Here is a 72,089-nt window from a genome sequence, read left to right as displayed (position 1 = left end):
ACCAAGATCTCTGTTGGTATTTTTTTATATTTTGTGTAGATTGTCTGGAAATTCAACGAATTGTTTCAGTATTTGTCGTTTACTTCACAAAAGTATTATGACATAGAAGAAGCAAGAAAAAAAAATGAATAATTAATTGGATATCGTGGCTATGAATCTGAAAGAAGTTTCAACTGCCCTTCTATACAATCTCGAAGATTCATCGCTAGCGGTTTGATGTACATTTTCTTCTTGAGTTAGATAAAAAATAACTTCATTCACTGTTGTGATCGATGACTAAAACCACAAAGTAGTTTTGTATGTCCCCCATCTCATCGAATAAGTTTACTGTGAAATAAAGAAGTACGCGTTCCAATGTTGAGTCGATGTTTCGGATCCACATTCGGTCAATAATGATCTACCTATCAAATGTAAAAATACCTCTCAATACGAATCACTGGTACTCATTAATTGGTAGTCAATGAAGAATTGAAGACGAGTGAACCTTCCAAATTAGGTATGGTTCCCAAACACCAGAAATGCAATGCTCTTTTCGACGCACGTTTCAACAACTGAGTAGGAGTCTTCAGAAGATGGAGTAAACAAATTCCTTACTCTGAAACTGGTTTTTGTTCATATTCACGAGAAAGTTTCCGTTACTTTCAACAGAGTGATTCACATGAAGGTGAACAATGGGCTGTTTGGGATTAGACCTTTTTCACTAGGCATGGCTCCTTATGACACACTTTGCTATGTCCAAACTTTTTGAAGCATTCGAAAACCTAGTGCCATGGTTCCGATTTCAATAATTCCAGACAATTTTCATTACAGATGTCAAAGAAGTTTAGAAATGAAGCGAGTCAGATTTTTTCCTATTCTTCGAAACGTTAAGATAAGTATCTGTATATTTTATTCTGTGACAGAAAATTTTCAAAATAAAAAGTTACTGATAAATAGAAAATGTTTTCTTTGTGGAAAATAATTTGAATTCACCCAGTAACTTATTGAAGTAAACTAAGCAGTTGGCGTATAGAGTTCTACATTACAATTTTAATATTGTGGAGGGTGAAAATACACAAAGAAAGTCGAAAAAACTTTGATTTGCTCCACAAAAAAATCAAATAAATATGCGTTATATTCTCAACAATATTCATAACTTTCGTCGAGTGTTCTGCCGTTTCATCAACTCCAAGTTTTTAAGTTTCTCATTCAAATAAGCCACTATCTTGATGAGTCCTGATTCAATAACAACGAACATTTGTCTCTGAAAATCATCCCATTGTTCTGTTTTCACGAGCTTGAATTGTGTTAACTTCAGATGCCTTCAATTCAAGCATTCGAAGTTCATTATCCTTTCTTATTAATCGAGATACACAAACGAATAAGATCGTATTTTTGAAAAGTTGAACTTGAAATCAGCTTTCAAAACTTTCTACTCACTTCAGGTAACCCTAAAGTAGGTATGTCTAAAAATGGGAATTCTGGGATATATTGAATAAAATGTTACAGAAAAATACATTGGTCAGCTTATGAAACTCGTCTCAAAGAACATGCAGCATTTATCCGATTTCGAATATGTATATTTGTTTAAAAATCTGTTTGAAATCTGTTTTTCTGTTAACCAGCTACATATCAGGATATGCATGTTTGTACATATCCGACGTGTTCTTTGAAACGAGTTTCAAAAGCTGCCCGATGTATTTTTCTGTAAAATTTTATTTAATTACCTGATAAAAAATGTCCAAATTACAAATCATGAAATTTGAAATAGTATTATCAACAACAAAAATTAATTGGCTCTCCGAGGCGACTTCATTTATTTTTCAGCTGCAGAAAAACCCGGAATAATCTGCAGCACCACATCATTTGAAGATCTTGATCTGCCAACGTCCTCTTTCTCATGAAACAAAATGTTTCTCTGGAGCCTCTGGAAAAAAAATATTTCCAGAGGCTTCAATAAATTCAATACATCGCCAGAACACTTAGTGACATGACTATCGTCAAGCTTGAACCAGTCCGTTTCGCCTTTGTCCAAGGCGTAATATGACCAGATTCAACGTCAGAGCCATAGTAAACAATGACTTCATGAAGGTTTCAATAGTGGTCTGCTAAATTGAAGTGTTCATCAATTCCGAACCTTCGTAAGAGTTTGGTGTTTCCGTCAGAGATTGAGTCACGTTTGTAAATTATCAGTGTTATTATTTGATTGACTGGTGCATCAGCTATACTTGTTTTCTTATAACAGTCAGTTAGTTTGGCGCATGTTTGGCAATAAAGCCGATCATCACCTGTTGACAGTTCCATTTTCAGATGATTTAACAGTAAGCTTTGCACGGGCTGGTTATTAGTCATATTAGGAAACGCTAAACAAGTGAGAATTTTTCCAGCAAAAGATTTACAAACACAAGTCGAGATAGACTGTACGAAATCATTCAATACAGAGCGGTCAGCAGTATTGATTCTGCCATTGTTTTGTTCACGAAGAGTATTCAACAAGAATCCCAAGAATTCGGAACAATCCTCTTATTGTCCTAACGAGTATCTAGTTGACATCAAAGAGTTCAAGAAATCGATTGGAGGAAAAAATGATATATTCTTACGAAACTGCAGCGGCGTGAACAGTTGTTTGAGTTTGGTGAATAAGTAGGAAACATTCTTGTTCTCGTTCATCATTAAAACCTCATTCTTGAAATTTTTTGTCATGAACAACACTTAGTAAACGCTATTCATGTAGCAAGTGTTTCCTAAATTATCCAATCCAATTTTTTCGCAATATTTTCAGGACAACTCTCTATTGATTCATAAGGAAGAACACGTTCTTCGTAGAAGGATCGACTCGGCTCTTGCTTCATGAAGCTTTTCCACTGAAAGGAAACCGGAACCATGAGGACTGCAACTAATATTTGAGGGGCAAGAATGACCTAAGTCCATTGATCGTACTGAAAAAGAAGAAGGTGGATAAATCACTAGCAAATCAACCTTGATAGGAGACTGATGAATATCCACATATCTCGGCTTGGTTCGAAGAGATTTTAGTTCTGTACTGCATGATCTAATCAAAATTATGTGAAGGAGAAATAGTGCCAATACTAATTATTTCTATCAAAAAAGAGGTAGAACGATGATCTCGTTGCTTGGCCTATTTCCGAGTTCATGAACGAATAATGGACACTAGATGGGAAGCCGCGACCAGGTCAACGCAAGTGAAGTTCCATACCACAGGTTTACCGTATATTTCCATGATATGAGAGACATATCATCTGGTCAATCACCATCATCTCGACTGGTACCTAAGGGTTCCAGAATTGCAGAAATATCCGCTGACACCATAGCTCGTTTCAATATGTCGTTCACTTGGTGATGTTGAGATGTACGCCCTGCATTTCTCCTGCAATTCAAACCATGTTTACCTTTCTCATCAACTATACTACACAAACACAAGTATGAGGCACACGAATAGATAAACCCATCCTAAGTCCTACTGCTATTCTGAAAGATTCATCGTCTAATAGTGTACCAAGAGATGCAACAGGTAAAGCATTCAACCAAGCACCCGATTCCTTGATCATTGCTGCTTTCAGACGAGCCTTATCGTATACACTTGTAGATTTCGGAAGTTTATCAGTTATAATGTTCAGAAGACGTCGATCCCATGAACTTTGTATTTTCTTTTTATCTGTAGGAGGAGCAATATCAGTTGCGGCATGCCGAAGTGATTCACTTTCAGCATAAAAACGTCTTTGATATTGATAAATACGGAAGGAAGGATGGAACCGATAAAATCAGAAACACTATTGACTGACGACAAAAAGCTGGTATAGCTAAGGAAGACGCCGAACGTAGTCCTAGTCCGCCAAAGTTTACAGGAAGCCTTACTTAGAGTCATAAATCATTATTGAAATGATTTTTGTGACATTCCGTCATGTTGCGGAGTTAATTATCAAATTCGTCAAGCTCCAACTGACTTGACCAAGTGGGGGAACATCTGAGGGCGTACATGAGTTTTGGAATTGTCAACAAGGAAGTTCATTCAATCTGATGATCAGCAATTCGAGTGATTTCCGCTTTTTTGAATTTTTTGAAGATGTTCTGAAATTGAATCTTTAGAAAGAAGAGCACCCAGGAGACTCCATTTAGACTTTTCCAAAATTCTTATACCAGGAGCCAATTTCAAAATGATGAATTCGGAAATATGATTCGGAGTTGAAAGAGTAATCAACTCGCATTTATCAAAATTTAGTTCAAGTCCAAGATATTTTGAATGATCAATTAATTTTTCTGAATCCTTTGAAACAATGTTTTTATCGCCGGCGATTGTGCCATCGTCCAAATACCAACAATTAAATTTGGATGATAAGCTTCTTGTGAGTTCGTTGATGATCAGAATTTCCATTTTCTGACATACCTAATCTAAGGTAACCTGAAGTCAGCAGAAAGTTTTGAAAGCTAATTTCAAGTTCTTCAAAAATACGTGTTTATCAATTCATAAGAAAGGACAATGAACTTCGAATGCTTGAATTGAAGGCATCTGAAGTAAATACAATACAAGCTCGAGAAAACATAACAATAGAATAATTTTCAGAGACAAATGTTCGTTGCTCAACACTTCTTGGAAAGCGATCAGGGAATGAATGAAAGCTATCTTATACCTATTGTTGAGATCGATACATGACAAAGGTCCCATTTTAAACAGCACATTGTTGACTTATCAATTGATCTCTCTGTTAATAATAACTCTTACCAGAAAATTTCCTGAAAATTCCTTTCGAAAATCATTGATGTATGTCTAGAAGTGGAAGTAAAAATGTACCCTGTCAAATATGAATAGACACCAGTTTTGGAGTTAGGAATTAGCTCACTGTGTTTCCTGAAAACCCTACATATTTAGTGATACGAGCATCGAGAAGTGTTGCTCTCCTAAAACAACTACTTTGAAGAAGGCATTTTTTTCAGTTTGTGTCCTAAAGTTACTTCTTTCCATGAACTACACATATTCGTGTAAAGTTAATTTTCTGAAATTGATTGCTTTCTGTACTTTTTCGGAAGATTGTCACATTTTGTTGATAGATGTATGATCGAAAACCAAATTTTTTTGCTATGGCCCCACGTTGGGCGCCAAGATGTAACACTGATAATTTTTTGTGAGGATTCTGGGTAGTAGTAAAGGTTTGTCAGAATACTTCACTCCATTTGCTATTATCGGTAAGGACTCCAAAAACTAAAAATTTACTAATTCCAGTATTACATTCATTTTAAAGAATAAAGAAGAAAAATTTGCTTTGCAATATTCAACATATAAATTTTATTCCAAAGGGCTATCAGCTTGTTTCGCCGGCATCGAAATTCACAGAATGAGGTTGAAAACAAAAAACGAAAGGTCGAATAAAAAGAAAAACAACAAAAACTTTCTTCGCCAATGCTGAATTGTAAATAATTATTTCGCAGACGGTCAACTAGTATTATCTGATGATAAATAGCACAGGATACTTTCATATGCTACAAAAGATTGAGAAATAGAAAACAAAAACACTTCTTTTCCAAAAATTGAATTTAATTTCATATTTTATCAGTATTACATTACTTTTTATGATAATCAATATGAATAGAGTATTCAAGTTCCAAATCTATCATCTGCTAGGTTCTGTGAATGAAAACTGCCTTAGGATTTTCCCTTTTCTCAGCCAGTACGTTTTTTTTCAGGGAATGCCGAAGTATACATAATGCTTGCTCTGTTGATCGGTTTAGTCACCGTAGTGATTGGTTGCTGGCTATCGGACAATTGTTGGTCACCAGAACCCGAAGGACAAATAGTCACAGTAGCCTGACCAAAACTAAAATCGCCTCCGAGTCCTGCGACACCTATCAGCGTTGTGAGCGTCCAGTCTTCGACGCCATCACAAGAGTCGCGGGCATCCAGTCCTGGGAGCAACTGGCCGTTAGTAGAGGTATGCACATTTAGCCTCTCCTAAGGAGAAACATGTTTGAAAAACTGTTTTCTTCATAGATCAATAATGGTTTCTCAAATGTATTCAAGTATCCATAATCTCTATTACTTTTTGTGCGGTATTATGTCTTCAACTGTAAGTAGTCAAGTTTTCTTCATAGATCAATAATGGTTTCCCAAATGTATTCAAGTATCCATAATCTCTATTACTTTTTGTGCGGTATTATGTCTTCAACTGTAAGTAGTCAAGTTTGAAAACGCATTTCGTAAAAGTGCTAAGTATCATCTAAAACATAGTGGAACTGAGTGAATGTATCAGAATTTATGAACTGACTGAACTGACTGAATTTATGAAGTGACGTATTCCTGAGACAATTTTAATAAAAAAGTCTATATGAACTTGTGTCCGGAAATGCTTCGTTTCGGAGATACAGAGTGTTGAAATTTAATTTTTTTGTTCGTTTTCCAAAAATAACTTCTGCAAAAAAAAGGTTATTCACACAAAATTTCGTACCGGAGTTTTTTTTGACGTAGCATATCATAATTTCGTATTATTTTCATGTAACATCTAAAGAGCGCTGCGTACGCTTTTCTTGACAATGAACTTTTGGCACTTTTTATGAAAAAACCCAATTCCAACAACTTTTCCAGGTGAAAAAGATACACTTCCTAAACAACGCTGAAGGTGATCGTTTTCGAGATATTTACAATTTTCTATATCGATGGATATTACTTAGCTCCTACGGCGCTAAGAGAAGTTGCTGGGAACATCACAAAAACTGTATAGGAAATTGTATAGGAAAAAGTTGTTCATTTTGACGAGATCAACCACATGGTTGGTTTTTGTAGTATTCTCAGCAACTTCACTTAGCGCCCTAGGAACTGAGTGATATGGATCGATATAAAAAATTGTAAAACAACACTTGGAAAATATATTTAGGTGATCAGCAGAACGGAAGTGTACTCTTATAACACAAGTTATTCTAATATTCCGATAAAATGTATTATCATCTTCAAGGAAAAGCTACAAAATTTGTATGATGGTGATACAATATAAAAATTATTATGAAAGGTCTCAAAGTTACTGTTAGTGAGGTTGGCCGTGTCGAAAAGAATGTTACATTTGAACAATTGAAACATGTCAATACAATAAACAAGTCACATTAGAAGAGGTTGACTCCTCACTGGATACACGAAAAATATTGAATGAAAATTTACTAAAAATCGTTATTTGTTTTGAAATTATGGATTACTGGTAAAAGCCATGTCGTTAAAAAACAAAGAGAGAGACAAAAAACAATTGACAATGACAGCTGTCATGTGATTCAGTTCGAAAAAGTGCCTTATTTATTAGCAGATGTCTCTTATGATGCACTGTTTGGAACCTTTGGTGTAGTAATGAATATTACTGGAGTTTTTTCCCACACCAAATCGTTATTTTTAACACTTCGACACATGTTTCGATCACCAAGTGATCATCTTCAAAGAGGAAGTTTTAATCTTAACGAAACACTTCGACACGAAACACGTGAAAAAGGTGTAGAAATTATGTTTTTTCATGAAAAGTACCAAAAGTTCACTGTCAGAAAAGTTAGGGCAACTTTAAATAAATAATGACTGTGTACGCAGCGCCCTCTAGATTTCACATGAAAATTAATACGAAATTATGATTTCCCACGTCGAAAAAAAAACGGGAACCAAAGTTTGTGCGAATAACTCATTTTTCGCAAAAGTTATTTTTAAAAACGAACAAAAAAATTATATTTCAATACCCTGTGTCTCCGAAACAAAGCATTTCCGGACACAAGTTTATGAACTCTTTTTTGTAAAATGTCTCAGGAATACGTCACTGGAATATTTTAACGTACTTATGGTACACCTTGTAGATTTCTTAAATGATATTTGAACAATGTATTAGGAAAACATAGGAATTTTTTTTTATAGAAGTACAGTCTAACTTGGGTTAGCAGATATCTGAAAAGTGAATACTTTCATGTGGAGTAAATGAGTTGGTTCAGTATACCTACTTTTCATTTATGACGACTGTAATCAGTCCACACAATAGACCGTTTAGTCGAACCTAATTTTGTAATCAGTGTCTTCTTTTTTTCGGGTTTGAAGGCCGTGGATTCTTGGAATGTTTCCCTGAAGAAGCTAGACTTCTCTGGCGCAAGTGACTAGTTTCTTCAGAAGTTCATACATCCTGATTTTTTCTACGATGACTGGATATTCCGGCTACATAAAGTGTATTTATGTTGACTCCGGTAGTTTGGTGTGCTAATACTTGTAACTGGATTAGGTGAATTGTAATATTCGTCGACCCTTTTTTCCCTGCCGTCATACTGTTTGCTATTCTTGATCTTCTTAGAATGAGATTCCATATTCGGTTAAGGTTCCCAGCTTCGTTTTCTCTGTTAAAATTATTCGTGTGTTCGTGTATCTCTATTACCTCTCGTACCAGTCAGCTGAGGTATCTCTGATTGGGGGTAATGAGTTTCGTGTTTTCATTCAGAATCCTGTGGTTTCTTTCACTGAGTGCATGCTTCGCCACAGCCGACTCGTCCGTTTGGCCTAGTCTGCCGTTTCATGCTCCTTCAGCATTGTTTCCTCATATTGTGCTGTTTTCATATGAACAGTTTGTCAAGAATAGAAAAAACGGGGAAATTTTTGCGGCCTGTGCGAAACGAAGAGCTAGAAAACATTCGGAGAAATAAATATGCACATATTTGCGATTAAAGTTGTCTCTGCTTAGTGTAGATGCACATTCTCCGGAATAAACTGTGAAACCAACAAACAAAGTCCCCAACTCTTAGTCTATCTCATTATTGAATTCAAAATAATTTTAGTCAAGACAGGAAATGAGGGCTATAAAGATCAGGTGGGCAGAAATCCTTCCGGTATTTAGGACCAAAACTCTATAGTTTTTTTCCTGAAAATTTAAGATGGAAATCAAATCTCAAAAAATTCGTCACAAAAATTAAACTATTTGTCAAGAATATACCACGAGCAGAGATACATAGACGAATATAAATTTAAGTACTTACTTCCACGATTGTGGCTATATATTGTGTATTGATTTGTTTGTAGTCTGTATCCATTGATTGTTTAATTTATTTATATCATGTCCAAATGTGTTAAGTTCAAAGTTATGATTTTATCCATACTTAGTACCCATTCAATACATTAGTTCATTTTGATTCTTCATATTCTGTTCAAATATGTCCAGTTTAAACTTATATTCTTATCTGTATCCAGTATTTATTTCAATAGATTGATTGGTTTTATTTAATTATATTCTTTTCAAATGTAGCTATTTTGAATTTATATCTCAGTACTTAATTTAATGCATGAATTTCATTCAATGTCAGATTCAGTATTCTCATTCCTTACACACAGGCAGATCATTTTGCCTCGTGAGATGTATTTTATTTGTTCACCAAGCATTTCTATATGAACATGTATATTTACTGTGAACAATCTTAAGAAAGTAAATAAGTACATAATATTTTTTTTTTCACCGTAGTGTGCGCTGGTCAGGCCCTATCCCCCGAAGCCCCGATACATTCGGGAGGGCGCGCCAGCATTATCAACCAGTGACCACTCCCCACACCGTGGGGTAAGTGATCATTGGATCCGATAATTATGTGCCCTGAGCAAGCGCAGTGAGCCAAGAATGACAGCCTTCTGCATCAGTGCGGCTAAGATTTCTGCCTTAGTGCGGCAAGTTGGTATGATTTTAAGATTCGAGAGTAGAGAAGACATCATTCCACCAAGGACTCCAATAATCAGAACAACCATCTTGACAGAGTGATCTGGATAGAGTCTGCGGAGTTCGAAGAGAAAATCTCGATATTTTATCCGTTTCTCCTCCTCTTTTCTGACGATATTCGTCTCGCCAGGAGCTGAAAACTCCACGACAAATATCGTCTTGGTCTGGTGGTCGAGAAGGACTACATCAGGCTTATTAGCTTGTATGAGCCTGAGGGTGGGAAACGAATAGTTCCAATAAATTCGGCACTTCTCGTTCCCCACAACGGATTCAATATCCCCCGGAGCGTAGGGCAACACTGGTGTCTCGTCAATACCGTAAGAGTGCCGTAGATGGTAATATAGCACTCTCAGGGCCGCGTTATGTCGATGGATATAGGCCGAGACCGCATATGCTGGACATGCTGATAGCAAGTGCATTAGGGTCTCGGGCGCCTCGCGGCAGGCCCGAGGCGCCCAAGACCTCCTCTTTTCTGACGATATTCGTCTCGCCAGGAGCTGAAAACTCCACGACAAATATCGTTTTGGTCTGGTGGTCGAGAAGAACTACATCAGCATTATTAGCTTGTATGAGCCTGAGGGTGGGGAACGAATAGTTCCAATAAATTCGGCACTTCTCGTTCCCCACAACGGATTCAATATCCCCTGGAGCGTAGGGCAACACCGGTGTCTCGTCAATACCGTAAGAGTGCCGTAGATGGTAGTATAGCACTCTTAGGGCCGCATTATGTTGATGGATATAGGCCAAGACCGATGCTGGACATGCAGATAGCAAGTGCATTAGGGTCTCGGGCGCCTCGCAGCAGGCCCTGCACCTTGTGTCAGGAACCTCTATATCCATCACGCGACTGCGGTGATGGGTATAGAGATTATTATTTTTATTATTATTATTATTAAATATGGGATTAGTATTATTTTGAGTTAGAAAATTATGAATAATGATCATGCCATTAATCGGAGAAATGTTTGGAATAAATAAATAAAACTTGCTTTGAATTAAAAGGTTGCATTTATTTTACTTTTAAATATGTACATTTTTTATACTTAAACGCAGAATATGGCGAAAATTTTCTAAGAACGTAACAATTACAAATAAAACAATACAAAGCAAAAAATAATAAAAGGCAAAAAACGCAAAAATTTAAATCAACACATGTTTTATCTTAATCTTTGGAGGATTGGTCTGATAAGGTAAGGTCTGAATTGATGTAATCTGGTTCACAGTGTCACTATCTTCTTGCAAGTTGATTATCATGTCATTTACCATGAAATCTAATGTTTGTTCCTTTTCCATGAAAAACTGTTCAAATCTTTGAGCATGCTCACATCGTTTTTTCCACCCAGTTTCAGAAAACGTACTGAAAAATTCATCGCATAATCTTTCCAAGGTCTTTAAGCTGAAATCTACATTTCTTCGTGCAACATATTGCTTTAAAGACGCCCACACTAACTCTATAGGATTTAAGTCAGGGTGGTATGAAGGATGCCTTAGAACGGTATGCCCGTGGGCGCTCATAATTTCATCAATACATTTCATATCGCGTTTATGAATTTTAATTAGACTATAAAAATCAATTTTTAACATATCTTCTGTAAAAGGTATATTTTATTGCCTTAGCCATTCCATCATTTAGATCTTTCTATTACATAAATTAGGAGACGTATTTACCTGCACATTGTGCAGGTAAATAAGTCTCCTAACCACTCTTTGGTGGTTTGTTAGGAATAAGCATCTCCTGTAGCCATTTTATATAATTCGTGAAGTTCATCTCGTTATGATAATCACCTGACTTCGTATTTGATCTAAATTTCAAATAAGTATTTTTCACAAAACCATTTTTACTGCCCGCATTCACTATTATTAAGTCTTTGCCCTTTTGATACTGGTTTATATAAACCTTCACTAGTGTTGTCATTCCAGATTTTCATGTGGGTATGCGAGGAATGAATATTGGTTTCGTCCATGAAAATTATGGGTCGCTTTTCTTCTCGAAATTTTTTCATACTTCGCAAAAAATTTGTTTTTAACTGAACGATATCTGGCTTTTCCATTAATAATTCTCGATTATTTTCCGTTTTACTCCAACGAAATCCCATGTCATGCATAATTTTTCTCAAGCTTTCGTAGGAACCAGCATAGTTGATATCGGATTTAAGTTTATGATGTATACGTCGAAGAGTTGGAACCTTCTTATCGACAGTTTAATGATTAATAATAAATCTTCGAAGCAATCCTTTATCAAAACCATCTAAGTTAGTTTTAGCTGCGGTGTCAAAAAAGCAGCGGCTTCTCCATTCTCAATCGATTTCATTTACTTTGAAATTTTTTGTATACTGCTTTATAGGTTATTTTCTGCCGCTTCTTGTTGCATAAAAAAATCATATTGGTCATAATTTTCCTCGTTTGATATTACTTTACCATTTAGGTTTGATTTAAACTCCATACTGGTTAAGTCACGATACTCAAATTGTACCCTTTACGCTTCATTTCTGCTTGGACTGTCCATTCGATCAACCCGCGATGCTCACTACACAACAGACGAATTCGACTGACTGGGCTGTGGACGTTTCCACTCCTGTCTTCTGCGCACAGCTATGGCAGTCTCAAATTAATATTTTGAAACCTTTTCCAATTCTTGACAAACTGTACTGCGTGTAATTTCAATTCTGGGAGTGAATTCTCGGCATCATTTACCAAAGAAAAGTCACTTAAACATTTGTCCCAATTCGCTTCGTTTTTTGAGTGACAGGGTGTTGAAGTTGTAATGAGAAGGCGGTTTTGCATTAACTGCTTCTTTTGATGTAATTGAATTTAAAATAGTTAACTCAATGGTCTCGCAGAGGGTTACCTGATTGATATTTATGGTGAAAATCATTGTGACTACCAGTGTTTTTCAAGTTAAATATCAACATCAGATTGAACAATTGTGAGTACAACTTTCTGGTTTCATGTATCGTGTTTAGTTTTCGAGGAGAAGAAAGAAGAGTTATTACCTGCAAGCCCGTAGGCTATGAAACAATTAATGAAAAATGCTTTCAATTTTTTGAAATTTCACAGTAATCAAATGAAATCTGGAAGTGAAGATCTTAATAGTCTCCATAGAAAAGCCACTGCATATCAGCAATTCAAATAGGCAAGAGGTAGGGATGCGGCTCAGCCCAAAAATTCTAGAAATATACTAGGATATAACTCCCATCGACATTCCACCAGTAACACACCTGTCAACAACGTGAATCAATCAAAATGACCCAGCACCGTCCCTACCACCATCCTCTGAAATTATAAGTACACCTCCTCGCAGTCATCGCACATACCACTGATAATACCTGCCGCAATAGCAGACGAAACATTTTCTACTTCAACTTCCATTCGACCACAATGGAAGCAGAATAGGATAAAATAATGAAATTCATCTGGTCAATTGAAAAGATTTCTGCTTAAAAATATTTCACTCATAAAAATTTGATTCTGTTACTGACTGACTTCAGTACAATCTTTAATTGAATGAAAATTGATGATATAAAAAAAAAGAATATAATACAAAATAATTGCTGCAGAAAAATGGAAAAATTTTTCACCACTAATGTGTTATTGAATGGGTTTGTTTCATGATTTTTGGTTTATAGTTCACATGATAGAAATTTTAAATTGAAAAACAGTGCACTTTGTTCCATCTCTCTAAATACCGTAGTTTTCCCGTAAATAATTATAAAAAATCGAATTTGGTAGGGTGATGACGTCACGACCCTATTCCCGCTTCTTGTTCGATTGACCAATAGGAACAATAGAAATAATCAACATTGCCAAATCGTAAAATTTAATTTTTTTTTGCAAAAATAATAATTCATTTTCTTTTATACCTTCAGCAACAGTATTAACTCCAGATAATACTTTCTGTAGAGAATACTTGAAGTTGAAATAAAAAACTGTCATCAAATTCCATATATTCGTTCTCATGTTATTTGTAGTCACTTTTTAAATGATTTCTATGAAGTCTTGGGAGAGTGGAAAAATTGTAGTTATTTTTTGTCAATACTTTCACCCATTTTTTTATACGAAATAACTCACATATAAACCAATGCGCTTTCTGTTTTCTTGTGCCTTTCCGCATAATCAAAATCATCACAAGAATGCACCATATTGAAATTCAAATATATCTCTAAAACACTTTTAAAACACACACACATTAAACTCGATAAAAAACAAGTTGTTCCTACGCGAGCTGTTAGTTGAGAAAAAGTTGAAACTCAATGTTGCAAAAACAAGCAGAATGGATCCGATATGACATACATTTTCAATGCCGAATAAACCAATGAATTGTGATATGAGTACTCCATTTTCCTGAGAAAATGAACGATGAATTAAAATTTCCTGAAATTATTGATTCATTTTTTTCAAATAAAGCCAACAAACAAAAAAATATACAATAATAAGATCGCTCAAATCCACGAATTAAGCATAAAAATGGAAAATAATATTTGCCTTGATAACTGCTATAGTACAAGTTATATCTAAAATAGAATTTAACGAGCTATATTTTCAAATGATTTTCGAATGCTCATGAAACCTAATAAAATAAATCAATTATGCATTCATGCCACCCACCAAAAATAAGAAATTCAACGTTACTGGTATATTAGCCATATTGTCATCCAGTCAGCCAGCGCCTTCTGTAGTGAATGCGACAAGTGCTCTTTCTAATGTCAACGGTTTCCACACATAACTTCGTATTTTTGTTAAAATAATTTCAAAATGAATGTTGAGCCTAGTTTTGTTACCGATAACTTACCAAGAGTCGATTTTTAAATGATCGATGAATTTTATTTGAAAAATTTGCAATACTTTGGTACCGAAATGAATAATGAAAAATTGAAACGGTAGGTGGTATATTTAGTAGGTCATTTCAGACTTTATCTTTCATCGAAGGATAGAAAGTTTTGATTTAGTTTTCATTTTAGCTCGGTCAACTAAAGAAAACCATAGATCTGTTAGAGTTTCGTTTTTTGGAACTCTGAAAAACTTTTTGTCTGGTATGGATGATCTGTTTGTACAACTAGGTATAAAACATATTCAACCATTTCGGTGGTAGTAATGGGAAAATTCAATCCAAAAATAACCTGAAAAAATATTTTTCGGAATGTAAACTAATGACACGAAATATGCAGCAAAATAGGCATCCGTCGAGACCTACCTTTTACAAAAAAATCTAATTAGATAATTGTAACAGTTGTATTCACACAGAGTTGACACCAATAACAATAAAAATGGCATCTGTCAAATTGGATCATCAGATTTGTGATTGGATATTAAAAACCAATACACTTGGCAACTTCGCTCTAGACACGATGAATTTTATTGGTCAACAGACACGCGGCCAATTTAAATTCTAGCTTTTCGAATTGTTCATTTTTCTGCCAATATAAAGAGATTTTGGGACCGATTAGGCTTGATAAGTATAATATACCCCTAACTCAATCAGTCTATAAGCAAATCAGTATCATTTTCCATAGCATGAAACAAGCCCATTCTATATATTTCGCACTAGTTCTTTTTTCAATATCATGTAACAATTCAAACCAATTTATTGAATGGTTTCCCATTCATTGTTCAAGGAAAGATTATTCAGGAAATGATTTTATGTTGACCACAAATTCATAATATCAATCATGTGAAGCATCAACTGATAGTCAAAAAAATACAACACAATTAAATTTGAAATCCATTGATAAAATCTTCGCGATATGGATCATAAGTCTGATCTATAATTGAACTTGTTCGACTCCAACAAACGTTGCCGAGACTTTGAGATATCAATGTTCTTCCTCGCAGTCGACGCACTTAGCACTGATGATGTCTGCCGCAGTATCAAACGAAATGTTTGGTACGGCAGGTGCCATTCTCCGGCCGTGATAGCATATGTTCTTATAAGAATATTTTTGTCGCAAATTTTCTAGGCAACAATTCATATCAATATTCTCCGAATTCCAATACTTTATTAAACTTTGACCTTTTTGTTACCTGATTATTGTTTACGGTTCAAATATTTTTTTCTGTAATTCAATATGCACCTGTTTGAAATAAGTTTCCTTTTTTCTTATTCTAATTTATCATCAAATTATTTTTCTAGGTATCTGACATGGACACGTTGAATCTCTGACATCACGCTATGTGTGAACAAAATGGCGACACATTGATAGAGTTAGAAAAAGAGGGGTGCGAAGTACATCAGAAGAGCGGTATTGTGGAAAATGGAAACATTTGTCAAATAGTCATTGAAGACACATGCGAAGTTCACGAAAATGGAATATTTCAAGGTGTCATCGAGAGTTGAGAAAGAGCTGCTCTGCTGAGACTAATAAAAATGATGATGTGTTGCTATGAGAAAAGTTTTCAGAGGCGGCATTATTTTCACATTCCCACAGTTGAATTTTCTGGTCGGAAGAAATCACCCTCTTGCTATTATCCATTCCATAAACACTTGAAAAAATGACTGATCCATTTCTATGAAAAAATCGCTTTATCGACACACCCAAGTATACTATTACGATAGAATTTACTGTGTCCCAGAAATTTCAGGAAGCCAACGCACTTCAAGTTATTGATTTTCTTCATTCATATTTTGATAATTCCACTCTACTAGACACTATTATATGTCTTTTCAACCTCATTCAATGGATTCTTGACAACACAGTACACAAAAAAATGTTCGTCATCAATGTTCAAATCATGAAATACGATCATCAAAAAAAATTGGATTAGCAAATGAAAATGTGTATATTTTGACTTACTTCATTTTCATTTTACTTCAGTGCAAGCAAATAATCAATTACTATTCAAATCATTTTTAATTTTTTGGTGCTTCATTTACAAGTGTGAAATCATCATTTTTTAGAGTCAAAAATTTCCTCAGTCTATAAAAATAAAAAATTATAGAAAACTTTTCTCAGTTCATACTCTCATCTCCAACTAGATCTTTTTCTGAATATCAAATGAAAAAGTTATATCGTACTAAATAGAAGACATAGGGTAATACCCTGATAGATACCCCACTTTTGGATATAACCACCTATTTTGAGAAATATTAATTATATACGAATAATTTCAATAATGTGGCTAGATCAATCCTTTATGTTTTATTATTATCATTATTTTTTAACCTACCAAATACAGATTTTGCAAAAACTAGCTTTTCATGAAACATTTTTTTGAGGATAGATGCTTACCTGTATGGATAGTTGCCCCACCATGAAAATAGTGAGAAGGATAGATGCCTGCAGTGCAGGATAGATGCCTGCAGTGCAGGATAGATGCCATTCATACCGTGTAGGTAAACAAAAACCCAAACCAAATATTAGGTAGTTTCACTCCTGAAACAGCAATTATCTCCAAAAAACATGAGTCATAATTATAAAAAACATCTTGTATTTTTTTAAATCTTTTAATTGTTATCATTAGAAAATAATTCTAATATCACATTGAAATCTCATTCAAATGAAATATAAATTATTAAGTTTCAACATGCATAGGTAATCATATTTTTTTAAATTGAATTTTACAAGCATTAATTCAACAAAAATATAAATTCTTAATTGTTATTTTGGAACATTCACATTGAGTTTCAACATGTACATCACACAATCATTGTTTTTCATATTGAAATAACACAATAAAAGTTATCTTCATTATTTTATCCATTTGCATTTTGGGTCAGAACTTTGATCAAAAGATCATAGAAGTTATTGACTTCTTCTCTACTAAGACCTTTCACTTCAGCCACGGATAAACCTTCAGCTTGTCGGATAGCTCCGGACTTCGTTCAATAAAACTTCAAAACCATGCATCTCCAGCCATTTCGTTTCAGTGGTCGAAATTGTGTTCTAGCTCTAGCTTTTCAGCAAATTGATAAGAATAACTAACATGCGTATGGCTTGTCTATTTGGGGGAAATCCTGCATCACCAAGCTTGAGAATGTGCTTTACTAGCCTTTTCTCGTTATCAAAATCCAAAATTGGATGTTTTCCTAAAAAAATGCTTACGTTAATGGATGTATTGGTAACTTGAGACAGCAACTAGTTACTTGTGATACACTCTTTATAACCTTTGGTGTAGTAGTAATAGTAATATTACTGGAGTTTTATATCAACACCAAATCGTTATTGTTAACACCTCGACACGTGGTTCGATCAACAAGTGATTATCTTCAAGACGAAGACTAAACTACGTGTCGAGGTGTTAGAAATAATGGTTTGGTATTGGGATAAAAATCCAGTAATATTCAACAATTAGTTAATTGAAAGTTTGTAATGTCGTCTAGTACATGATCTTTGATACATACCCAGGGTCAACTTTGTTGATTTTCTAGCAGCATATCGTCTTCGCAATGTCCTCGATGGAATCTCAAATTGTCGGGATATTTCGTTTATCCCCATGGTTTTCTTCTCCATTTCATCGAAAGCTGACTGTAGTAGGTTTTCTGTGGTCCAAGAACATACTCGAGCTCGCACTCCTTCCTTTCTTTTATAATTTCGTGGCATAGTTCTGCTGTAATTATAAATGACAGTGTATGGAGGGATAGATGCCCCTAAAGGCACCTATACCTCGAAAAATCAGGGCAACTATCCTTTCTGATAGCGATAGATTCCCAAGTATTTTTTTCAAATAAATTATAAAAAAATCTATTTGTACCTAGACGTAGACTCAATGAATCAGTATATTGACGTAATAAAAATTATAACGGAATTTATTACTAAATATAAAGTTATACAACGCAAAATAGTAACCTTTGAATCTTTGACGTGTTACTGAATGTCGTAGCGGATATAAATACATGCACAAGCCAAACCACAGTGTACTTATATACAGTAATCCCACTTAGCGTCGGTCCCTTTGATGTTGGTGTCCAGGAGTTTCAGTTTTTACAATGCTGACGTATCTGACACTAATGACATTTCTTCCTACTACAATCTCAACCAAAGCGTCTAAACACTGCTCAACATAACAACTATTCATATAAACTGCTCAAAAAAATAGAGTCGATGAAAACCATGTTGGGCACCTGAGAAAATTGCACAAATGATAATTTTGCATTTGTGTAATATTCAAGTAACCCAGATCATTTGGAAAATGATGAACTATGTTTCAAGTAGATTTCAAAAAGTCATGGCATCGGCAGATGTTCATATTCGGATGTGACAAAATATATTTTCATTCAACAGTAGGTTGGGTGAAACCCATGAAATCCAACAACTATTGTAGGGTTGCGTGCCTGTCTTGAACTCATCGTTTGCGCAGACCTGAGGCTGCAACTCCTGTGTTTGCGTGTAGAAAATTCAAACCAAAAATCACCCGTAGTGGGATTATTGTATAGAGTACACTGTGGCCAAACGCCCAACATCGGACAACTGTCATTGGGTAAATGAGGTACGGGGTAGAGACGGGCCCAAAAGAACCAAACTGGTTTTTCGGAACAATCAGTCAACTGTTCAGTGAACCCGTTCTTTTCAAAGAACTGAACTTGTTCAGAAGGTGAGTGGCTATTCCAAAGACGCTCGCGCAGGTTGGTGCTGGAACTGGATGACGGGACCGCTCTGTGGCCTGTGCTCTCGGCTGCACTGAGCACCGACGAGTCACAATTGTTTTCCATGAAATTTTGGAAAGAAAAAATCCAAAACGAATTAATTTAATACCTACCTGTTGCAAAATTGTAGGTCCCTGTCCCTGTGAATTCTCCTCAACGTGGGTTTTCCCTGTTCCTTCAGTGGGTAGAATTTTAACCATGGGGTGATTTTAATAAGCATATGACACTTTAAATTTGTCACAGAATATTTGAAGGAAATAACCTGCTTGCAAATTTCAGATGTTGCAGTTGCACTTGTTTCTCTGTGATTGAAAAAAATCCAAATAGGGATTGATCTTTCATTTATTTTACACTAAAATTCAGCCTGTTACTGAAATAAAACTTCAGAACAACAAGTCGAATGGAGGGAACGTACGGAAACTCGGAACCACTCGGAACCGAACGCTAAAAATGACCGTGACGCAAGATGAGATGTCATTCAAGAATAGGTGAACATGAACAGTTAAAAAAACAGGTTTTCGATAAAAACTGGAACAGTTCGAACAAGTTCTTCAAATTTGAATGTTCAGTGCCATCTCTAGTCCGGGGTGACTGCGGCTCCTACTTATATAATTAATTCTTAGTCACGAGTTCGGGAAGTTAGCTTTTTAGGATATGAGGCATCTATCCGGCTGGGGCATCTATCCCGGTTTCACCCTATTTGTTTTTTATGACTTTTTTTAGTATTTCTATCCTTTGCAATATAACTAATCCATTTTTCGTAAACTTGTATTTAATTTCCACTACTCACCAGATAATGGGGATATATATTTTCTAAACACCTCAATCAAAGTTTGAAAAACTAAACTCCATCCACATCAGAGCCTACACAATAAATCTAAGTAAACAATTCAAGTTTTTTTTAAATTGTAAGACCTTATATATTGGTGTCAGAAAGCATTTTTTCAGATGTGAATCTGGTTGATCTATAGTTTTTTGGTGGACGTTAGAGTTTCGAACCATCATCAGAAACATCATTAACAAATTTGAAAATATAAAATGAATGAAAATATAGATGAATCTAGTGTTGATGAAAGAAATATTCGGATGAGTCAGGAAAATAATAACCAACTCAGTGATTCAGAAGTTTCCGCAGATTGACCTATAGCATATTTGGTTTTATTCATATTTATTTATTGAATACAATTCAGACAAGTTCATAAAACCTAATTATATGATTTCGTCAACTGTACTGATCAATTCTCCAATTAGATCAGAAATTGATGATAAAACGGAGTTTTCAGTGCTCCTCGAAGTTATGAATGAATTCTTTAAAATTGTTGATGAAAAAAATTCAGAAAAAGCATTTTCATTCGTGTTTCTCCATCAATACCTTCGAAAGCTAAAATTCAATACTTCAAAACTTCAAATCGGAAATTACTATTTTTTTGCGATATGGGTATAATTTTTTATATCATATGCGGAAAAAGTTTGTCAGAATCAGTTCGTAAAACATCAACCATATAGAATCATTAAGTTGAATCGCTAAACAATACCGTGATTTAAAAATATCGAATTCTGGCACATTGTATAGTTTTCAGGTTGACGAGATAAAAAAGACTGCAGGATTTATGTTTTCATTCGCCTGATTGATTGGATAAACGCGCGTTGTGAAGAGTGTTACAATTCTAGTGTATAAGGATGGAAATCAAAAAAGTTCAGATATCGATTTGTTGAATGATTTTCCATTTTCAGGTATTTTTGTACCATTTCTTTCGATGAAAAATAGAAATTTCTGACTTCTTTCTTCGATGATTGATCTTGAAACACATAAAATTCAGGTCTAGTAATGGTCAAAGAGTAAAATTTTGAAAATCATATGAACAAAATTGAAAATTCAGTTATATCACACATATCTGGAAGAATTAATTCTTCATATACTCGAATACAAATTCTTTTTCAAATCATACATATTATTTCACGATAATTCTGCAAAAATAACTGAAAATTTTCGAACAAATTTTCTTTTGAGCGTTATAATTTTTTTCTGGTTATTAACAATGAAATGCCATCAGGACAATCTTATAGAGGGTTGTATAATGAGTTTGTTCAATTTCTATAACTTGTCCGGGTTTTACAGCGCTCCGAAGTTGACCGGATTCTTAAATACTAATAAGAATGATAAAAACGAACTAAGTATTACGCTTATTATTTTTGTTATATAGTATTTCATTCATATAATCTATAATTTTCTCCTTAACACTCCTATGTTTTTTGTTTTTTTTTGTGGAAGACTCAATACTTCTACTGTTTTTATAACCTCACACTATCTAAAGAATAAAAGCTAAATCAATAGAGAATTTGTAGTAAAGAGCAAACTGAAAAGTTTACCCCGGAAAGTTACTGCACTGAGAAGTCCAATCAGTCAGTAACTTGTCGAATTCATAAATTTCACTTACAAATTGAAAAAATGAAATATCAATAGAGTAAAGTCTCATAATATGGGGTAGTTTTTTTCAAAATACCATAGTAAAAAAACGGCGGTAGTTTCAAGCATTATTTGAAAAGTTCATGTTTTGTTGGATATACTATCAAGCATTCAATAAGAAGAAACGTGTTTTTGAAAAAAGGAAATAAAAATATGCAGAATTAAAAAAAGTGCACTTCCCCAAATTAGGGGCATATGATATCCTGATATGGGGTACATATGTTCGTAATATGGGGTACCCAATTCAATATGTAAAATTTGGAAGTAAGTAAAATTATTTTGTTTTTTTTTTGATAAATATTCATTTATGGAAATGTAAAAAGTATATCTAATAAAAAGTTTCGTCCCTTATGAACAAAAAAAAATTATCATCTAGAAAGAACATACAACAAATCATTTAGAAATGCAAAAGTAACAAATATACGGATTTCTTCCACAATTAGAACATTCAGCATGAGCCCATTTGGCATCTTCTTCAAAGTTTGCTACCTGCTAGTCATCTGAATCTTGGATAGCAACTTGCGTTTGTTTGCTGTTCCTTTAGCAACTGACTGTTTCTTTTTCTTTTGAGTATGCTTAATTTTTTCTGCAGACTTGGTTTTGAATCATTAATTTTTTTCGATGCCCGAATTTGTATGGAGTGCTAGTTACAACGGCTGCTTTTCCACATTTGTACTCTTTTTTTTTAATAATAAGTTTTTAAGCAGTTGGAACAGGCATCAAGTTTGCAGGGGTAATATGTTTCTCAGGGGTAACCTGTCTCTCAGCGATTTGCTGTCTTGGAATGCTAACTTGTCTTTCAGGGATTTTTCTTTAGGCTCGTTGATATCTAATTGTTTTTCCTCTACTGTGTCTTCCTTTACTTTTTCTTCATTCATTGAATCTATTTCTACTCTTTCTTCATTAATTGCGTTTCTATCAGGAGAAAACATTTCAGTTTTTCTGGTTTCATTCCAGTTTTGATTTATTTTTTCAAGAAGTAGATCATACAAATCAAAAAATGCTGCAACATTTTCTCTGGTAAATGATTTAATGCGCTCATATGATATTACTTGGAGCGTTCTCAATGAATCCAGAAAAACATTTCATCCCAGCACTTTTTTTTGCTACGCTTTATGGATTTTTTATATTATTACCCTTACATGAGCTGCATCTGCACACGACTTTTCGAGTTATTTCAAAAAAAAGTTATTTCCATTTTTACGCAGTGATTTGCAAGCATTGACTTCATTTCTTTTGGAAAGACTATCTTCCTTCATAACGATGAATTCACAATGTCTTCAGGTGCTCCCTTCATCTTTACGTACCTTTCTAAGGTCGTTTGAGGTATACCATGGGTCTGCGCACTCTTCTTGTAGCCCATTCCGCCTTGCCGAACAGCTAAAATTGCTGAAATCATTTGTTTCTTGTTCCAAACTTTTCGTTTTTTAGGCATCTGAAAGAAAATACTTTAGTTTTATACGGAAAAGCACACAGTCCCCTAATATGGGGTACCCCAAATTAGGAATTGACAGGTACCCCATGTTACGAGCAGATTAGATTTTTGAAAGGAAAATGTTTATGGAAAAACTGTGATGTTTCCTTAAAAAAACAAAACCATTTCCATAAACTACGCCAAATTCAATATTGAATAATATTATTGAATTTTTAAAAACTTACGTTTAAATTTCCTCAAATATCTAAAATGCAACAGTCACCAGAAACTTTTATTCATACACAAAATTACCATAACCTGAATCATCGAAACGCAACACGAGTTTGCTCCAAAACGTGAATAGGCGCTTTCTAGGAACTCGGTGATTAGTTTTTAATGTTCACAATAGGTGTCGGAACAAGTACTTGCTTGAAATTGAACTACCCCATATTAAGCACTACCCCCATATTAGGCGACTTTCCTCTACTTAGCTTTCCTAAGTGGTCGACGTTTCGGATAAAAATCGTTTTCCGTTTTCAAAACCTAAAATTCACTATAAAACTCTTGCCCCAAACTGTAAAAATTAGAGCTATACCAGTTTGGTGCGAGAGTTGTAAAGTGAATTTCAAGTTTGAAAACGAAAAAGGATTGTTTCTCAAAACGTCGATCACTTAAAAGTATTGATATTTAATTTTTTCTGTTGATTTTACGAGTTACTGTTCAGTTAAACTTTTCAGTGGTTTATATTACCTAGTAACCTTCATTACACTTCAGCAGATTCTCCATTGATTTAGTTTTTATTACTTTATTATTAATTTATTATCAACCCTTTTTTCACCAAATATGAGGTAGAGCCTGGAGGCACATTTTTTCACGTGGTACCTATCCCCAGTAGGCCTAATCACCAGAACAATTGAAGAATACTGCAGAGCATTTCAGACCTGCCTTTTGACAAACACACATATATGAGGGAATTGGCCGATACTTGATGAAAATCCATAACTAACGTATTCAAAAAACACTTTACTGCAAGATTTTCACCAAGCAGTTTAACAAAAACGCAACACGTGTTTTAGGCGTGAAGACACGCCCGAAGAAGCCATTGTATGGCGAAACAAGTGATGCGTTTTTATAAAACTATTTAGAAAAAATGTCACAATGAAGTGTTTTTGAATACGTTCACCACACATACTTCCACAATTTTCCTTGCTTCTGCAGAAAATTTATTTCAGAAGTTCGGGGGGTGTTGGTGACTTGGAAGTTTGAATTGGTTTCGAAATGTTTCCATGCTTTTTCTTGTCCCATTCTTCAAGATCACAGTGTTTGTCGAGCCACGACTGAGCCTGATGATAAACTGTGGAAACGAGCTGCATCTTTTGTTGGAGGAAGCGATGATAAGTTGAAACTATTTTCAGTTACTATCTTAGCGAATCGTTTATGTCTCAGGCTGTCCAGAGAATCATTTCTATTTCCAACATATGAAGAGACGGAAAAACGTTAGCCACCGACAATGAGAAGAGATGATTGAATTTCCCACCGAGAAATAATGCTGTTTCGCTAGCTAACTCAGGATGGTTCTGTAAAATTTCAATCAATTCAATTTTTTTATATTAGCTGCTGATATTGTATTGCGTCCTGAAAAAGCATGGAGAAACAGCAGATTCTATGTAATGACTCTGAAGGACAGTATAATTGATCTGACGTATGCCCTTTTGAAGGTTTCAAAAAATACATTGCATTGCTTCCTTTCTAAAGACAAGAATGTCAATTTTGTGCATTTGGACACTTGTGTTTCTAACAACTTAACCATGTCACACAGAATGTCAATGTCCTCTGCTACCATAGTTACAGAATTATAGCATTGTGATGCAGTAAGCGCAGAACGTACTGTGACTGTATCTGCATCTGATTCAGCCTGGTCAAAACCCACCTCTGATAGAGCAGTTTTGGAAAGGTCTATTGAATTTGCTTTTATTTTTTCATTAACATTATCCCATCTTGGGTAATGTTGGTACGGTGCTCTTGTTAAAGTGTATCTCTCTCGATTGGTGCTTTTTCGTGCGACGCGACGCAAGCGCTCCCACGACTTTGTTCCTGCAATATCAAGATTTTTGGAGTAGCCATCAAATTCAATACTTACAGATAGTTCATAGTGTTCTGGTACTCATCAAATATGTTTTTCAAAAAAAATTACTATCTCGAATAAATGAATAGGTATACGATAGAAAACTGAGGCTAATGGTTCGTTTTTATCGTATTCTTACGAGTATTCAAGAACACAGTTAATTTCGGAGCGCTGTAAAACCCAGATGAATTTTTTAAATTGAACGAATCTGTAGTGTAAATTATTCTCATCGAATTCTCAGTAGGGTTGCTAATTTGCGAGATACAGCGCAAAAACCCTTGCACCCCTTTTTCCAAGATGACAGCAGGGGGGCAAGGGTTGCGACCCCACAAACTTGACCGTCAGCTTATACTAACCCCTCTATACACATAAAAAAAATAAAATTGCGTTTTCTGAAAAGCACAAAACTAAATGTTACTTTTGAATGAACTATTAAAAATAATATTTGTGAAAGTTGGTTGGTTATTATCATGGATGGTGAATTACGAGTATACAGGGTGGGCCATCGAAAACTTGACATGGAGATTTTGGATACTAATCTTGCATTGTCACTTAATCCCGGAGCAGATGGGTGAACAACCTTTGGAATTTTAATAGGGAACTAGGAGCGGGTCGCACATCGTTTGAAAGATCTTGGAATTCTCCAAACAACGGTGTATATTTTTTTTTCAATTTGAACGAAACATATTAAATTTAGAGTTGAAGTTACTTACTTCATTCTCATGTTATATATGATCAAAATGGCACCTCCAGCTTCCATGCAATGATAGAGATTCTGCTGGAAACGTTCTCGAACATTGTGGAGCATTTCTGGAGTGATTGGCGACATTTATTCGTGATTCTTTGCCATACATCTTAAAGTGATGCAGAAAATGTACAGTAAATTCTGCTTTTCAAATGATCCCACAGACAAAATCTAACGGCGAAAGGTCTGGTGATCGTGGTGGCCATTCGATAGTGTCCCGCCTCCCAATCCAGTGATCCGGAAAAGTCTGATCTCAATACTGCCGAACAGGCAAAGCATAGTGCGGAGAAGCCCCATCTTGTTGAAATATTAACAGATCCTCTCGATAATTGTGGTTGTTTTCAATAATATCAGTGAGAAAGGAATAATCTAGTATCTAGTATCTTCCAGAAGCTCCAGATACGTTTGCCCGGTTAAATTGCCTTCTAAAAACAATGGGCCAACAATACGGTCACCGAAAATTTCAGCCCATACATTAAATTTTTGTGGACGTTGAGTATGCACTTCATGAAAAATGTGAGGATTTGAATCAGCCCAATAGCGACAATTGTGGCGATTAACTCTGTCATTTGAAAAAAATAACATTCATCATTGAAGCAAATGTTGAAAACAAAATGTGGATTTTTCCACCGCTCGTTCACTAACCAACTCGCAAAATTGCAAGCGTCGATCGAAATCATCTTCATTCAGTTCTTGCTTCAATTTAATCTTGTGAGGATGCATTTTTTTGGTTTTTAAAATACGCCAAATGCTAGTTCGTCAAGCTCAACATGACCTAGAATTGCCACTTGTATCGTCTCATTTGTTACTGGTCGTTCGATTTGCCGTTCTTTATTTGCTACAGATCCAGTTGCGCGAAATTTTGCAATTAAATCGAAAACATACTGTCGCAACACATTCTTCCCATATTGTTGATTGAACAGTTCAGCGGCTCTCGCAGCACAACGTCTATTTCCATAGTACAGTTCATTCAATCCTACCCTCTCTGCAGTTGTGTAAACTATTGTTTCTTCAGCAACACTTTACGGCACTCACTACTAGTAATATCACTTTTAACATAAAAATGAGAAATAGAAACAGCATTTTTAACCATTTCTCAATTGTAATAGTTATTATCAGAGAAGAACTAAAAAATTAACACAAATGTAGCGTAAGAAACAAATGAAAATGTTCCAAATACATTCCAACTGAACAGTGGCGTACAACAATTTGTTGCTATTAACAATATCGAAAAAGTTGATTATCGGAAAGAGCTCTTTTAAATACGTCCAAATTTAAAAAAATGTACACCATTGTTTAGAGAATTCCAAGAGATTTCAAACGATGTGCGACTCGCTCCCAGTTCCCTGTTAAAATTCAAAGGTTTTTTTCATCCCTCTACTCCGGGGATGAAGTGACGACGCTGTAAATGGGGAAAAAACTGCCCTCTCCCAATAAAAATCGACATGTCTGAGCGTTTTTTCGGATTTGCAAGATTAGTACCCAAACCTTCATGTCAATTTTTCGATGGCCCACCTTGTATATGTTTATTATAATATAGAAAATTCATCTTCGTCCAGAATTAGCTTTCAGATTGAGAGGTCTCAAACAAGTGTTCTAACGCGTATTGTAAAATATGAAATAAAAGATTTCATTTTAATCCTCAACAAAATGGATGAAGTTTCAATTTACGAATGAAGTCTATATCTAATCATCCAATCAATTGGTTTATAGACATTTCTGTTCAGTTTCAGAAAATCTAGTTGGAATATGCATTTCATTGTTTCATTTTCGAATTTTTTCTAGCCCAACAGTGGATACACTCTTATTAGATGAACCCCAAATAATTACTGCATATTGTAAATTGAATTGATCAGACAGTGATAAATATTTTTTCAAAAGTTATATAGAATATAACACCTCATTCTGAATAAAACACTAATAATTAGACAGAGCTTACGTTTCATAACCCGTTTGTATTTTATTCCATCCTCACTAAATTAAAACCCTTCTCTATCAGTATTCGAATTTTTTATCAAGATGTAAATATATGAGACAATTTATTAAAATGTAATTCACATTATGATAAATGAAGCTATACAGATCGCCCTGAAAAGTAATATTTGGTTTATGACAACTTCCGAATCACATGACATAATACTAAATGAAAAAACAGTTTCACTTAAACATTTCTCAATCGCTTCATGTCAGAATATTTTCTAGGAGTTTTGTTACATTCAAACAAATTGTATCAACTATTTGGTTGTAGACGAACTTCAAATAGATACCTTCAGAGGTATAATGAATAATCTGCCCTTTCTACAGACACCAACAATATTTACTAGTTAGGGTGTCAAGAAATTATATTTGATGAATAACGGTTCCGCCATGACTTTTGGTACTTTGATAGTGAACCCAAAATTTCCAAAGACTGTTACCGTGAAATGAAAAGTAGATATAAAAGTTCAGGCATCAATAAGGTAAATTTAAATATAAAAGTACATATGCAAACCAGAAGATAGATTCGAACATTATGGCTAACGAGCAAAAAAACACGCGAGAATATTTCATCCAGTGTTGATTATATATTGAGTGTCATTCAAAATTTCATCCAATTTCCATATGATGGTTTAATAATCGATATAACCATAAATTAAAACAAATCATTGATGTATTAATGAAAGTTGTAGATTCATTTCAAATCTTAATGAATATGTGAAGTGATTACTTGACAATATGAGTAATACACAGGTTGTTTCATAATTGAAAACTGATCCTGTGGAGCGATAATTATCGCTTAGGTCCGCATCCACTTCATTTCCCAGATATAAATGTTGCAATTTATCAAAAAAATTGTTTCCCCTTGATATCTCTGAAACCACTTTGGCTCTTTCCACAATTTTGTTGGTGAAGGTTTTCCTAGTATTCATTACTGGCGTCTCTGTTAACATGTCCTGCCATATTTTTATTCAAAATCATAATACGCCACTGTTCAACAAAAAAATATTATTTTTGTATTTATCACTTTGAAAAAAAAATTAAATTATATGTATTCGTATATATTTGCTTTCAAAACAAATTATATCAAATGATGCATCTTTGGTAATGAATATTCTCCTATAGTGTTGAATGCATTTTGATAGTTCACTGTATATCACATTTTGTCATTTATTTAGTCTCAATAGTACTGTGGTAGAATTGGTGCAGAGTTCTCCTTTTATTTGCCTTCATAAGATGTTTCTTTTTAAAACCATCTCTGACATGGTTCAGCATAATTGGAGTAATTTGACGACACTCATTCACAATTCTTTGGCGTAGTTCGTCCAAATTTTCAGGGTGAGTCATAAAAATCTTGGACCTGAGATGTCCCCAGAAGAAGTTCAGAGGGTTCAGTTTAGGAAATCGGGCAGGCCACTCCATAGGACCTCTTCTTCCAATCCAACGACCGGGGTATTGCAAATTGAGGTATTGGCAAACTGGTGCGGTGTAGTGCGGAGGAGCTCTGTCTTGTTGTAAATGCAATTGTTGTTCAAGTAGTAGAGGATCGTTTTCTAATTGTTCAGTTATTAACGGATCAATAGCATTTTCTAGCATTTCAGGATAACGTTCGCCAGTTAAATTACCAGGAATAAACAGAGGTCCAATTAGGTAGTCTCCCAAAATTCCTACCCAAACGTTTAGCTTTTCTGGATGTTGAGTGTGAGCTTCTCGAAATACATGAGGATTTGTATCGCTCCAAATTCTACAGTTATGCCGGTTAACCTCTCCATTAAGTGAAAAAGTGCATTCGTTAGAAAAGCAAATGTTGTACAAGAAATTTGGGTTATTGTTGATAGGCTCGGCCATAATTTTAAATTTTAAATTTGAAATTTTAAACAAATCAGCAGAGTAGTAACTCAACAGATTGATTTCAATTCTGAAATGACCGAAGAAACGTTACAATCAGATAATCAGCTTCTAAGCACAACAAATTAAGCCAAGATAAGGAGATGTTTTGCTGTTTTTTTATTTATTGATTTGAGAGAAAGTATTATTGCATGGAAGTCAATTGAGGACAATTTGAACACTGGATTTAAACAAACAGGTTTGATTTTTTTTATTGTAAGCATGATGACAACACAATTAAATTTTTCAAGAATGTAATTTTTTGACGATTGTTTGAGTTTGTGAAAATGGTTTGGAATTGGCCGCGGTGGTAGTGCGCCCGACTCACGATCGGAAGACCGTGGGTTCGATTACCGCCTCGACCAGATATTTTTCACGGTAGAAGGTAAGACCTCGTTAGTCCTCAGCTCCCCCAAGTTTCTCAACTCCTGAGAGTTGTCGTTCGTATGGGGGCGACAGCTGATTAACGGAAAAACAGATTTTAAAACAGACAGATTTTTTTAAAAATGGGCTTGTACATTGTAAAAATGAACAAATTTTTCAAGATAGCTCATTCGAGCTGCAAAATAGATTTTTGGCGAAAACGGTTCATCAAATTCACGTTTTTCATACAACGTTGTAAAGAGGCTTCCAAGACCTTTCAAATAAAGTATCACTCAACCCCTCTCCTGTATTCAAGTTTGAGGGGTTGAAGAGCCCCCTATTAGGGGGTTGCTCGTTCAAGCCTAAAATATACGTCAAAAGATGTCCCCCAAACAAAATCATTCGACGTGTTCCGAGAAACATTTCCACTCACTATGGGATAAGAAATATACGGGGTGGCTCGTCTGAGATGGAACATCCTGTATATTGGTAAATTATGAATGTATCATTATTTACTAGGCGGTTCGACGTGGGTGCTTTGTTCACTCACTCGAATTGACTGCCGTGTTGGTCGGTGGTTCAAGCCCTAGTCTGAACGATTGATTTTCACTTGCTATCGTCCAACCCATGTTAGGAATCACACGTTAAAAGGTAAGACCTCTTTAATCCTTAGCTCGCACAAGTTTCCACTTCTGAGGGTTGTCGTTCGTAGGGGTGCGACACCTGGTTAACGAAAAAACAGATTTTTTTTCTTTTCCCATTTTTTATTCCTATAACATAAATGTTTTTCACGGATACTGATAATTCAATTCTTATTGCATATATAATGTTTCTGGAAAGATCATGATAGGATGTAATCGCTTGTTTTTTATATATATATATATATATATATATATATATATATATATATATATATATATATATATATATATATATATATATATATATATATATATATACAGTGTGACCCATTTAAAATGGAACCACCCCTGTAGAATGTGCATTTTTCAATCAATCTCAATTTTTTTTTATTGAAATATTAAGCATGAAAAACTGTATCTTGACACTAACTTTCACAATTTTAGTTTCATTTCCAAGGCACTCTATGGTTTTTTTTGTTTGTCAAAAACGGCAAAAGTTTATTAGGCAATTTTTGTTTTCAAATTTGACTACACCACTGGATTCGTAGTCGTTATAAATCAAAACTGTCAAACTTTCATTAAAAAATATTTGTTAACAACGAAGTTACAACAACTTCAATTTTGGAAACAAAGTATTTGTTTGTTATTTTTATTCAGATTATAGACATATTTGAGATCTGACAACACTGTCATCACCAAGTAGAACACCAGTGAATTTGTACAGTGAAAATCCGAAGTCAACAGCTCAATGCGTTCTACAGTTATAACTCCTGAAAATATGGTAATGTGAGAGATTTGTGGTGCAAGCGTTTTGTAATAAAAATCTGACTACGCCACTGGATTTGTGGATAATATTCCCTTAAAATCATTCATTTGAGTGTAGGTTACGAGAAGTGAAAATTAAAATAAAAATTGAATAATTGAATAACAGAAAATTAAAAGTTCATTTTCAAGTTACGCAGTAGTAGACCAAGTTCAGAATCTCATGTCATGGGATCTCCCAATTGCACTTTTACCAAATCTTGATAGAATCTTGAAGTATTAATGGTCATACTTGTAAGCTTTTTGGAAGTTTCCCAATAATAAATAATAGTACTTTTGTAACAGCGCACCTGGAAAATCACATTTTATGAGATTCTGAACTTACTCTACCTTCTTCTATAGCTGATGAAAACAAAATGTATACAAACAAGTTCCAAAGTATTTATTCAACAATTAATTGCCATTAAGAAAAAACTGATACTAAAATAAACATTGATTTAAAACTAAACATTCAAATTTTTGTGGCTTCTACCAAACCTCCATTAAGTTCAATACATTTATCGTATCTCTTCCGAATATTGTTTACACTATTTCTCATTTGTTGAACTGTAATTTCGGCACAAGCTTGTCGTATCCTTTGCATGAGTTCAGCTGGATTCGTTGGTCTTGTTCTGTATACTTTTTGTGTCAGAATACCCCACAGAAAAAAGTCTAATATTGTTAGATCAGGCGATCTAGGTGGCCATTCAATTAAGTCACTACCTCGTCCTATCCAATGATTTGGAAACTGGTTATTTAGCCACTCTTTAACAATCCTCGAATTGTGCACGGAACAGCCGTCGAGCTGAAAATATAAATTTACTTGTTCCGCAAGAGGCATTTCATCTATTTCGTCCGATAATTGGTTATTTAGAAATTCCAAAAAATTTTGCCCGTTTATGTTTCCATCAAAAAAATATGGACCTATTATTCTATTTTGTACTATACCACACCAAACGTTAACTTTTTCGGAATATTGACTTTTACAATTTATGATCCAGTGCGGATTTTCTGTAGCCCAATACCGAGCATTTTGCGATGAAACTACCCCATTGGTGCTGAAAGAAGCTTCATCACTAAACATTATGCAGTTTAAAAAATTTCTTGTATTCAGGTACTCGCCTTGTGCCCACAAACAAAATTCCATACGTTTCACTTCATCACCTGCCTTTAAAGAGTGAAGAAATTTAGGTTTAAATGCTCTCATTTTGTTTTGTTTAAGACATCGTCGAATAGTCTCTCTCGGTAAGTTTAAATCCAAACTGGCGACTCGTAAACTTCTGTTTGGGTGGTTTCTAAAATAATCTAAAACAGCACCTTCGTTTAAATTTCTTCTTCGGTGATTATTTTTTAAAATATGTTTGCTGACTGCACCGGTTTCTTTAAATGTTTTGTTAATTTTACTGACGGTGCTTCTGTCAATGGGAAGTCGATTTGGATGTCTGTGATTAAATATCCTATATAGCTGCTTCTCTTTCACTATGATAATTGTCCCCAGAAATTCTCACAATTTCAATTTTTTCTTCTAATGATAATTGCAAAGCCATTATTAAATGCACGTAACTAACAACTATTATTTTATTTATGATTAACTGTCAAAATCACAGCCTACTGTTGATTTATTATAAAACCTTTGCATAATTAGTTCAGCTTCCTCAAATTATTGATATCTCCTCTAAAAGATTGTTTTAGCTGAGTTATGAAGAATTTACAGGGAACAATTTTTGTCCTGCTCTCTGTTTTATTATTGAATAAATGATTTCCATGCTTTAAATCAATTTGATTTTAGCGGCTATGCGGAAGAATGTACTAAGTACTGCATAACTTGAAAATGAATTTTTAATTTTCTGTTATTCTAGAATACACTTCTCGTAACCTACACTCAAATGAATGATTTTAAGGGAATATTATCCACAAATCCAGTGGCGTAGTCAGATTTTTATTACAAAACGCTTGCACCACAAATCTCTCACATTACCATATTTTCAGGAGTTATAACTGTAGAACGCATTGAGCTATTGACTTCGGATTTTCACTGTACAAATTCACTGGTGTTCTACTTGGTGATGACAGTGTTGTCAGATCTCAAATATGTCTATAATCTGAATAAAAATTACAAACAAATACTTTGTTTCCAAAATTGAAGTTGTTGTAACTTCGTTGTTAACAAATATTTTTTAATGAAAATATGACAGTTTTGATTTATAACGACTACGAATCCAGTGGTGTAGTCAAATTTGAAAACAAAAATTGCCTAATAAACTTTTGCCGTTTTTGACAAACAAAAAAACCATAGAGTGCCTTGGAAATGAAACTAAAATTGTGAAAGTTAGTGTCAAGATACAGTTTTTCATGCTTGATATTTCAATAAAAAAAAATTGAGATTGATTGAAAAATGCACATTCTACAGGGGTGGTTCCATTTTAAATGGGTCACACTGTATATATATATATATATATATACATATGTATATATATATATATACAGTGTGACCCATTTAAAATGGAACCACCCCTGTAGAATGTGCATTTTTCAATCAATCTCAATTTTTTTTTATTGAAATATTAAGCATGAAAAACTGTATCTTGACACTAACTTTCACAATTTTAGTTTCATTTCCAAGGCACTCTATGGTTTTTTTGTTTGTCAAAAACGGCAAAAGTTTATTAGGCAATTTTTGTTTTCAAATTTGACTACACCACTGGATTCGTAGTCGTTATAAATCAAAACTGTCATATTTTCATTAAAAAATATTTGTTAACAACGAAGTTACAACAACTTCAATTTTGGAAACAAAGTATTTGTTTGTAATTTTTATTCAGATTATAGACATATTTGAGATCTGACAACACTGTCATCACCAAGTAGAACACCAGTGAATTTGTACAGTGAAAATCCGAAGTCAACAGCTCAATGCGTTCTACAGTTATAACTCCTGAAAATATGGTAATGTGAGAGATTTGTGGTGCAAGCGTTTTGTAATAAAAATCTGACTACGCCACTGGATTTGTGGATAATATTCCCTTAAAATCATTCATTTGAGTGTAGGTTACGAGAAGTGTATTCTAGAATAACAGAAAATTAAAAATTCATTTTCAAGTTATGCAGTACTTAGTACATTCTTCCGCATAGCCGCTAAAATCAAATTGATTTAAAGCATGGAAATCATTTATTCAATAATAAAACAGAGAGCAGGACAAAAATTGTTCCCTGTAAATTCTTCATAACTCAGCTAAAACAATCTTTTAGAGGAGATATCAATAATTTGAGGAAGCTGAACTCATTATGCAAAGGTTTTATAATAAATCAACAGTAGGCTGTGATTTTGACAGTTAATCATAAATAAAATAATAGTTGTTAGTTACGTGCATTTAATAATGGCTTTGCAATTATCATTAGAAGAAACAATTGAAATTGAAATTCTCGTAACCTACACTCAAATGAATGATTTTAAGGGAATATTATCACAAATCCAGTGGCGTAGTCAGATTTTTATTACAAAACGCTTGCACCACAAATCTCTCACATTACCATATTTTCAGGAGTTATAACTGTAGAACGCATTGAGCTGTTGACTTCGGATTTTCACTGTACAAATTCACTGGTGTTCTACTTGGTGATGACAGTGTTGTCAGATCTCAAATATGTCTATAATCTGAATAAAAATTACAAACAAATACTTTGTTTCCAAAATTGAAGTTGTTGTAACTTCGTTGTTAACAAATATTTTTTAATGAAAATTTGACAGTTTTCATTTATAACGACTACGAATCCAGTGGTGTAGTCAAATTTGAAAACAAAAATTGCCTAATAAACTTTTGCCGTTTTTGACAAACAAAAAAAACCATAGAGTGCCTTGGAAATGGAACTAAAATTGTGAAAGTTAGTGTCAAGATACAGTTTTTCATGCTTAATATTTCAATAAAAAAAAATTGAGATTGATTGAAAAATGCACATTCTACAGGGGTGGTTCCATTTTAAATGGGTCACATTGTATATATATATATATATATATATATATATATATATATATATATATATTAGTTATTGTCTGTGTGTAGGATTATATTATACCAGAGGTCAACGAGATTTTATGACGTAAATAATATCACGTATCTAGCTAGAGAAGTGTCAAAATTAATTATGTCGACAACAATGAAATTAGCACTCTAGCAGTCTGGATCACAAAATAATCCTTCTACTCTTCAACGGCTTATTTCGCATGCGAGCAAATGAAAGCATTTCAGTTTTTTTCTCAAAACCACCGAACGAAAAAAAATCAGTTGGAAACCGTCGAAAACAAAGAGGAAAATCACTTGAATATTCATTTGGAAAAAGGCCATTGGCAGATCATGTTAACAGGGGCGCCACTGATGAACAATAAAATAACCTTCGCCATGGAATTGAAAAAAAAAAGCCAAAACGGTTTCAGATATATCAGGGGAAAAATGATTTTGCTGTCAAATTTCAACATACTGTATTTCAGAAATGAAGCGGTTCATATAGAGAGTTTTTTAAAATCATCCAAAAATGATTGCCCTTCAGAATCGGCATTCAATCCTGTAGAACAGGAGTCTCTATAGCAAGACATCAAAAACAACACATGAGATGTGATATAAATCTACCAAATGTCACTATTACGTACGCAATTCATTCATACTTCACTCTTCATAATTTTTCACGATATCATATGGAAATCCTAGATCAAGTTATTTGTAAGTTTAGAAAACTGATTATGAGTACGTACTGTATTGTGTGTCAATTAATAGTTATGAGAAATGTTATGAATATATTGAATCAAGATGCGCAAAAACTATAGAGTATTCACAATGTTTTTGAAGAGTCCAATACATACCTATTTGACAAACTTGTATGCATTTTCTGAATTTGTTCTTCTGTCAGTTGAATTCTTCAGCACTATCATCCGATTTAACATTTTCAGAATTATTTCTGTGTGTGTGTATCTCTGAGCTTCTATTTGTAAAGATTTGACAAATTTGAAAAAAAGTACCCATATAGATGAATTACGGTGTGATTTTATTAGGCTTCAGAAGAAAGTTTAAAAACATACTTTATAACTAAAGATTATTGAACATTACATTAAATTATGTTCCATCATCAACCACATGATATTCCGACTTTTAGAGTTTCATCTCTATTTCTCAAAACATGTTATGAAGAAGCTATATCCTATTTTCGAAAAGGTAGATATTTAACCACCTCTCAATACGAGGTATCACTTGATACTTGGTTCATCAATTCGATTAAAAACGAGCTTGCAAGAGATTTGCTGTGAAACTGTTATCGACACAAAGACAAGTTCCTCATATATGGCTGTTTCATTTCAGATAAAACGTCAAATCTGTGAAAAATATGATGGAACTCAAATATTGTTTTCAAAGTTTTCAAGAATTTGATTCTATCAATAGGCACACATGCAGTGAAGTAGGCATCTCTGCAAAGTGTAAGATGAAATTGATCTATTGAACCACTCTGGTTTCTGAATACACTACAGTTTTTAAGTGTCGAGTATAGTATCTTAGCTAATGAGTTACCTTTTCACTAAGTCTAGAAATATTAGGTATGCTTCAATATATATGTCTCGTTATTTTTTCGTCGTTATTTTGTTCCATCAGATATCTTCAGAAAAATAATAGTTATAATTTTTTTCGAGGCATTTTATATTGAGTTCATTTTGTATATCCGATTCATATTGTGAACCCCAGAGAAAGTTTGAATGAACATCCATGTTCAGTAGTTTCAAAGATATCGTATACTGAATGATTGATTTAACAATCAACATATTTATCAATTTCGACAAAATCAATATCAATACTTCAAAACTACACAGAGAATTTTGGATTTTCAGCAACTCAAATTTGATTGTGGATGTTACGGAACAATGAAGGTATTCATTGACATAATGTACAGTGCAACTCGATACAGTACACAATATTTTCTAACATCAGCTCTTTATTTTCCAATCACTTTTCAGATCCGAAATCTGTCAAACCTTCGCCGTTTCAGCAAAGCTAATATTTGACTTATCCTTCCCACCGTCCACTATTGTCACATTCGTGGGAAAAATAACGTTTATTATTACCAGTGATCTGATGATGAAAATGATGTTGAAAATAGATCGTCTGATACCAAAATGTAAATATGATTTGAAAGAGGTAACCGGAGATAATTGTGTCATACTCTAAATGTAATATTAAAATAATTAATTAATATTTTTGGTATATTCAACAAAGACAGAATACCTGAAATGAATAACTCAATTCGGTTATCGATATAACACCTGAACTGAAAGTCCTGGGTCTAAAAAAACGCGTTTTTTTTCAAAATTGGCTGTATTCATCAACGTCATCTCCATTGAAAGCCAAACAATCATTCTAGCGCCACTCTAATATTTCAATACCATTTTTGTACCTAAGTTTCAGCAATAAACTCTTCATTCGAGTGAAATTCTTCACCATTGAGCATTTTTTAAGTTATGCGAGCATCCAGTACCATTTGTACCATATGTTTGTTTTTCAATTCATTTTTTCCGTCCATTTCCAACAGGGGCCATTTCCTTGGTTTTTCGTTTTTCACAAAACATTATTGTTTGACCACTCAACAATTGAATTTTCGCCTTGTTACTTAGGACACATGATTTGTGATACATACTGGAGCAGTTAACATAGAAATAATAGGGAGCGGGTCTGATTCTATAGCACATAAACATTGCCGTTTTGTTTGAAAATGGCTTCGCCACTGGTTTCCTGATTGACTAAAGGAATTCCCTTTCTTTTGCTCTTATCGGTTTTTAACGTATTGTCCTCAAGAAATGGATTCTTCCTATAGCTTACCAGCTCTCTTTTTCACTATTTCATATTTTATATTGTGTTGCTATTGCCAATGAAATTGAAGATATGAAGCAACGATCATCCGAAATATAGAGAGAGAAATCAGCTGTTTTACGCGATGTTTTGATTTGTTTGAAAATCTAATTATGTATTCGAGTCCGCTATGTAAAGTCGATGTTAACACCATTTTTGTCACTTTTCAATATTCAGAAAAGTTTTTTGACGAACTATAGTTCGTAGTGATTTTCCACTTGATCTCGAAAAACCTAAAAAACCTAGATTAATTCGAAATAATACACACATTCAGTCCCTATTTTGCATTCAAATCCCTTCAACTGATTTGAAAAAAATAACGTTCATGTTTTCAGACAATTTTCTTCACCAATGAGAATCAAAATCAACTTGTATTGCTTCTAAGGAAGTCCAGAATCAATTTTCATATATACTTAAGATTCGATTAAGCATAATACATTATGGCAAATAAATCCCATGTTCAAAATAACAAAGTACTGAGTCATATATATCAGCGATAATCTGACAATGACGTATTAATACCGCATGATATTCAGGGTTTTTGATCTGTCACAATCTAAAACATAATAGATCAATATATTAATGAAGGATAAATCGAAAATTTCTTTCCGAAATATCCATTTCAAAAATTTCATTCTGATCACAGTATAATATAAACCTGTGAAAATTCAAATTAGTCAGTAATTTCTTGTATTTATGAAAAAATACATTTTTTCACAAGTGGCTATATAACATTTGGGAAATAATAGTTATCAAAATGAGAAATTTTCTGTTTGAAACGTCTCGCTTGAATATCTGTAGTTGTTTATGTTTTTTGTTGAACAATATGTTACTGGCCAAAAACTCTTCAGAATTTCATCAGGTTCACAGTAATTCGTGAGCTTTTCATTTGCCCTTCTTCATACTGTGTTGAATAGCATGGTAATATCATCAACATTTATGGGTTTCAACTCTCCTAAAACCAAAAATTTGATAAAATCGAATATGAACGGCGAATCATCAAATGTTTTAGAGATACTCCTGCTTTCAAACACAATTTCGAAGATTTTTAAAACGGTTTCAAAGTCTCATTGAAAATTATTCGAAGAAATTCGAAGACTAACTGAAAATCCTTCAACAAAATTTCAGAGAGGAAAAAATGTTCCTATCATTGCTTAAATCTCAGTTACTTTCTCTGTGGGTGCCAAAAAAATTAAAAAAATTTGTTACAGTTATGATTATTATGGAAATGTAACTTTAGAATCCTATCATATCAAGCATGCCTTGCCTACTAAGCCGTGCCTCTTATCCTTTCGACCGATGTTTTCAAAAATTTCATAAAAATTTTACTAACGAATCCAAATAAAATTCAGAGATCTAAAATAAATGAGGGATCACTTATATGAATCTTCTCTTTTAATACTCCTTTTGTAAATAGGCTTAAAGACTGATATAATATAAAAATTGTAAATACAATGAATAAAAGTGTCAGGATGAAAACAAAAATTAGGTTGAGATAAAATTGAAACGTTAGCCATTTTCACTTCTATGTTCAGTTGTAGTTCAAGATGGTGCTGAAAAAAAGATGCTACATGTATAAAAATATTTATAGCGATGGCGTATGATGCAGATAAAGAGGATATAGATAAATTAGACCACATTTTAACTCCTCTGAGTCACTCCACGCCTACGATGTGTAGCTATATCGGCCTAACTTTCGAATAGTGAGCAGGCTTTCTTGTATTAGGTATATTTTTTTTTTGAATCGACAATACACATGAACCTTTTCTTACTTGATTCGCAAAAAATTTGATTTGATTACATTTCATAAAATTACCAATCATATATGTCATTTCAATAACCTTTTTGCTTTTTGTTGAAAGCATTCAACTTAATTTTGTCCCCTGATTGTAGGGCATTATTATAAATATCATTTATTGAAGTGACGTCAGGTGTTTGGGAAAATATATTTTGAATCGATCAACATAACAGTAACTTTCTAAAATCTGCAGAGTAATAAGATTTCAATCGAAATACGCATCTGTAACTTTTCAAAAAGCCATGAATGATATTGAACTCAATATTTCTTTGGCAATGCTGCTTTTTGAACTTTTGATTTATACCTGGTTAAAATCCTTTCAAGGATTGCTTCTTCATTAATAAGTGATCTACCATAATACTTCGTCCATGAATGTCTTTCGAAATCTATATTGCATATCTCAATTTACCATTTTAGCTATTTTTTCGTTAAAGTATTTGATTGAAATCAGTTACGATTGTCCGATTGTCAAAATTTTAGATTATATTCGCAAAATATCTCAATCATTTTGATGCAGTTAGTTATTTTGAAATTTTATTGTGATCGAATACTTTACACCCTTATATGATTGTTGACTATTCTGTGAAATTAGTTCTAATACACTTATCGTAATACCTAATATAACTTGGTGGAGGTTTGACCTTATGATACTTAAATCTTTAATTAGGAATACCCACTGGTAATGGATCTTTCTACCGTTATCATTTCGTGCTCACCAATAAGAGACTAGAAGGTATTGCACAAAGTGAGGAAACTTCCTCCAAGTTATTTGGTTATATTTAGAGATGTCCAATGTGCATTTACCGATAGATTCACACATTGCTCCATTTGAAGCATATTTAATAGCTATTGCTTCACCATAAATGCATATTATATATCGCTGAATAATCTTACTCAGTTGTAGCTGAAAACACCGTAGATTCATAACCCAACTATTCAGTATTATGTGAGTGATATGTTGGCTACTTTACCATTTACATCTTCCCAAACACCTACTAACTGAATGTCACATAACTTTTCGATTCCTTGAGGGTTGATCATAACCTACTCTAAAGTTTATTTCCGAAATATAGGTGTTTTTATTGTACTCAATATTTATGCTTTTTTCTGCGCCATAAATTTTGCTCAATGAATTAGCATGAACCATGTTCTAGCCTAGCGCAACCGCATCATCACCGAATACTAGATACTTAGATACTTGTTATTTAACTACAGTATTCCTGAGGTGATGAAGAAATTCTGAACTGGAGAAAATAGTAAATGTTTGTATTTAGAAGGGATCAATATTAATATAGCAAACATAAGTTACTGTAACCCAATACAACGTAATGTGAAACCTTATATTGCAACGATATTTGTACCGAAAATGTATACCTTCCCTAATAAAGCAGAATGTGAATACAGGGTTGTTTCATTCAAAACTCATAAAATGTGGATGTTTCTTTTATTTCGTATAGTTGATCAGAACAGATTTGGTCTGTACTGTACATACTCGTAGGTACGACATATAAACAAGCATTTGAATGCAAAAGTTTTGTTCTTCGCAACACTATGAGTTAAAAAAGCGTCCATGACGCAACTGTGCTCATTAATTTGAAGGCATATGAAGTTATTTTTAGTAGGGAGGTAAATAAAATATCTAATTATGAATAATAGTGGTAATGTGCACAAACCCCACACTTTTTTATGTAGGTATGGTCTCAGTTACTAGTTTATTGAGTTCAGTTTTTAGGTTCTGTTGCATAAACCTGATAATAATATGTTAGGACATATATATTACCTGTGTTCTGTGCATATCGTGAATTTTAACTTTTAACATAATGGAAAAACTAATAGGTGCTGGACACGTTTGTGCTGTATTATAGAACCAGTGATGTGCTCCAGCAAAATGTTATGAAATATATTTGCGGATACTTGATAAATAAATTACTGAAAATTCATAGTCGTGACATTTGTGTGAGTTATTCCCAAACAAACTGTGAATTGAACAATGAGTCTTTGTACTGTTATTTCAGAGCTTTTCAAAATGTAACTCTTGACACATTCGGTAACTTAAGGATGCCCAAAAATGAATTTGTTTATTTTTTTTCCTCCTGGGAAGTTAACTTTCAAAGCAATTTTGAAAATCTTATTGTAGGAACAAATGTCATTGTTTGAACAATTTAATTATAACCATCCATGTGAAAATTTCCCAATATCTCACCTTTTGAAGTTATACAGTAGAGTAAGATTATTTTATACATTAAAATATATAAATAGGAATTTCAAATCTCATAAAAATATTGTCAAAAAGAGAAAGAAGAATAAAATAATAATTTGGAGACACGAATAATTGTTTCAAAATGAACAATTTGTATTTCTAGTATTTTCCTTATATAATAATCACCAGCTATCCTGGAAACCTAGAAGGATCCTAAGTGAGTCAACTACATGATATTGACATTTCAGGAGGGTGAAAAACGTGTTGTGAACGTGTTACTAAAAAAGAATATAGAGTTTGGACTAACAAAAGTAAGTTGGTGTTTGGATAGAACTTACCTATGTATATATAAAAAAATACATTTATGTTGAAAAATACTTCATTCTAAAAAGCAAGGAGAACGTCAATTCTTTTAATAAAGAACAAACAATTCAACTGAAAGGTTGATTAGTAATATACAAAATCACATTTATTTTAAGAGAGGTGTATCATAAAGTTTATACCAAAAAGTTGATTGCCGGACAATTTCTCCTTCATATTCCAGTTGATTGTACCATTGTATTCCTACTGGTGATTTTAGAAATAATTCAGCTGTTTTGACATTTTTTGAAGAAATCATGTAACCAGATAGAATGTCTGCACAAGAATTATCATATCAATTGAATTTGGGTCCATTTCGTAAGGAATATCAAAATTATATGAGCATTTTGGATATAAAGAAGTTTGAATGCGAACCTGTCCAAAACCATTTCGCGAGTCCTGCCCTCTTATCGTCATTTCCCAAAATGACGTCCAGATACTTTTCCACATCAAAGGCGGCATGGCCAAGTGTCCATGCTGATTGTTATCTATGCTGTGACAGCGCCGTTCAACAATCGGCCTGAATAAAGGCCAGTACACACCTGTCATGCACCCTTCAGATCCGACTCCCATCATACAGTCGGACGATTGTCTGAGAAGGAAATGGTATTTTAGTCCGAATCCGAATAGATTAGTTCACATCATTCCGATACGTGGCAAACTCCGCTCCCACCCGACTCCGTTCCTGTATTCGATCATGATCCTATCGTGCAGTCTATTTGTTCTCACAAACTACTCAGAGTAAGTGGTTTGTGTTTGTTCTCCAGCTGTGGGACGCGTATCGCTTGGAGTTTGTATGATATTTGAGACAAAGATTCTAGGAGTTTAATTTCCAACAGGTTGAACGCCGACATGGACATTCTAAATTTTTGATAAAATTTTGTTTCGTCATCCATCAGATGCGTGTAATACTCTCTTTCTGCAGATCTTCTATTCCAAGCAGCATGTACCCAAAATCTTAGTTTTCCGCTGTTCTCTATGAGAGCTCTCCGATTTTCTTCATCTTCTTCTTCCATAGTGCCATAATGGCTAAATCACAATTGCAAAAATTCTTGAACATTTTGCTAAAAGGACCTTTCGAGATATTGTTTGAATCGACACTGGCGAGAATGGCAAGTGTATCAACCCGAAGCGGTAAATCGGAAAGAAGTCGGAAGCATGTATGACAAGTGCGATTACCCACTGCACCGATCCGCTTTTGGGGCTGTAACGAAACCTCTCTCCTTTCATAGCACGTCGTTCATATTTGCGGAAATTATTTGTTGTGGTATAATTGTTGCCATTGCACCATTGCTGTTTTGCATTCAATTTTGTGCTACTACTAATAAGCAATAGGCAATTTGCAGTCAATCCGTGGTATTGTTGGCTACATACACAAGAAGCCAGTATTGACAAAGAAACTACGTTTGGCGTGAATCCCGAGCATTCCACTGAAATTACTATAAAAACACTATCTACCCTTTTTTGTAATACCGTTTATTTTATGCAAATATCAGGTTTGCAGTGGGAAACAAGTCGTTTCCATCGACACCTTTCCAATTATTACATTTTGTAACAGCTAAAGTTATTTTGAATGTCTTTGGGAGTTATCCAGAAATATTAGATAACTTACATTTCCTATGGTGTGCCTGCATTTATATAGGTAGGTTTGAATAAGTTGATACAGGGAAATGTAACTTTATTCCCAAATGTATTTCTGGATATTAACCATTTATATAGTTTTAGCTCTGTCAAACTCTCATTGGTATCATATCTGATAACACTTTTGACCACTCAAATGAATCGACCGGATCCACCGCTATTTCATTTGCTCCTACAACCCCGAAAAACCCTAAGATAACGAAATCCATTGCAGGGCAAAATCAAACCGGAGTTGGATCGGAGAAGTGTATGAAGAAGTGTGTCTCGGCCTTAATATTTAATCAAACAGCTAGGCAAATAAATGACTTGGATCGGTGACGTTTCATTACTTGCCTAGCTGTCAATATGGCGTTGGCAAACGACAAATGTGTTGGTGTTTTCCAAAGTTCATTGTAAAATAATACAATTTAGGAGTATAGTGGCAGTAAAAATGTGAATTTAGCTTTGAGTGACTCGAGAAATTTAATTTCTAAAGCAAATTTCCATCGAAAACTTGTTGAATATGACGAACAGCATCAAGATGAGTTTGTTTTGTATTTTCTTAGGTGGCCATGAGTTCTGGACAACGAAGGACGGCTGTATATTCCGAAGGCGAGTTTAAGTGGCTTTTAAACTACCAAGATAACGCAACCAAAGTTTTGAATCTACGTCCGTTTGAAACAAAAAGAGCTGTTGAGGTAGCTTGAGAGCTGATTAAGTTTTTTTTTGATATTTGGAATTTACTGAAATTTAATGATATGAATTAGTTGCAATGTATACTGAGTGCAAAAATGTTCATGATTTCCAAAAAACATTTTAAATGTATTAAATGAACAATTTCTTATGTACGATGTTTCATTTTTTTTAGTCGTACAAAGGCTGTCGTATTGTTGAAGCTGCTGAAGTATTTGTTGTTTTGGTAGCATTAGTGTCATCCAAATAACTTGTAAATTTTTCAGTGGTTTTGGAAGTTTGAAGTGATTAGACTGTGGACATAAATATTTCAAATTCAAAAAAGCAACAAATAAGCTAATTCATTTCGGATCTATAAGAGCCTTACTACTAGCTAAGTAGAAACAGCTGATACATATCAAAGAAAAATTGAAAAATAATCATTATTTTTCGTACCAAAATAAAAGTAAAATTGCTCTTGGTAAGCTGTGTATGGCAATAAAGTGAATTTTCATAATTTTACTTCTCTCTCCCTTGGCAAGAGAGGATATTTTTGTCTTGAAGAGAGACAAATTTTGCAATGCTTTCTCTAAATAATCAATAACTAACTTCAAAATCACCGATTCACACTCAATTTACATTAGAAAGAATATGGTGGACTGATTGTGACCTTTTGAAATGTAAAAAAATCATTCAAACTTTTTAAATGTTTCATTTTGGCACCACAGTGTGACGTCTCGCAGGGTGTCAACAATGATATAGTTTCTTGTGGGAATTAATTACAATGTCAGTTTCATATTTCATGAATAATGAACGTTCAAACTATCATGAATATACCAAACTTTCATCGAAACTGGACGTTGTTTTCCATAATTTATATTGACCATCAAGTATCTCAATAGGGAACACGACAATACGTAGATATCTCAGTTTCAAAATATTTTGATTGCAACAAATACATTATCACTCCCTTTAATATGAGAGAATAGTTCGGAATCACGAATAAAACTTCAAATTATTCATAAAACATAATTAAAAACGATAAATTTTCATACCAGCCGAAACCCAACACTGGCATTGTCTGTATGTTTTGTAGGATACTTTTATATTATTATCGTTGATCATCAAGCACAAATTTGAAACATTCTTCTCTATTATTATCCATATTACTGGAGTTTTTTCCAACACCAAACCGTTATTTTAACTCCTCGACACGTGTTTCGATTTCCAAGTGATCATCTTCATGAGGAAGATCAATCTGTGAGTGGAAAAACTCCAGTAATATTTATTACTACACCAAAGGTTTCAAACAGTGCATCACAAGTACAAAAGTTATTATTCATAGTTCATTATGATAACCACGACATTTGAGGAAAGTTAATTAAATTCAAAAGATCTAATCGAGTTCAAATTGTAGGGCTATTTCCAAATTTAAATATCCAGAAGAGGAGAGAGAATTATTTTTTTTACTGTTTCAGCGTTCTAATAAAAACATCAATTATTTCAAAAAATGAAAAAATACAAACATCTTTCCTATTTACGAATAATAATTTTACTTTCTCGAAAATCTATACACTGTCCCAAGATATGACTATCTTGGGAGAGTCGATTACATAATGATAATTTTTGTTTTATTCGATAAATCGCTTTCGTGGCTGTACGACATAATGGCCCTCATTAACAATCAATATTGAGAATCTAAGTACCTATTGAAATATTTGCCTATATTCGATTGGTTTACTTCTCCAATGTATGTTGAAAAAAATGTTATCATGAACAAACACACTTCTATATGAGTAGAATTTTTTCCAATTTGAACATTTATCTATTCTAAGTACAGTCGAATCATTATTTTAACATGTCCTTTGTTTTAGCATACTCCCCATACCCATTTCCTTCTTAGGGAAAATGCTTGTTTTGTCTGATTTTGTTTCTGGGAAAATTGAAAAATATAACGATGAATCGCATAGCAAATCATATGTGGTGGATGTATTTTACTTCTTCAAAATGAGTAGTGTACACCTCTGAATATTCGAGAATCATGATAAATTTCAGAAGCAAACTGGCAGAAACTTCAAATACCTTTGATGCGGAATAGCTATTCTTTGACAAACGAACAAAGCTCAGATTTCACATTTGGCGTTTGACACCAAGAGTTGTCAGTTGTCAGAATTTTCGTCTTGTCATTGTGAATATTGTGATTGCCTCAAAAGTTTGATCACACTGATCACAGTGTAGCTATAGCTTTCTACTGTTGTTTGATCAGTTTGTAGTTTTGTAGTATAACTTCTCTAAGACATAATCATGCCTATTGAAAATTTGGAGGACCAAGGTCTGGAAAAGAACCCGGACTTGGAATTAGCGCATTATAAATTTCTACTAACCTTACCAGAGTATCAGAATGATACATTGGTACATACAAAAATCACAGAAGCAATCAAAAAAGATGGTAAGTTGAAATTAGTTATTATAATTCGAAATTCAAGGGCCAGTCATTTTTTTCCATTGGTGAACACTTCTACTATTCGTCATACTCTTACAATGTACAGTATGACAATATACAGTAATTTGTTATATTAAATGCACCAGGAAGACAAAATTATCTGAAAAAGTCTGTTAATTGGTTAAGTTGTGTGACAATGTTCATTAAATTTTATATAAAAGATACAATTCATGACTGGTTGAATTCATATCGGAAATATGGGAAATAGCTAAAACTGACAACTTTGTTCTCTCACAAAGAGGCTAGAAATTATACCACATCTCAACTCATCGATTGAATGACTGAAGGAAACATAATATCAGTCCGCTTTTCAAAAAGATCATGGATATCCGCCTAAGCATGATCATTAAAAAAATGACATAGATGCGACTAGTGTCTCACTTCAAATATATGATATATACACTTGGGATGATAAAAGAATGAATAGTCATCATCAACAAAATACCTTCAAGTAAGCTTCCTTGGGAAGGAAGGAAGATGAAACAGTTTTTGTAATGTTATAGTTAAAGTAGTTGTTTTATCAGGGAGAGCTCTTATTTCAATGATGCCTGTACATACTGGAAAATTAAAATTATCAGATTCAGCTAGCCTAACGTTAGGCTAGCAGAAAAACCACAGAAAAATACATTTCCTTGAATCAGACCACGTCATATTTAGGCTGATTTCAGGCTCCTATTGCCCTCTGTTGCAGATTTTTCAAGTAGTGTTTTCTTTCAAATCTGTGTGTTCTACTTGTTTCACCGTTAAGGTGGCGGAACCAAATTTCATGCTCATTTTAGGCTTTTTCAATACTATATTGAACATGTTTTTCTACTCCTTGAATTAAATATTTAGGTGATTACCGCATACACGTGATAAAAGCCTGAAATAATTTTTCGAAAATATAATTCAACTTGAGGTGACAAAGAAATGTAATGAGAATTTTTGGAACATTTTAGGCTCCCATGACCCCCCTTTGCCAACTAACGATTGTTTGAAAATATACTGAGTTCTGTTAGCTTTACCCTTAAACTGACAGAACCAAATCGAAATCCTTCACTTTTTGGAAATATTGAGAATGTTGAACATTTTTGGCTCCTCGTTTGAAATAAATATTTGGGTGACTACCTCAGGACCAAGTGATGAATATTCTTCAATCATAGGTGAAAAATAATTATATTGAGAATTTAAAGCTCATTTTGAGGCTCTTGTGAACCCACATTGCTGACTTTCCACCAGTGGATTCTGCTAGCTTTTTCTACCGTTGGGCTGCTAGAACTCGATGGAAATCCTTCACTTTTTGTAAATTTTAATCATGCATTAATTCTTCCATTATGCTATTGATCAATTTTTTTGTTCTCCCAATTAATTAAATATTTGGGTGGCTACCTCAACACATGTTGTAGTGTCGGAAAACAATTTTTTGGAAAGATTTTTCAAAAGTGGAAGAGAGAAATATTTCGAGCATCCCATGAATTATTTTTTTTTAATCAGTGGGGCCAATCAAAATCCTTTCTTTCAAAAATTTTGAACTTGCAATAATTTTAGGCTCGTTCATTATGATAGTGTTGATACTTTTTTGAATTGAATATTTGGGAGATTACTGGAGTCACACATAGTAGCTAGGGAAACACTCATTTGAAAATACTCTATGTCAGATAAGTAGAAATATATTGACAATTTTAGGCTCCTTTGGTCTGTATCGTAATGAATAAGCCTAAAATGAGCTTGAAATTATTACAGCTTGTCAAATCTAGGAAGCAACTTCAAAGTCTCGAGTTAGGACCTTTCCTAGGATGCTCGTTCGTTAGGAGACTGTGTGAGAGAGATAGAAATCTCAAGTCTCTTCCTAGTTTTGATAAGCTGTACAAGTTCAAATTTTCCAAAAAGTTGAACATAACGGTGGAACTAAATTGTCAATATAGTTCTATCTCACAGAGAGTAAAAGGATATTATCAAAAAATTATTTCCTGCTTTTATCGTGTGTCTGAGATAATCACCCAAATATTAATTTCAAACGGGGTGCAAAATGTTCAATACGATAATGTAGAAGCCTGCAATGAGTAAAATTATTGCAAGTTCATATTTTCCATGAAGTATACAAGTTTGATTTGGTTCTGTCAGTTTAACGGTCTAGCTAGCAGAACCCACAGATTAAAAAAACAACTATTAGAAAATCGGCAATAGGAGACAATAGGTGGTTGGTTGGGTTCTGATAGCATAACGTTGAGCTAGCAGAATCCGTGATACCTAGATAGAGTTCGAAATTAGACTAAAATTATGGCCTTAAAATAAACAAAAAATTTTGAAGTGGTTCTGTTAGATTTATAGGAGTAATATGAAATATATTTTTATATAATAAATATTAAAGTGCTGATTAATTTTAAAAAATTAACCCAAAATCTTAACAGGAGGTATTTCATTACTAGTGAATATCAAAAATAAAAGCAGTTCTTCATTGATTGGTTAGATTGCTTGGAGCAGTAGCTAGATCGTTTTGATCATATCAGATGCACAAATTGATGACATTTGCACATTATTTCATCACTTCAGCTGTATATTGACTAGAAATGCTTTAAATTCAGAAATCTAACTTGAAATCTCATTAGAAATCTTGAAATTTTTAATAAAATCTTGAAATCTCAATTGAAATTCTGAAACCCTTAGGGAATAAAAAATCTGAAAAAATCCATGAAAGCTTGTGGATGTGTAACTGATTATCATTGAATTGTTTAGACGCAAGTAACTGTATTGATATCGAGTTTGTACTCTCAACTGACAAAAATTCATTTCAAAATGTAAAACGGGAATGTGTTTGGGGAATCAAGTAAATTAATAATAAAGTTATGTATTATTATTTTCACTCTGATACAACTCCTTAATAATGTTTTAAAATAATTGTTGTTTCCAATCGAGTACATATCCTATGCAACCTGTTCAAATCAAGTTGATCGAACCTGCAAAAGTAACAAAAACTTTGGGCCATATAAGGACCAAACCCGTTGTTTTTTTTTGACAATTCCATAAATGTTTTCTAGATAGGGAAAAATTACAAAGGATACACAGACTGCTCAACCTTGGCATGATTGTATTCTCCATAACTTCTAATTTTCAAACTTAAGACAAAAAATTCTTGACTTTTGTAAATAATAGAATCCGCATATTAATAATAATATAAATATACTCAAATGCTGCTTATCATTTTTATTCACAGACACAGTTCGCTCAGATACACTGGATCAAATACCTTCCGATATACCACGTTACCTGTAAAGTATATTGATATATTCAGAATATGTGACACTGAAAGCTCTTGGGGAATTGACTGTAAAATATTTCTCTGAAATTAAAAACGTATGTGGAAGAGCAGAATTATAAATTTATTTTGAATTTTGTTATATATCTGGACACAAAAAAAATAATGATTCTATCACTTGAAAAAAAACTGTTGAAGTTCCTTTCAAAAATATTCCTATATCAGAGAGAATAGAAATAATGCCGTTTTGAGTGCTCTTGGAAGATCCAAAATACAAAAAGTTGTCTGTTTGCGTTGTCCTATGAAGTTTGCGAAATCATCAAAGACAATAAAAAAAACCTCTCAAATTAAACAATAGTAACCTTTAAAGAGCAGAATTATAATCTCTAGCATGAAATTAATCCAATGAAAACACTTTTTTCACACCAGAACTAAAACAATGTCTCTCGATTCATATTTTTGCCATGTGAGGAAACTTGCATAAATATCTGTCAGATATAATTCAATATCCTTCATGGTAACTACTTGTTTTCTGGCAGAAATTTGCTAGATACTGTAGAGAAACATTTGGAATGGTGAATATTCTAAATTTTTTGTATGCTTGAGATTTGTACAAGATGGAACTGTTATTACTGTGATTTAAAACAATCGTTTTTAATCACAGTATCGTAAAACAGATTTTGCTTCGATGTAATCAGTAGAGTCCTGAACACTGCTTATTTTTTCCTACTACTTGGGAAAAGTCTGACTTATCCATTTTTGTCAAGTCTCCGGGAAACACTGTTAACACAGCTGGCCTGTACGTACATTGGTCTCGATAAAGTGATTTAGTAACCAGAGCTATGTCGATATTATGCATCTCCTTCAGACGTTTCAGACTATTTCAAATTCACTTACTATACCTAAGATACTTCTACATGAATATATATTCTGATAACAGGAAAGAGTTTTGAGTTGTTAATCCATACCAAAATATTTGTAGTCACATTTCTCATGGAAGCAGCTTCAGTTAGAACTGAAATGGGATTGTTTGAAAGTTTTGAAAATGTTTTATTGGCTCCCGGGTTTTGCCGTGGTTTTCTTTAGTTATAATCTCTAAACGTTTCAACTGCAACTGCGGCAGTCATCTTCAGTGGTGTGTCAGTTGACACGTCAAGAAGAGTACTTCGACCACGCCACTCAGGATGACTGCCGCAGTTGCAGTTGAAACGTTTGGAGATTATAACCAAAGACGATCACGGCAAAACCCGGAAGCCAATCAAAACATTGACGGCAGCCGTGAAAACCTACATTCCTATATTAGTTTTGAAAATGTTTCTTGTTGAGTGTCGAAGAATCAGAGAATCAATTGAAATGAAAATAATATTCAAAAATATGAAAGTAAATGAACATATCTCACGAAATTAATGGTTTATCAGGTGTACCACAAGGAAGCCACCTAGGGCCGTTTCTTTCCAACATTTTTATTAATGATATCAGAGTTAACTTAAAATATACTGACATCTTACTTGATTCTAATATGATTTGAAATCTATATCCGAACTAGCGAAATTCACCATGAAACATTGTCAGCCACTTTCAAACAAACAAAAAGAAATGTTCCAGTAACAAAAAAAATTATTGAAAATAGACCACTAAGTAAAAAATCTCAAATCGAGTTACTCATTGATGTTTTGATTGTCAGTATCTAAAGCCTTCTTCAGTGAATAACTGTGTCCTCTGTTACAACTGAGCTACGATTTGAAATTTTTAGGATAGATGCAGCATTCTTAGTTGCATCAAAACATATAGGGTAATTCTATTACGTGGTTCAGTTTGTTTCCGTTTTTTAAATGTATCTTGAAAATTTGAGAATCATCAAAGTAGTAGTAAAGTCACATTTATATTATATTCTATATATATTTTCAAACTGTGCCTACTGAAGTTTGTTTCAATTTTAAAATTCAAAGTTTATATTATGTGTCTGTATATAGACCAGGGTAGATAATTTTTGAAACAAAAATTAATAACAGTTGGATGAAACCCATTAGAAAAGGAACTGGAACTGAAAGGAAAACTGATAAAAATTAAAGGAAAATAAATTACGGGCGATCTGAGTTCAGGAAGTGGGAGGGGGTGAATTTTTAAGGGTAAAAATGGTTTATCTCGATTTCCGGCAAAACTACATGTCCTATAGAAAATAGTTAAACGGCAAAGTTGTTGGTAATAAATAGATTCACAACTTCTGTATTTACAATTTTTTCACATTACCTCAAAATTAATGTGAAAAATTCAAATAACCAAGTTTTTTGTTTTTTATTTATATTTTTTTCAAAAACAAAAATTCTACGAGATTTGGTGAAAACTTACATTTTACGTTCCAAACACACTGTCATTTATTTAATTTAAAATATTTTTCACCTTACTTGACTTAATATTGAAAAAGCATCCTAATTTTCAATCGAAAATTCTCGCGTCAAAGTATCAGCTTTTTTCAAAAAGTCGGTGTGCTTTTTGTTCATTGAAACCTCTACTTTATGATGGCATAAAAAATATACATTACTATAGAAAATGTTCTCAAAAAATGCAAAAAATCGAAAAAAACTCGAATTCGATTTTTTTTCAATCATTTTTCAATTCAATGTACAATTTCATCAAAAAAAATGTGATTGCTGCAATTTCATTTAGTTAAAAAGTTTATTTCATCTGAATCATTAACTCCTCCGTAGGTCCATGACAATTTGAGCATAAATTTGTGCATTTTGAACCATGTTTTCGACAGCCACATTTTAAACTGTTACATCCAGTTTCACAGCTGCAGCAAATAGTTTTAAGCAATACTTCTGGAATTGATTCCTTTTCTGTAAATTTGGGCATAATACCACGTTGATGTTGCTTCCAGCCCCAATTTGTTGCTGTCAGTTCGTTGCCCTGTAACAATGTTGTTCTGCTGCTCCTTCTGTGGGTGGGAGGTTTGCCAAAATGAAAGATTTAATTTTTTTATATCTTCTTTACTTGCATCTTTCTTATGAAAAACATTGGCAAAATTTGACAAATTAGGAACAGACCCTCCTAGCTCCTTCCCCACTTCTCTATGAAATACCTTTCAATGGGCTAAAATTTTCCGTAGTCACTCAGGTATATAAATTATTTTGAAACAGCAATAAATAGGCATTTACAATTTTTTTTAAAGAAGATTCTACAACCTTCTCAAAATATTGTAGATGTCTTATTAAATAATAACTTATTTGTTTGTTAATTATAGCAGTATATTTCGATTTGTAATTTTTTCGTCTATCAATGTAACATGGAATCTTACGTTTTTTAAGTAACTAAAGTGTAAATTTCAATAAATAGCCCAAAATTATACATAAAGATTAAAAAAATGTTTTTTCTAATTCGATTTTTTTTCGTTTATTTTCATTTTCTGAGAACATTTACTATAGTAATGTATATTTTTTACACCATCAGAAAGAAGAGATTTCAACGAACAAAAAGCACACCGACTTTTTGAAAAAAAGCTGATATTTTTACGCGAGAATTTTCCATTGAAAATTAGGGTGCTTTTTTGATATTGATTCAAAATAAGGTGAAAAAATGAAAATTTTAAATCAAATAAATCTCAGTGTATTTACGACATAAAAAGGTAAGTTTTCGCCAAATTTCGTAGAATTTGTTGTTTTAAGAAAAATTAAAAATCAAAAACTTGGTTATTTGAATTTTTCACATAAATTTTGAGGATATGTGAAAAAATTGTGAATAAAAAAGTTGTAGATCTATTTATTACCTACAACTTTGCCATTTAACTTTTTTCCATAGGACTAATAGTTTTGCCGGAATTCGAGATAAACCATTTTTTACCCTTAAAAAGTCACTCCCTCCCACTTCCCGAACTCAGATCGCCCGTAATTTATTTTTCTTTTCATTTTTATCATATCCCAATCCTTTTCTAATGGGTTTCATCCTAATATCATTTTTTTCACTTTTTTCCATTTTTGAAGGCTTCAGCCCTGATCTAAAATGTTTTGACCATCGTATATATTTAGTGCTCAATTAAATATTGATTGTTATAGTACTAGTTCAAAGTTCAATCATTACTATTGTAGATATGGCTCCTTGGTATGAATTAATTTGTAAGGACTCAGGCTGGAAAGTGGATCACAACTTATTGAAAGCCATGAAAATGAAAAATGATGAACAAATAAAACTTTTGGATGAGGCCATTGAAGATGCTGAAAAAAACTTAGGAGAAATGGAAGTTAGGGAAGCATATTTGAGGAAGGCAGAGTACTTCAGTCGAATCGGTGATAAAGATAATGCCGTGAGCACATTTAGGCAAACTTATGATAAGACAGTTTCGCTTGGGCACAGACTGGATATTATTTTCCATTTAATAAGAATAGGCTTATTCTTCATGGATCATGATCTCATCACTAGAAATATTGAAAAAGCAAAAACGTGAGTATATTCTACATAAGAACCTATACATTTCAAGGCTTGAGTCTGATTGGAGAGAACAAAATCCAGTGTTGGTGGAATGGAACTTGTAGTTCCAGATGTTTCTTTCATCTGCTACTGCAGCGGTCAGTACTGACTGGTACTACAATATCCATTCGACCACAGCTCAACAGTCCGTATTTTATTCTCTGATAATTCACTGTTAACCTGAAATTAAATTATACATTTTCAGTTTAATAGAGGAAGGTGGTGATTGGGATAGGAGAAATCGCTTGAAAGTATATCAGGGTGCTTACTGTATGGCAGTAAGAGATTTTAAGACTGCAGCAAACTTGTTTATAGACACGGTCAGTACTTTCACATCTTATGAGTTGATGGATTATAAAGCATTTGTCCGCTACACAGTTTATACATCTATCATTAGTCTTCCAAGGAACCAACTTCGAGATAAGGTAGAAAAATATTTGGATTTGAATTATGAAATTATTCGCTTGATGTTGATTTATTTCTTCCAGGTTGTTAAAGGGTCAGAAATTCTGGAGGTTCTTCATTCTGAACCATTCGTTAAGGATTATTTATTTTCACTGTACAATTGCCAGTATGCAGAATTCTTCTCAAATTTAGGTAATTATAATAAAAGTTTTTTCATAAAAGCACAATGTATGGTGTATCATAGTAATAATTTATGAAAGGTAACGAAAAAAACATAATAGTGAATAATTAGAAATAACCAGCTTCTAAACTGCTGCATATTCCAAATGAGTGAATCAGTATCGAAGAAATCACAAGAACTCAGAACAGTGAGGTAATTTTTCCATACTTTCCTGCAGGCGTGAATACGGAAGCTGTCCCATAAATTTTGCAACTTAGCGACACTGGCCTTGCTGAGTTAAATCTAATATTACCATCAAAAAGTTTGACAGTTCAAAAGACTTTCTCATACGAAATGTTTTGTATTACGGAGGTCACTTGTATGTTTACAGTAACTTAAAAATTGTGTCTCAGCGAAATTTGATATTCATTTGCATAGTGGTAAACAATTTCAATTCGGTTGTCATTTTCAACTATGATATTTCGATTGTGTTTGAATTATTTTTGTCATCTTCAATATTCTCGTTTGAATTTGAAAACGTGATGAATTGATATACCGAGATTTTTCCCTTCATCATTCATTAATTGTACAATTTATTTTCTAGCGGAAGTAGAAACCACTCTCAGAAAAGACTACTTCATGAATCCTCATTATCGCTATTATGTTCGAGAAATGAAGATTTTGGCCTACACACAGTTACTAGAATCATATAGATCTCTCACCCTACAGTACATGGCTGAAGCTTTTGGTGTTTCTATGGAATACATTGATCAGTAAGTATATCTTGTTTTAAACAAGCATGGAAAAGTGTAGATGGTATTGAAAACTAATTTATTTTCATAGTTTTGTTAGCAGCTTTTTGGCGACTATTTTGCCTTCTGTATTGTATTAAATGTAATCCACATGAGTAATTGTCTCTTCAAAATTATGGTAAGCAATGTAGTAAGGCCTTGATTTATTCTCGTAAATTATGAAAACTTCAAATATTTAAAATTTTAAACTCTAATATGTATTTTTTTCAACAAACCTTCTGAAATATAAACACATAAGACAAATTGATTATTGTCCACCTGAAGAATGATTATGAACACCATCCCGGAACTAATATCACCTTTCCTGTGAAAATTGACCAAGGTTTCAGATTCCTAGTTAGCAACTTTGTCAACTTCAATAATCTTTTTCCAAGCCAGAGAGTGGTTACTTATTAATTTTTCAGTTTTGAATCAAAAAGTTATTCATTGATTTCAAAGAACAGGATTGACAGTCATTTTCAAATTGAAAATGATCTTGAAAGGTTTCTTTTTGGGATCACAGATTGATGTTTTTCCAAGCTTCAAAAAAGGATCACTTCGAATGTAATTACCAATAAATTCTACATTGTGAAATTTCACTCAAAAAAACGTTCAAATATCGTTACTCTATTTATGTAGATTTCTCTCTTTTGATCAAGTATAGAGTTTCCTGCTTGTCACAATATAATATCTACTGAATTGAAAGGGGTATCTTTTAGGAAAGATTAATTTTTTGGGAAAGAAAGGTTTTAACTTTCTACTTATCTATGTTTATACAACAAAAACTGGGAATCTTTAAAAAAAAATGAAAGAAAGCAATCAATTTGAAAAAATTACCACTTCATAAAGATGTGTAGATCATGCGAAGAAGTGACTTTCAGACACAAACTGAAAAAAACCCTCTCAAAACAGCTACTTTTATATGAACATTGAATTACATGAAAGAAAAATACTTTCAAAACAATTACCTTTATATGAACATTGAATTGTTCAAAAGTATTTTTTCTTTCATGTAATTCAATATTTATATGAAAATAGTTGTCTCGAGAAGCATTTTCCTTTCAGTTTGTCTCTGAAATCAATTGCTTTCTTCATTTCTTTGGAAAATTCCCTAATTTTTTATATAGTTGAAGACGAAGAAGAAAGCCAAAACATTCCTTTCCCAAAAATAATACTGTTTTTCAAAGATTTCTTGAAAATATGTTAGCTATGACAGAAAATTTACCTATTTCAATAATATAGTTTTCTAATAGCAAAGTCTACTATTTATTCCTTTAAACAGAGAATGTTATAATCAAAAACACATGACTCATTTCATCTTAGTACTGATAATTACGAGAAATTAAATCAATTTTATGGGATCCTACTGGTCCAACTTCACTGTAAGGCAATGTAGTTTTCCAAGACACTTCATCTCTAATTAAGTTACTCTTTAGATTCTACTGTGAACAGTCCGAACAATAATGTCTAGGAACCACATCCAATGATGTATCCTCCAGGGATAGAGCAATATAGTCTTAATATACTAACAAGTAATTTCACTCTTTCATCAATGCCTATTCCAGACGATAGCCATGCAACTAATAAAAATGGAGCATATTATTTACTGCAAATTTGTTAGAATATAGTAGTTCCTTGGTAGAAGTCAATAAAATTTCACTTGAATGAACTCCCTATATAACCTCCTTTTCAGATTTCAGATGTTAGTTTCATACTTGATAATGAGATAAAAGTCGAAACTGATCGTGAAAATGAGATAACTAGTAGAAATTAGGCAAAAGTGATCCTGAATTTCCACAAAATAAACAAGTCATCAATTTCACAGATCACTAAGTCTAAGGATTAAGTGGGGAATGAGAAAAAATACCAGCGTGCTCCAAACAGAACTGGCTGGTATCTCGATTGCCACAAAATAAATAACCATGAAAGAAATTTCTGGCAAAAACATAACAATCTGTACTGATAGCAGACAAGCCCTATTAGCCTTGAACAGACAGCGTGTAACCTCAGGGCTAGTACTAGAGTCACCAAGATTTAGTCAAAGCCTCGGTAGATAATACCATTATCCTGAGGTGGGTTAAAGGGCACGACAAGAGTAAAGGTAATCGCATTGCCGACTCTTTAGCCAAGGAAGCGGCTGGACTAAGGATTTTAGGACCCAGTGGCACCCACGGCCTGATGACTTCAGCAATTGCAGAACTAGCCAAATGTTACACCCATGTTCAATCCCTAAAGAGATTTCTGACTGTCAACTAAAGAAACACCTCCATAAAATGGGGCTAGTGGACTCATATCTATGAAGGATGTGTGAACAGGAAGATGAGACTGTCAGGCATGTCCTATGCGAGTGCCCGGAGTTATCGTCAATAAGAGAGTGTGGGTTCGGCGAGTCTTGGCCTTCACCTGCTGATATAAAGGAGATGTTTCTCAGTGACCTGTCCACCTTCCTGGAAAGGACAGGATGGACGATGACGATATTTGGTATGGTATGGAACCCCAATCTGGTATGGTACCAAAGGTTTTGGTACTACCACAGCTGGTTCAGTACCTATATATGGAGTTGAGGATCCGTTGCCATGATACCTAAGTATCCTGGCACTGGGTTCTTTGGTGCCTTTAGTACAACCTGGCTCTGTGAAAATATTGATCCACACATTTTGTTGGCCCTTACATTGATGTTCCTTGCTCATTGCAAGATTCTGTCCTGTTAGTGTTGTAACGTAGCAAAATCAACTTACCACCGACTAAATAAATTCTTGTGTGAAAAATATATGGTCGAAGTTTGGTTTGGGTTCAGGCACTGAGACACCACTGTTTCCCTGTCTATGGCTTATTATGAATTTTGGAAATTTTGGAGTACCGATTGGTGTTTTCAACATAAATTTATTTCTAGAGAAAAACTGTGAAATTGTGAAAATAGTTCCTATCCTTTTTCCCTGGTCAGTCTCTAACATATCTCTTTTTATTTTCAGAGAGTTATCAACATTCATTGCTGCGGGTCGACTACATTGCAAAATTGATAGAGTTGGAGGAATTGTGGAAACCAACCGTCCAGATCTAAAAAATGCACAATTCAATTCTGTTGTTAAACAGGGAGATTTGCTTTTGAATCGAGTGCAAAAGCTGTCTCGTGTCATTAATATTTAGGATATTTTTGTTAATACTAATCACGGTGAAAAAAATTATTAAAAATGTGTTGAACATTCATTTGTAATTTGTTTGAGATGAGCTAAATTATTCAGCAGGAGTGTGTACTAAATTTATTGTTTATAATTAAATTAAATATATTCCAGAGAGAAGATAAACTGAGTTTTGCAGGTCTAGAATGCTTGAACTTCTCTAATGTATAGAAAAAAACGATTTTTTTATGCATCTTTTACTATCACCTGGTTCAGTTTGAATGAATTTTCATGTTGTACCATGAAACATTTCTCCTGTTTTTTTTTTTAATTTCGTGATCTTTATATGGTTTAAAATAATTCAGTTAGTCATTTGAAAAACATCTCTGGTAAAAAAACGACTTTGCTTTGTCTGCATTGAATGCGGACAAGTGGGGTTTACCAAAGTACTAATTTAAGTATAAAAAATTCACTAGAGTTGTTCGATTCACATTGAATATAGAATAAAGAAAATAACTTGTCTAATTTCTACTAAGTTTATTATTTATTACAACTCATTTGAGTTACTTGAAAATGGTCTAATAAACCGAAACCGGTCAAAACAAATAATAAGCTCAGTAGAAATTAGACAAAAGTTATTTTCCTTATTCTATATTAAATTTTGAAATTTGAGTCCATTTGAATAATCCACTGTTATGATAAATGAATTTGAAACAAATTGTCCCTTTCAGTCTATAATACTTAGCCCAGGTGTTCAGTATCAAAAACTGCGTTTTACCCACCCCAACTGGGTATTCAAAATGATAGCCATGAGCATCTCCAAAATCAGGTATTATTTTTATATAAAATGTGAGTGAAGTATATTAGATGGTACAACTGTATCAAAATTTGATAATTTACATTCAGTTTGTACCTAACAGTAAAATTCAATACTATGTGAAAATATTGGAATACAATATCAATATCCAAAGATCAAAAAGTCATCCATACGTGTAAAAAATATTTACCATAGCACCGTACACACGTGTGAAAAGTGCCTCTGTGAATATTACGAAATTTCTAGTGAACTAGTGCGAGTATATTCATGAAATTTGATATGCTGACTCCTCAAATCAAGCTGATTATCGGTGTGTGATCGAACTTTTGATAGTGTTCTTATAAATGCAGTTATATTGAAAAAAGTTCATCCAACCTGCAATTCTGCCTCTGAGCAGAAAAACCAACTGAAGAAAAACTGTTGATAAGAAACGGCTGTGGACCAATAGTTAAAATTGTGTTCCGTGAACGAGAATAAATAAAAGTGGCTGTGTGCTAATTCTCCAAAATTCGCTTTCTCGAAAATGAATGCCTCTGATAATGAAAGAGAAATTTCCACTGGAGATTTATACCAGCTGCTTCTTGTGGCAAATGAAAAACAAACAAGTGACCTGAAAGCTGAGATCCAACAAGTTGCATCGTAACTAATACTAAAATTACTGCTGTTGAAAAACAAGTCAAAGAGCTAGAAGAGTGCTGTAGTTGGTTGGAAAGGAAAAACAGGAAGAAAAACATTGTTATATTTGGACTGTCAGTATCAGATTTACTACCTGACACACTCAAAAACCTCAACGATTTACTAGGAACAGAACTCACCGTCAAAGATATAAACAACATTTCATATATTGGTACAGGGGAGAAAAAACCAATCCTTCTAGAATTCACATCTTTCCTAGGGAAAAAATCCATTTTGAATAACACATTTAAATTAAAAGGGAAGAATATATCGATTGCCAGTGACTTAAGAAGGACAGAGAGGATTATAAAATTCTGAGACACCACCTGAAAACAGCCAAAGAAAACAATATAGTGAGTGCAAGAATAATAAGGAATACATTGTTTCTGAGCGACACTGAGAAATACTCTGTTGAAGAATTGAAACAACGAAACGAAGAAGAGAGTAACAGCGAAGAATCTCAAACAGGAAATGAAGAAGAAGCCTGCTGTATTACCACATTCTTTTCCCAAACCCAAACTGGTAGAAAAAACAAGGGGAAGAAGAGAAAGAAGGGAAAGAGAACTCTACTAGACAATATCCACTCCAGGCACTTTACACGTTCTCAAAAGTCGGACTGAAGAATATAAATCATAGCCCTTTAGCTCAATTTGTGAGTCTTTCTGCTTTCTTTTGCACTTAGTATCATTAGTATTACTGTTATTTAATTTTTTGTCATAAATTTTGTTTTTATATGTCCTCAAATTGTTTTTGATTACTTCTCATTATCAAAATGGACCCTTATATTAAAAACTATACACATATAACAGTTGATTCTAAGACCATTAATAACATAAAAGACTTCAATGATGAATATCCTACAGCCACAAGCAAAGACTTTAAAATGATCCAGTTCAACATTAGAAGTTTAGCGAAACATTTTGATGAATTATCTGTATTTTTGAATAATCTCAAAACATAATTTCACGTAATTGTGCTTACAGAAACGTTCAATCTCTATGATCCATCAAAAACTTTTAATCTCCATAAATATGATTTATTATACAATGGGGGTAATTTGAATCGTAATGACGGCATTGTTATATACATAAATACTGAACTTAACTATAAATTCAAAATTATAGAGATTGGTGACATCAAGGCGTTGGAGGTAAATATATCTCAAAATTTCAGGAATATTAGCATAACTGCCTTATACAAATCCCCCAGCATAAGTCCAAAGTTTTTTAATGATGAATTAATTCAATATTTAGAAAAACACAAAGCCCACAGGTGACATTAACATTGACTTGTTAGGCGAGGAAGATTACATAGAGTAATATAAAAATATCCTAAATATATACAATTTCACGTCCTTTATAAATAAAGTGACAAGACCTCTGAGCAAAACGTGCTTAGATCACATATTTGTGAAAGGAAACCAACAGATAGAAAATGACACAAAATCATTCATATTCCATTATGACATTACCGACCATTTTCCTACAGCGATCGTTCTTCCTGGTAGATAGATAAATATATTTTCACCACATTACATATATAAATATACCCGAGATATCAATTAGCCAGAATAAAACTCATTTTAAAAAATTTCTTGATTATGAAAATCTTAAAATAGACCTTGATAGGGAAACATGGGAGGAAATCTATGGATCAGATGATTTAAGTTATTCCACAAGAACCTTTATCGATAAACTGAAACACTTTATAGAAAAAAACACTAAGTTAATAAGAATTACAAAAAGTAAAAACAGAATATCAATGACATGATGACATTGCACATGAAGGGGAGAGTCCTTAGTTTTTCTGATGACACTGCAATATTCTACCAGGCAAAAACGTGGTATGACCTAAAAAGTGATATTGAAAATGACGTCAAAATATTCAATTCTTGGTTTCAGTTTAACAAACTCACTTTGAACTGTGACAAAACACAATATTTACCATTAACAACTTACCAAACCTTGGCTCCCTAAATATAGACAATAACACACAAATATTTCACTAGTTCGGACTTCCATTGTCTACTATATAAAATGATTTGAAATCCCTGAAACAAGTAAAAAAGAATATCATTTTATATAGTAGACAATGGAAGTCCGAACTAGTGAAATTCATCACGAAACATTGTCAATCACCTTCAAACAAACACACAAATACCTGAAGCAACAACAGTGAAATACCTAGTTATTATACTTGATCGACACCTCCGATAGGACAACCACATAAAAAATGTTATCAATAAAATAAGAGGCCCACTGTCTAGATTCAGGTACCTGAAATACTTCCTCGATTTAAAAAATCTTAGAACGTTGTATTTCTCTTTGGTCCAGTCGCTTATTAGTTATGATATTTTGGGATGGGGTGGAGTGGCTGAACACCACTTACATAACCTGAATGTAATCCAAAAATGGATTATTAAAATCATCTACCGAAAGAATATTGACTTCCCAACTGATTCCCTGTTTCAAGAGAGCCAATTTCTTGATGTAAGGCAGCTTTTTTGTCAAAATGTATTAAATAACATCCACAAGAAAAAATACCAGTAAATACTCTAGTTCATAATTATGAAACAAGAGGGAAATCAATATATACCTGCACAAGTGCAAAAACAATTGGTCAACGTTCATGTAAATACATCGCTCCAAGGTTATACAATCTACTACCAGTTAAAATAAAAAGCATAGACAAATTCTGAAAATATAAAGATGAGGTCAAAGATTGGATTATGCAAAGTGGAAGAGACATTTTTAACAATCTTATAAATCTAAAATACTTACGATGAAGCAAAAAACAAATTGAGAGCTCGTTTTCATTTAATTTTATACTCCTTTATATTCTTTATTTTAATATTTTTACAATTTTGGCTAAAGTTTTTGGTTGAAGAAATCCTTAATCAGGATAGCACTTTACAGGATAGGAGCCCCGTCTTTCCTTGCTCGTACAAGTCTGTCGAAGACTTCTGAGGGTTGCTCGTAGGGGTGTGACCGGTTAACGGAGGGAACAAATCTATTCAGTTGTTAAGTGGCTCTGCTGGTTATATGTGTAGGTATACTGATATATAAGTAGTAGATATATTAGATGTGTGAAACAGTTAGTGTTTACGGTTATGTGTACTATATATGTATGTATATATTTGTTTGTTTGTTCTAGCATCATCACATACAAGTATCTTGAATACTTCCGTGATGTTTTCAATGTTTACTCATTATTATTCATGTAACACTGTTTTCTTCATGAACTATTTCCTTGAATAAACATTATTATTATTATTAAATCAGAACAAAATATGTACCTAATAAGCCTGACTTGAATTTTTTTCACTGACAAAATGTGAAAAAGGAAATCTACAGATTTTAAGGTCGAAGAGAAGGGGGTTTTTTTATATAGATTTTTACAAACCAATATGGAAAGAATGCACTGAAAAAACAAAATATATAATAATGAATAATAGTTTTGATTTTCCATTGTGATATAGAATATAATCGGTCATTGAAACTTTATTGTATTCTATTTATCAGTATATTTAAACAGATATACTAGTTGTTTTGCTTGGTTTCCGGGTTTTGCCTTGGTCTTCTTTGGTTATAATCTCCGACCGTTTCAACTGCTACTGAGACAGTCCTCTTCAGTGGGGTGGTCGAAGTACTCCTCTTCTTGACGTATCAACTAAAGTATCAGTCTTCTTTGGTTACAATCTCCAAACGCTACGATCTCCAAACGTTTCAACTACTACCGCGGCAGTCATCTTCAGTGGCGTGGTCGAAGTACTCTTCTAGACATATCAACTAAAACTTTAGTTGATACATCAAGAAGAAGAGTACTTCGACCACGCCAATGAAGATGACTGTTACTGTTGCAGGTGAAACGTTTGGAGATTGTAATCAAAGAAGACCACGGCAGTTTCTAAACCAGAAAATTCAAAAGTAATAAGCTTGAATTAGTTATCCTTTATCAGAAGTGCTTTCAATATGTCTTAGAAGATAATTAATTGGCGCTCTTGGAAAAACCTGCAGCACCACATCATCTGAAGATGTTGATCTGCCAATAACCTCTTTCTCATAAAACAAAATATGGGGTGTCTCCAAAGGCTCCAATAAATTCAATACATCGCCAGAACACTTCGTGACACGACTATCATCAAACTTAAACCAGTCCATTTCGTCTTTGACCAAGGCGTAATAATGACCAAATTCAACACCAGAACCACAGTGAACAATGACTGCATGTATATTATAATAGTGGTCTGCTAGATTGAAGTGTTAATCTTCGAAAGAGTTTGGTGCTTCCGTCAGAGGTTGTGTCTTGTTTGAAGATCATCAGTGTTATTATTAGATTGACTGGTGCCTGAGCTATACTTGTTTCCTTATAACAGTTAGTTTGGCGCATGTTTAGCAATACAGTCTTTCATCACCTGTTAAAAATTCCATTTTCAAATAATTTAACAATAAGCTTTGCACGGACTGGATATTAGTCATATTAGGAAACGCTAGATGAAGTTCCAGAAGTTCACATACGTTTTCGCTACCTCTTGAACATTTACTACAAAGTAAACAAGCGAGGATTTTTCCAGTAAAAGATTTACAAACACAAGACGAGATAGACTGTATGGAATCATTCAATCCAGAACGGTCAGGACTAATGATTCTATTATTCTTTTGCCCACGAAGAGTATTCAACAAGAACCCCAAAAATTCAGAACAATCATCTTGTTGTTCTAACGAATATGTAGTGAACTTCAAAGACTCCAGGAAATCGGTTGGAAGGAAAGATGATACATTCTTACCAAACTGCAGCTGCATGAACAGGTGTTTGAGTTTGGTGAATAAGTAGGAAACATTCTCGTTCATCATTAAAACCTTGTTCTTGAAATTTTTCGTCATGAACAACACTTGTAAAATGCTATTCATGTAGCAAGTGTTTCCTAAATTATCCAATCCAATTTTCTTCTCAAAATTTTCAGGACAACTCTCTACTGATTCGTAAGGAAGAACATGTTTCACATAATCTGCATAAGAACCATTTCTCAAGTTGCGATCGTCCTTCCAAGTGAAGAAGGGTTTCGTAGAGGGATCGATTTGGCTCTTTCTTCATGAAGCTCTTCCACTGAAAGGGAACCAAAACCACGAGGACTGCAACTCATATTTGGGGGTCAAGAATGACCTAAGTCCATTGACCGCACTGAAAAAGAAGAAGTTGGATTAATCACTTGTGAATTAACTTAAAAAAAAAATGAAAATTGAGAGAGAAGGGTGTCAAATCGAGCAGTTTTTGTAGCGGATTTTACATTTGTTTGCTTTTGAGGCTTGCGATTGATATTTACACCATGAGTTTTGTTAAGTTAGCGTGTTTGCATTATAAACATTCGTTGTGAACGTGTACACAGTTTCTTTGAACTTTCTTTTAACCAGTGTTAGAACATGTGGATGATTTCAGCTTCGAACCATTTGATGTTATAGAGGTAAATTCAAACATGCTCCATATTTCTGATTTCTCCTCGCTGAGTAGTTTTCTTTTTCTTGCCAATGCGGGTTTTCAAAAGCCCCTCAGTTTCACCAATACAGGACATGCTGCACTTACATAGTATTCGATCGCTGGAGTTGCGGTCTGGAGTCACCAAACTAAGACAGCAACACCGAGATGAGAATGAGGAGCAGTGAAAGTGACCTATAAATGTAAGTAATATTGGGATTAGGCCAGCTATCACCCGAATACGATTGTGGATACTCACAAACAAAACATTGTGAAGTTACTTGAAATCTTTTGTTATTTTGGTATTTCTTTGCATTCTTCACCATTTATCTTGATTATAATTTCATTTTTTCATATATATATTTGATAAATCACTTGTTGTTAATTCATTTTATTTCAGGTCACAATAATTTGTTTGCTTCAGAAATTAGATACCCTCCAATTGCCGAGATCGGAGGCAGTCCCCTTCCTGAAGACCAGAGTAGTCATTCTGCCGGAGGGGGTAGCTGGATATTCCTCATAAATATGATGCTGAAGAGTATCGACCGCTGCCTGCTGGGAAACTTTCTTACCCGGTACACACTGATCCTTTCTATCCTAGAAGTGGAAGTAAACCACGTGTTCATGTCCTTGACTTTTTCTGGTCTACCTCCACCTCGCCGTTCACAAGGAATTCATTTGGCTTCCACATCGCCTGTTTGAGGGTAGACTTTGACCTGGTCTTCTGGTCGATAGCTTTCCCAGTGAGGATGCAATCGACCAGTGCCTTCTCGTTATCGCAGTAGAGGTTATATGTCATTTTATAGTTGGCTGCAGGAGGTCTTCAACAGTGCAAAATGAAAAATTTGAGCTCGGGTCAAAATGGCTGGACATCAATGGTATGGATAGCTGTATGAGAGGGTTGCAATGTTAGGTTAGGTTAGGTCCAAAGGGAGTGGGTCTATTCGACCCTACACCATAACCCGCAAGAGTTTATTATGGCTTATACCTATTCACACTCGACCAAATAAACCCAGCTTCTTAACGAAGCCGATTATTTTGTATGGAGAGTGGTCTTCCAGGTCAGATGGTGAGAGTACAGCTCTGCCGAACTATAAAAACATGATTCGGTACCCAGCTGGGCAGGCAGAAAGTATGTGCTCTGCTGTTTCATCATTTTCCAAACAGAGGCGACACACACTGTCTTTCGACAGTCCGAGTCTCTGCATATGATGATTTCAATGACGGTGACCTGTAAGAAGGCCTGTTAGACATCGTAGTTCATCCCAACTGTAGTCCAACAAATGTTTGGTATCAAGCTTCGAAAGGTGAGTGGAGTGAGCCAATCCTGGAAGATTTTGCCAGAAGTCTATAAATCTTCTTGCCATCCAGGTGTTCGATGTGTGTTTGACAAAGCCCAAAGCGATGCCAATGACAGGTTCTGGTCCGATGAAGCTGCTTGCAGCACCCTCCTTTGCAAGGGATTCAACAGCCTCATTGCGTTCCAGGCCAGTATGGCCAGGAATCCAGACCAGTGACAATCTGTTGAGTATTCCAATCGAGGAGAGTCGTTTTTGGCAATTTTCTACCAATTTAGACGTTGCTAGGAGGTAGATCTAGAAGAATCTCCATGGCTTCTGACGGTGTGGTACTGATGGCCAGACAAGCCTGTCTCTGTAAGCCAGAGAGCTTCGCCTGGGCCGTTTTCTGTAAAGCCTTTGGCCACCAGGCAATTGCACCATAAGTGATCATTGGTCTGACAATCATCACATAAATCCAATGGATTTCTTTGGGACTCAAACCCCTAGTTTCACCACAAATCCTTCGACATGTCCATAGGGACAGTCTGGCTTTGTGTAAAACTTTTTCGAAGTGAGTGTTCCAGATGAGTTTTTTATCAAAGACACTGTCAAGATATTCCACCTCCGTTCAAATGGAATGACCTCACCATTGAGGGAAAGTGGCTTTAGATCGCCCAATTTTTTCCTCCTTGTGAAGGGGATTATCACAGTTTTGCTGGGGTTGACAGACATCTGCTGGGTTTATTTGGTCGAGTGTGAATAGGTGTGAGCCACAATAAACTCTTGCAGGTTACGGTGTAGGGTCGAATAGACTCACTCCCTTTGGACCTAACCTAACCTAACATTGCAACCCTCTCATACAGCTATCCATACCATTGATGTCCAGCCATTTGACCAAAGCTCAAAATTTCCATTTTGCACTGTTGAAGACCTCCTGCAGCCAACTAAAAAATGACATATAACATTTACTGCGATAAAGGCACTGGTCGATTGCATCCTCACTGATATGAAAGTGGCTTTAGATCGTCCAATTTTCTCCTCCTGGTGAAGGGGATTATCACAGTTTTGCTGGGGTTGAGAGACATCTGCTCTCTCAGGCACCAACTGTGAACAACGTCCATCGTGCTTTGGAGGATCTAACAAGCTACTCTTTCCGACGTGGACCTTGCCAAGATGACAAGGTCATCTGCATAAGCTTGCAGATCTACTTGTCTTCTGTCGAGGGCATCAAGCAGACTATCCATCAGGAGCGACCACATAAGGGGAGATAATACCCCACCTTGAGGGCAGCCTCTGGTGACCCTGAATCTATAACGGCCTCGCCTTGAAAAGTCGTAGTTGCAGTTCTGTTTACCAGCATGGCATAGATTCAGCTAGTTATGGTCGATTCTATACCTTTTGTAACGAATTGAAGAATTAACTGTCTTAAACAAATTTATTTCTAACAATATTTCACTATCACAAACTAATTTATATCAACACTTAGCAACTAACGCTTAGTTTATCTTCCTTGTTTAACCGCTCGATTCGCTTTCTGATTTCAACTCCCTCTCTGGATGAAAAGCCGGCTTTATATATCCGTAACGATCGCTCTAGATTTCTCTAGTGGTTTCGGTACTCAACTTGAATTTAACCGGCGGCTTGTCAACTGCATTCCTTTTCCGGTGATGTCATGTGTTTATTCGCTGGCTGAGATATCGATCAAGGGCGGCTTCAGATTTGTTACACTGCCCCCTTCTTAAAGAAGTTTCGCCGCGACATGTCATCCTTGGCGTGTGTCTTCATGCTCGGTCGGGGAAGATGGTTATCGCACACCAAAATCTTGATGCCGCTGTCCGTTCGAGTATAACGACATGAACTTCTGGAACGTCATGTCATACTCTGGTGGTCTGAGGGTGCGAACTTGGTCGTGATTTCCAGGATAAGGAGCCAATCTATTAAAATGGACAACCCTAGGCTTTTCTCGAGGTAGCTTATGGATTCGGTGGACGAGGTCATTAATCTTTTTCATGATTTTATACTGACCTTCCCAAGAGTTCCGCAACTTCGGTGATGAACCACGATGTCGCTTAGGGTTGTACAGCCAAACTAGGTCATCGGTTTCGAATCCTCCAGCATTCGCCTTAATGTCATAGGCCTTCTTCATCCTATCGCTGGCACTACGGATGTTCAGACGGACTCGTTCATGGATGTCGTCTATTTCTGCCGAAGCTTGCTGACATAGTCTTCCCCCGCAGTGTCTTGTTATGGTGGCGTCCCAAATTTCAGATCGCAAGGAAGCCACAGCTCTCGGCCCATTATAATACTGGCAGGAGTTTGGCCGGTTAACTCGTACACTGCCGAATGATAGACTTCAATACCCGCTTCAGAACTCCGTTTTCCAAGGTAAGGGAGTTCTATTGGGCCCAGTAGGACTTAACCGCTGGCGAATAACCTGCTACTCCTACCACGATGACTTTTGATTACTTTTCTTCCATCCGACGACTAAACCAAGATCTGGGTCTTTCTCTTGGTCTTCCTTGGACAACTGAAATAGGATGTGTCCTTCTGTGAGTCGGGTCAATGGTTGTTAGCAAACCCCAGCACATATCTGCGGTAGTAGGTGCACAAACCAAGGAAGCTCCAAAGCTGATGTATGTCTTTTGGAATGGGCCATTCCATAACTGCTTTGATCTTTTGTTCGTCTACCGCCACTCCTTCCCCAGAGACAACGTGGCCAAGGTAACGGACTTCTTTCTGGAACAGATGGCATTTCTTGGGACTAAGTTTCAATTCAGAACTCCTCAGACGCATGAATACCTCCTCCAGATTTTTCAAGTGATCGTCGAACGATTTTCCGACCACGATTATATCGTCGTGATACACTAGGCACGTCTTCCATGAGAGCCCCTTGAGAACCGTCTCCATCAATCTCTTGAAGGTCGCTGGAGCATTACAGAGCCCGAATGGCATAACCGTGAACTGCCACAATCCTGAGCCAATGGTGAAAGCTGTCTTTTCTTGTTCTGGGGCCAATTCCACTTGCCAATATCCACTCTCCAAATCCAAAGTTGAGAAAATCGTGGAGCCGTCTAGGGTGTCGTCGATTCTTATAAGAGGGTAGCTGTCTCTCTTAACCACGTTATTTAGCTGGCGATAGTCCACGCAGAATTTTGTCTTCTTCACTAATACGACTGGGGAAGACCAGGGGCTGTCAGAAGGTTCGATGACTCCTTCTTTTTCCATATCGCTGACTATCTTGGCAAGAGGGAGTCTTCTAGCTGATTGCCGGATTGATCGGGCATTCCCAGTGTCGATTTTGTGCTGAACCACATTTGTTCTGCCGCCTTTTCCTTCTCCAATATCGTACCTGGTACTTCTTAACAAGCTCCCTCAATTTTAATCGGTGGGTTGGTGGTATGTCCTTGGAGGAAATGTCAATCAACTTCTCCAACTCTTTAGGCATGTTGTTGGTTTGGCTAACCGAACTGCGTACACTCCGTATCACAGAGGAAACGGACAGTGTCCCAGCATTGTTCCTTTCTTCAAGGTCACAGGAAAGTAGTTGACATTCATTACCCTGACCGGCACAACTTTATCAACACACATGAGGGTCTTTCCCAGTGCGATTCCTCGTCCAATTTTCTCATCGTGTATTTTGGGCTCGAACATTACCACCTTGCCGCTGCTCGCACTTCCATCCAAGCGAACCTCCAAGATGGCTTCAGCCCTCTCCGGTATGCACACGTCTTCAGCCAACAGGACCCTGATCATCTCTTCGCTTCTCCCATGAAGCACCAGCTCTTCTCCTTCGACACGTAGGACGCCATCTTGAAAATTCAGAGCCAGAAATATCTGGCTCTTGCAGGACTGTTTTGCAGCCTCAAACTCCAGAGCGCTTGCCAATGCATCCACGAGATGTTCAGGATGAGCTAGTGTCAAGGCCTGCCTCGTTTCTAGGTCGCG

At 34.4% G+C, this 72,089-nt stretch overlaps 2 protein-coding genes and 1 long non-coding RNA gene across 3 annotated transcripts; 2 read left to right on the top strand and 1 right to left on the bottom strand.

Annotated features, from left to right (window-relative positions):
• Positions 1–14,546: 14,546 nt before the first annotated feature.
• LOC141486543 (uncharacterized) lies at positions 14,547–43,806 on the bottom strand. Its single transcript, XM_074184675.1, has 3 exons — positions 43,307–43,806; positions 18,028–18,233; positions 14,547–17,712 (listed from the first exon to the last, which is right to left on the bottom strand). Exons 1-3 carry the CDS (start codon positions 43,318–43,320, stop codon positions 17,576–17,578), a joined length of 357 nt encoding a protein of 118 aa, XP_074040776.1. The 5' UTR covers positions 43,321–43,806; the 3' UTR covers positions 14,547–17,575.
• A 626-nt stretch (positions 43,807–44,432) lies between these two features.
• LOC111515292 (uncharacterized) lies at positions 44,433–45,395 on the top strand. Its single transcript, XR_002723508.2, has 2 exons — positions 44,433–44,573; positions 44,651–45,395. It is a non-coding gene; the product is annotated as an uncharacterized lncRNA (long non-coding RNA).
• Positions 45,396–47,393: 1,998 nt separating this feature from the next.
• Positions 47,394–59,986, top strand: Rpn7 (Regulatory particle non-ATPase 7). The gene is made up of 6 exons (XM_023171520.2): positions 47,394–47,672; positions 55,047–55,398; positions 55,631–55,850; positions 55,914–56,022; positions 56,595–56,763; positions 59,754–59,986. The coding sequence occupies exons 1-6, from the start codon at positions 47,528–47,530 to the stop codon at positions 59,926–59,928; spliced, it is 1,170 nt and encodes a 389-aa protein (XP_023027288.2). The 5' UTR covers positions 47,394–47,527; the 3' UTR covers positions 59,929–59,986.
• Positions 59,987–72,089: the final 12,103 nt, after the last annotated feature.

The sequence above is a fragment of the Leptinotarsa decemlineata genome, unplaced genomic scaffold, assembly GCF_025532065.1.
Source record: "Leptinotarsa decemlineata unplaced genomic scaffold, Ldec_3_MD MMD2_tig00026358_RagTag_RagTag, whole genome shotgun sequence".
Lineage (NCBI taxonomy): Eukaryota > Metazoa > Arthropoda > Insecta > Coleoptera > Chrysomelidae > Leptinotarsa > Leptinotarsa decemlineata.
Note: the sequence above shows the minus strand (reverse complement) of the source record. Positions and strands in the feature narration are given on the sequence as shown.

Excerpts from the sequence above, each read along its gene's own strand:
- LOC141486543 (XM_074184675.1), bottom strand. Across the intron at positions 17,713-18,027 it reads ATCAACAAAGTTGACCCTGG|GAAAACATCCAATTTTGGAT; the intron begins GTATGTATCAAA and ends GCATTTTTTTAG.
- Rpn7 (XM_023171520.2), top strand. The coding sequence starts at position 47,528 with ATGCCTATTGAAAATTTGGAGGACCAAGGTCTGGAAAAGAACCCGGAC. Across the intron at positions 55,399-55,630 it reads AATATTGAAAAAGCAAAAAC|TTTAATAGAGGAAGGTGGTG; the intron begins GTGAGTATATTC and ends ATACATTTTCAG. Across the intron at positions 55,851-55,913 it reads GGAACCAACTTCGAGATAAG|GTTGTTAAAGGGTCAGAAAT; the intron begins GTAGAAAAATAT and ends TATTTCTTCCAG.